This window comes from Thalia democratica, chromosome 1 (assembly GCF_965202585.1).
Source record: "Thalia democratica chromosome 1, ktThaDemo2.hap1.1, whole genome shotgun sequence".
Taxonomy (NCBI): Eukaryota; Metazoa; Chordata; class Thaliacea; order Salpida; family Salpidae; genus Thalia; species Thalia democratica.
In genome coordinates this window covers 54,083,535-54,144,482 of record NC_139165.1, presented here as the reverse complement: position 1 = coordinate 54,144,482, position 60,948 = coordinate 54,083,535, and the positions used below count along the sequence as shown (strand labels likewise).

The window sequence follows — 60,948 nt, the reverse complement described above, 5'->3', positions numbered from 1 at the left end:
ACTTTATAAACTACTAAAAACTGTTATATAAAAAACTTATTTTCGCCATTTTCAAAAAGTATTATCAACTTTGCATTAAAAAAAGTGTTTGTAAGTATTATTCTCACCTAAAACTAATTTTTTTTAAACATGTATTAACTTTTGAGATGTGGCCCGATAAACTTTTTTTAAATCAAATTTGTCGGAATTTGAGTTGTCCGAATTTAAATAGACGTGCACCCAAACTTTAAACATCAAACTAATTTTAAATTACTGTAAAAGTTTATTATCAACGGTTAAAAGCAAAGTATGTACAAATGAATAACATCTTAATTTAAACATGATTTTAAGAAAAGTAAATAGTGATGTTTTCTGTGCTTTTAGATTCACCCAAAAAGTTTCTGTTTTTTTATTTATTTAATCGGTGTGTATAGTTCGTAATTAGAAAAAAACCATTGCGGCAGCCACAGTAATCTTCCTCTTTATTTCGCACTTTCAACAGCGAACTTAAAAAATGATGATAAACTTTTTTTCATCAGCTAATATCATTATTTTTAAATGAATGATCTTATTAAAACCGTTTTTGTTTTTTAAAGAGTATTTCCTAGGTTTTTTTTTTTGTTTTCGTATTTCTATTATAAATGATGCAACTTTATAGTTTTTATTTTTGCAATTTAACTTGATTGTAAAAATTAATGCAAAAAGTTACTTTTTTCTGTGCATAGTTCTTAAATAGTTCTCTAAATTTAATATTTTAACATATACTATAATTAGTTAGATTATCTAATACAACAACAAGAATACTACAAAGTGTATATAATTATTTTCAAACTTATATGTTATGTTGTACTGTTTTTGCTTAAAGTTTAGAAAAGCTTTATTATACTTGCTATACTATTCTTAATACAAAGATTCAAGATTTGAATAGTCTATTAAGCAGTAACTAACAGTTTATTATGCAATTTAGGTTTCTTTAAGTCTTTTATTCTACTAAATAAAATTAAGGCTAGTAAAAGTTTTGCTTTAACTTTACCTTTTTAAACGACAATACTGGAAGCTTTTTAAAAAGAAAAACTAAGTCTACAATATATATGAGTTAGGTTCTTTCTTTAATTAAATAAAAATAAGAACTGTTTTATAAAAATTTTTATAACCATAAAATATTAATGTAATCTAAGATAAAAGAAAAATTATTGATTGATAGCTATTCTACTGCATATTATTTTTAAATGTTTAATTAACACATATTATTTATATTAACTATCTTCTATATTACGTTTGAGACCTATATAACTGTCACTACAATTTTTAAACACCTAAAAAAGTAACTTATTATCACTAACTTTTTAAATTTTAGTACAATAAATACTATAAAAATATCTTACCAATAAAAAAATAAACTTTCTTTCTAAACAAGGTGACATAGATACCGAGTATACAACTTTTAAGTAGCTATGTAGTAGCTTTCAAACCTAGTAAAATGTATAAAAAAGTATTCCATAGTTAGTTTTAAAACTTCATACATAAAATAAATACCAAAACACGAATTGAGAATAATACATTTATTGTAAATACTTGATAGAAAAAAAAACGAGTGGATAAAATTAAGTAACATTATCATTTTAATACAGCTATAAGAAATAAAACAACAATTCTATTTTTACTTAAATGGAATTACAATATAACCGAGATGAAAAGAAAAACAGTAAACTAATAAGTAAAATGATGTATTTTATGATAAAACAAAAACGTATAGAAGATATTATTGCCAGAAAACCTATTATCACAGCTAAAACTAAAAGACAGTAGAGTACACCCCAATTCAAGTTGAAAATAGCTAATTAAAACAAAACAAGCAGTTTATTCTTATGCGCAGTGTTTAAAAAAAATTAACTAGTCAAATTAGCATTAATTATAGTGTTTGAATAAAAAATCTATAAATAACTGTTCTTTAATACAAAAACAACTTTTATCAATAATAATAAAAATTTTAAGGTTGTTGTTATAAATAGAAACTATAAAAAATAAGACGGTAAATCCTTAAGATTAATTAATAATTTAACTTTAAAGTCTATTTAAATTACGTATCTTTTGCAAGTTTAAAAAATACATTATAAAAACTTTATTAGAAGTCTGTAGTCATATACTTTAACCTACAACTATTAAGTTAAATTATAAATTTTTAATAGTCAGAGAAATGTGTCAGTTAAAATATTTTTAAATACTATAACAATTGTTTTGTTTGTAAATAAAGTATACTCATAATAAGGTTTTAGCTTAGGTTACGAAATTTTTTATTGAAGCTATTTTTAAATTATGTAATTAAGTGAAACACCAGTGTGTTTAATTTAAACGTAAAGTCTATAACAACTACAGACTGGAAAGTTATAACATCTTTTAACAAACAATTTAAAAACATTATTTTAGTTTACACAATTAAAAACAAAAATAAAGCGATAAATATTTTTACATTACACAATAAGACTTTAAAATTGATGTCCTTAAACACTAAAAGTAATTTTATTGTTAAAACCAATTACAGTGTATTAAATAGTTTAGATTATTTAGATTTTAAAAATCTAGAGCGTTGGTATAGTTAACCAAAAAATAAATTTAGTATGTTTAAAATTTAAAGAAGATTTCTAATTTAAAAGTGCGATTTCAAAACTAACAGTAAGTTAATACTTAAAACGTCTACACTTATTGTTTATAAAATAGTTGCCACTTTTTAAAGATAAAACTAGCATGAGTTCACAGACACTAACATTCTCGGAACAAACTGTTTTCTGAATTCAAGTACGACAGTCTAACACTATTATATAAACATATATAAAACTATTATCAAATTCCAATAATTACTTAGCCAATTATGCCAGTGATAAAGTTTATATTAGTAAAAACAAATGTGTAGTCCAATTATTTCTAAAAAACTTATTAAAAGTTTTAATTGAAATACAGTAAATTTTAAAATTTGAGGAATTTATTTGCGTTTCTTTTATTGGTACATATTGTATAACAACACTTTTCAATATTTTCAACTTTTATTAGTTGCTTGGGTCTTTTTTTTCTTATTTTTTTTTTAATTCTAATAAACTTGCAGGTATTGCTACTTTATGGTTTAGTATAAAGTACTTTGTAACCGCAGTAAACAAACTTTATTTTATTCTATTTGAATAAGATTTATCTAAGCACTGACGAAGTCTTTGACCGAAACTTAGTTTGTAAAATAAATTTTTGAAAGAATAAATATATATAAAAGTATAATATACTTAAACGTTAAAAAATTTAAGTTTGATAGAAAAGTATGTTTTTTATAATAATATATGCATTACTTTTTTTTCTTTCAAGATTTTACTTCTACTAAAACCATTAAACTCTTCAATCAAAATCTAAACGTACGGATTTTGCATTATGAGGCAAGAACTTGAATTAGTAAACTTTACTTTTACACTTTAACAAATTGAATCCCAGTCGAAACTGTCGATTATTTCGTCTTGCTCGTGGTTATTGCTTTTACTTGTTATTCTAGCTTGGTTCATATTTTCATGCAGGTATCTATTAATGATAAGTTTTTAAGGCAATTAAAAATTAAACAACCAACAAAGATCAATTAAGTTAAATATCTTTTATATATTTTATGTTAATTAAACAAGTATAATGTGCATCAAATAAAATATATTTGTTACAAAACTCACTACGAATCTTATTTATTTGACACCAAGTTATGCATTTTTCTCTAAAATAAATAACTCAATGTTTAATAAATAAGTTAGAATTTACAAGCATATTAAACTTACTGTGAAGAAATGTCAGTTTGAGATGGTAACATAGATGCTTGTTTTCGTTGGTGATATTCTTGATTTCTCAAAACTTTTTGGGGTACTTTAAAAGTGTAAGATTTGAATAAACTTACAATAGATTTCATACTCACAAGAATCAAAATAATCGCCAATTATATAATAAAAGTTAACCAAAAAGTAATAATTTCCATACGTGTTTTGAGATTTTTACAACTACACATAAAATTCAATGTACAGGTAAAAAAAGTTTAATATCATTATTAAAAATATCAAAACAAATATAATAAATATTCAAAAACAACCTTTAGAGGTGGAAACAGCTGATGTTGAAGGAAAGAGGTGGTGAGGATAGGGGGGTGGGGGAGTCGCAGGAAGATTGTTGGTTTCGATGAATTTGCTCAAACTCACACTTAAATCCAGAGTCACACTTGAATCTAACTTCCAATCGTTCTCTTCCGCATGTTTCATGCTGTCCAACAAGTCTGTTAGATTCAAAAGTTAACGTTGTTTAAAATCACACGTTGTTTCAAACAAAGAATCATAAATTGTTACCTATTTTTTTATAACAATTTTAGAGTAGTGTTGCAACTTAAATATATTAATGTTAAAAAACACTAAATAGTATTATAAAGTGTTTATTAAATAAAAACTAAATTAAATGTTAAACTTTGGCTATAAAAGAAAAGTGTCAAATTTTAAAAAACATTAATCTTTTAAAAACTAGACCATTTTAAATTAAATATACCTTTAAACTTTGAAACATCGACGGATGACCAATCAAAATTTTTAAGTTTATTGCAACTTTCTCTCAAAGAATCTATGTTTGTTGAATTGTTAATGGTGCCTAGTAAAAATTTTAATTAAAGACAGCGAATTAAAACATATGTAAGACAACCTAGACTAAAAAAAGTTAAATAAGTAAAAGATATATTAAAACAATATTTATCAGTAGCTTAACCTTTACTTGACAATAAAAACTTATTTTTAACACAAAAAAGTGTTTTAATAGCTAGTAGTCTACAGTGAAGCTTAGCATGGTCAAAAATGCGTAGTTGTAATCAGTTTAAAACTTTGATTTCAAAACAATATTCAATAGGTTTAGTTATCATTATAAATAAATAAAATAAGTTGCAGTAGATTAAATGAGTCGTTTAAAACACATCAGAGTTGTTTTTTTAATATATCAAATACTAAAATAGCTTTATTTAAATACATATTTACAAAAAAATTAAACATATAGATATCCTAATAAATAAATTACAAAGTGATAACAAGACAAAATTTTAGTTTTAAAACTTTGGTAGTTATATTAAAAACAATCAAAATAAATTATGTAAAGATTTAATTTTTAAGTGTTTAAAAAAAAGTTTAGTCTCGAATCATTTTTTTTATGTGCTGTTATGCGGACTCGTAGATACATCGCAGTTTACAGTTCTTTTTTCGAACTTTTTGTTAATGAAATTGTTATGAAAAATCAAAACTTATAAATATGCTTTTTATTCCAGAAGCAAACAGAAAATTTACACACCAGAAAAGTCACTGTCGTCAAACAATAGATCGCTCAAGTTTCCGAAATCTTTGTCATTTCTTGATTGCTGTGGTGGAGATGTGTGAGTGTTGCGCATTTCCTTGTTTTCAGGAGTCGAAGTACTGTTTCGCACAAACTTGTCATTGCTTTGAAGCCTCGAATAACCTTGTTGCACTATGACGTCACTGTGGCTGCTGCTACACCGAGATGCCGTATAGGGCGAGTGCTGATCAGATACACTGATGAAAGTTATAAAAAAATATTAAAATTAAAATAATCAAAATAAAAATAATAGCCAATTAAATTGTACCAACGTAAACAAAAAAGAACCCGAATATCAGGAAAGTTGCTAAGTTTAAAAATTCATACTTCATAAAATAAACTATATCATATTGACGACATCATTATAAATAAAACAGTTAAACATTTGTGCAAACTATTTCAAATAACCTCTTAAATTATTTTATTTATTTTTAAATAATTTTATATACTTATAAATATACTGAAAAATCCATCTATCTTAATAATATTTTAATTAAAAAAACTTATATAAAAATATGCTTTTAAAATATTTTTTGCCTGCTATCATTTATTAAAACAAGGTTATTCAGTTTTTTATGAAATGACAGTTGACTCAAAGCGAATTTTGAAAATTAAAACCTAATAGAAAATTAACTTAATAATCAAATTTATTAAATTCGTTTCTTTTTACTTTACTTAGTTTAATGCATAAGTATTTTAACTCGATACCATGCGTAATATTCAATAAATAGAATATTTTAAAAAAATCTTATTAATTTTATATGGTGCACAAAAAACAAGGCTTTTGGATTTGCAACAAGTAAGAAGTTGCTTATAAATAAATGAAAACAAACCAATTTTATTCTTATTAAAACTTAAAAGCTTAATATATAGTTTAATTAAAAGGAGTTTCAATTTAATTAGTGTGAGAAAATTTTCTGTATATTTTTGAAATTTTAGTACAACCTAGAGTTTGATGAATAGCCATCATGTAATATCGGAGTCGGACTTCTATGTCGATTGCCAAACTTTGTTGCATTCTGCTCTCTATAAAATGTTTGATTCTCGTTTTGATGTGGATATGAATTCTGTTTGTATGCTGTTGAATGCGCAGCTTCAAGGATAGTCTTTCCTTCTTTCTTTTCAGCCCTTGCATCTAATTTTAAGTAACTTTAGGGTAGTTTAAAATTACAGTTAAGCTCACTCAATAAATTTAGACATTAAAACATTAACCTAAATTGATTTTTTAAGTAAGATCAAAGATAATGATTAATACAATAATCTAATTTACAACAAAACATTAAAGAAGTATTGCTTTTTGTAGATGGTAAAACTGATTAAACAAACAGGAAAGTACAATGAAAACAAGCTTTAGCTGCTACAAAAAGTATTTGTTTTAGTGAAAACCTTTTGAACAGTACTAAAATAACACAACTTTGTGTGCACAATTAACTTTTAACAACATGCATCAATAAGCTTAGTCAGATCTGTAATTATACAAAACAGTATTTTGTTTTACAATACCTACATATTACGACATTTAAAAAGTTTATGTAATAAACTAAACCAAATTTAAAATTGAGGGAAATACTAAAGTATTTTATTAATGCATATATTTAAACAAAAAAAAATGTAAAAGTAATTATTGTTATGTTAAGGAACTAAATTCAGTTTTTATATATAGGCTAATAGATACAATTTTTCAATCAACTTAAAATTTTGCGTAAAAATACATACTTTAAAGTTTTGACATAACCTATTAAGCATTTTCCTACAAAACATACTTATTAATAGAAATTCTTCAGGAAACACAGACTGATAAATAGATTTGAAAGACTCGCTTAAGTCAATCATATTCAGCTTGTTTACATTTCCAGAATCATCTGTAGGAGTCTGAAATATTTCGATTTAAAAAATTAAAAAACAAGTTTTATTTATGTCAGTAAAGTCAAGGTATTTTATTTTTTACTCTACTCACTCTTAAAAATTATTAAATTAAATATATTTTGCTTACTCAAACTACTTTGTACAAATATAAGTAAAGAAATAATTTAAATAATACAGTTTCATAACTGAAATATCAAAAACTACAAAGCGAACTTACAAACTAGTTTTAGTTCTGATAAAAACAACAAACGAAGTTAAGTATTTTTTTATTGACTGAACATTATTCATTAAGTTTAAAGTATAATTTATAAACTTATGTATAAACAAATTGGGCAGCCGATTTTTTTTTAATACAAACTTCTAAATTCTAGCAAACCCTTAGCTAACATGTAGCAATGAAGTTGGTCATAATGAAATAAATAGTAAATGGGAAAATTTAATTAAGTGTCAATTGTTTTGCATTTTCGTTATAAAAATGCTAAGCTTTATATTTGATATTTTTTCGGAGGTAAAATTTACAAAACCTACAATTGTCTATTTCAGTCTAAAAAATAAGCCCATAATGTAACTATAAAAGAACTAGTCCCAATTTCATATCCAGAGAAAAACATTTTTTTATGTTTTATAAATGCTAAACATATAGTTGTAGGTTACACTAAATTCTTTCAAGTAAATAATTAGCAAGGTTACATGACAATTCAAATTCGGATAACTCAAGTTCCACAATTCAAATTCTTAAAAAAATATTTAAAATACTATATCTGAAAAACCAATATAAATTTGAAAAAAAAAAAATACATATGCAGATCTTATTAAAATCTATAAGCCACTTTTTCTTTTTTGCAAAATGTTAAATATTTTTTGAGATATTTTAAAATTACTAAAAATAACTATGTTTTTAACTTAATTTAAGCCATATCTCAAAATATATTTAATGTTCTGCAAAAAGAAAAAAAATGACTTGTAGATATTTATAGGACCTACATATGTATTTTTTATATATGACAAAAATACATTACTTTTTTAGTTGTGGTTCTTTCAATTTTATTTTTAAGAATTTGAATTGTCCGAATTTGAATAGTCGTGAACCAAATTAGTAAAGTTATTTAATTATTCATCACTTAAAGTATAATTTTGTGGCTTTTTATCAAAACACATTTAAAATATTTATCAATAGGGGTGGATTTAAACTTTTTAAGGGAAAAGTGGGCCTAGCCTAACATGTAACCCAACTTAAATTTGATATTTCAATATTAGTGCATTATATTTTCAAAACAGTCAGTGGCAAGGCGCATTTTTTTACAGAGCAAAAGCTATGTGGAACAGACTACCTCAGGATATGGTATCTTGTGAGGGGGTTGAACAATTTCGTTTAAAGCTAAAAAGATTTGATTTAAATACAATAAATACCAGTAAAATTCACTAATTTTCCACTATAAACAAAAGAAAAAATATTCTTTTTCCTACGCCTCCCCCCTACAAACTATTAGTTCACTTTTATTTATTTTGTAATTATGAATTTTGTTTTATAAGCGATGATTTTAGACAAACTTTTTTATTGTGTGTACTAAGTAATATTTAAGTTTGAATTTTTTGAATTGAATTCTTTTAATTTAGTACATTTGTATATCATATTGTGTTTAACTTGTGTTTTCATTTAAATTATGTTTTTGTATATATATATAATTTATCTTTATCATTTGTTTATCATATTGTGTTTAACTTGTGTTTTCATTTAAATTATGTTTTTGTATATATATATATATAATTTATCTTAAAGTGTTGAATATAAGTTTATTTTATTTTTTTTTTGTGTGTCCTGTTTAAGTGGCTCAGGTTTTGATGCCTGAGTCCAACATTGCACAATAAACAATATAATAATAACAATAATATAAAAAAAAAAGTATAAAACTACTGTAAAAAATACACTGCTTATGGAAATAAAGAGCACGTTTTCAATAAACATATAGAAGTTTTGAAGCTAAATCATTTAATTTACTAGAAGTTTATAACTTTTGTACCACCTACTTCTTATATTTATAACTTTAACTCTATGCTTTGAAGGTATAGAAAAATCATGGTGGATAAAATTATTATCTTAAGCATATTAACTAAAGTAAAACGAGTCGTATATTAACTACTGCGAATATGTATGTGATATATTTAAGAAAAAAACTACAATGAAAAAAAGTTAAAAGATAATGATAAATAAAATTTACTGTTAGTACTACTTCATAGCATAGAAAAGTTGAAGTTTTACTAGTACTAGTTTGATTTTCAGAACAATAGTTAAGCATTTTGTTATAAAACGGTTTGTTTTGTATTTAAAAAAAATGTCAATGGGCGATTAATCCTTATTTTGCAATAAATTATTTTTGCAGAGCGGAGTTCGATCTTAAAATTTAAACAAAAAATATCAACTTCTTAAACCAAAAATTTATTTCATGTTTCTGAAAACTAGTTGCTAAAAAAACTTTGTCAACTATTATCAAAGTTTAAGTTTACTATGTAATTTAGTTAATTAGTGCTACAAATTTGATACTTAAATGAGAATTTCTAAAAAATCCCTATAACAACTTGTTAAGATGAATGGTATGCAGCTAATAGATTATGATCGGACAGCTTTTGATAAATTGACAAATAAAATTTAGTTTATTAACCATTGGAAAAACTGTCTCAATTCTTCAAACAAAAACACTTAGCAAGAAATCCTTTTTATATTAAAATATTAATAATTAATAATGTTTATTAATTTATTCTAAAAGAACAAGCTAAATTGAAAATGTATTTTTAAACGAAAGACCTCTAACTAATTGTTTTTGTTTAAAGAATTGCGAAAGTTTTTAAACAATTTTTTAACAAATTTTAATTTGTCTAAGAACTTGTTTTTTTAAATAATTAGAACTTTATACGTTTCAATGTTAAGTTTCTAAAATGCTGAACTTTATTTGAAAGTCCACTAAAATTTGTTAAAGTATATTTGTTATTTTTCTTTAAAATAGTTTAGAATTTAATTTTATATTTTTATAATCTCCTCATAAAAAAACAGAAGCAAAAAACTACCTCAATTTTTATTTAATTTATAATCTCTAAACTGAGTAGAATAATATTTTGTAGTCATTAAGCAGCTTATGTACTTCTCGTTTAAGAAATATGCAGCTAACTGATTTTTATTATTTTCAGGGTTGCCACTAGATTTTTAAATTTTTTTCCAGGTTTTGTAAATTTCTTCCAGGTTTTTAAAAGTACATATTTTTGTGTCTATTTTAAGTTTTAAGTTATTTTATATATAAGAAACTGTGTTAAATAGTATAAAAACATTGAAAAGATATTGTAAAGTTACTTTAAATGTGTTAAAAAAAAAAAAAAAAAATTCATGATGACAAAAAAATCTTATTCATACGATATATTTTTTGTGTCAAATCGAAATTTTACTACTAAAAATGTTAAACTTATTAAAAATTCCAGGTTTTTTGAAGTTATTCTTGCCTAAATTGTCAAATTCCAGGTTTTTCAAGGTTTTTCCAGGTTTCCAGGTAAAGTGGCAACCCTGTATTTTGAACTGTAATTTTTAGAAGAAAGCTATTTTAAACATTTTTGAACAATAAACAAAATTATATATAACAAATAAAGTTTTAAACTAAAAATTAACCATAGTCTTGTAAAATAAAGTTTTAAAAAAATTATTATAAAAAAGTTACTCCATGTTTAATTTATAAAGTAACAAACAATTAAAAAATTACTTGTAATTTTTATTCAGTAAAAAACAAAAATCCTGATTACACACATTTCACATAATTCATGATCGTAGTATTTAGTCTATGCTAACAGTAATAATTTATAATTGTACAATAAACTTAAGATATTACACATCTCAAAATAAAAATCTAAATTACTTGTCTTTTAGAAGGAGATTGATATTCGTTTGAATTGTTGAACTGTGTGTGAAAAAAATTTTGCTCTTGTGGTGTGTGCAACACTTCAGATTTCTGTGTCAAAACAAGTAGTTTACTATCTACCCAGCACAACGTTTTAGGATTAGCGGCGTTTTTCAAGGGTATTTGCAATGACATATTGAGATGACACATGCCATTGTCATTGCTGTATTGACATCCGCATTTCATAATCAATTTTCATATGATAAATTGATCAGCGGCTCAATAGTACTTGAAGAAAACATTTTTAAGCGTTGCTTAATATACAGCTTAATATTTACAAATAATTGATCTAAACCTTAATTTTAAAAGTTGTGTATTTGTAATATCTAGCTTAGTGTTATGTTGGAGTTTAGATTTTAAATAAATAAACAGTAGAAAAAAATTTGATTTCCATCAATAATTTTTGATTGATAAAAATTAATTTCTGTATTTTTAACTTAATAGAAAAGTATAAACACAAAACTAATCCATCATAATAGCAATTTCAAATAAATAGTTATATTTTAAATAAATGTCTTTACTTTAATTATAGTGATGTTTGCTACTTTCAGACATAATTAAACTATACTTTTTCGGTAAAGAGTTTTCGCTTGACACCTCTACAATTTACACTCGAATCTTCATCTTTGTTGGTTTCCAATGCCCAATAAGAACCCTAAATATTGATTTAAATTGAAACAATGGTGGATAAAAAAAAGTTATTTCTAAGTTCAGTTTATTTTTAAGTTTACTTAAAAATCTAAAAATAATTTTCTAGGAAATCACAAAAAATAAAAACATAAAAACTAAAACACCCACAGAGCATAGAAACCATATAACGAAATATTTAGATGAATAAAAAACCGAGTCCAAGTTTAAACAATAGTCGTTGTAAAGTTAAGTTCGATTGAAGAAAATGCAATTAAAATGAATAAAATTGACAACTTGATTACCTTTCCAGGGTCATCTTTTGTTCTTGGAACTTTAGTGAAGCATTTGTTCAAAGAGAGATTGTGACGTATTGAGTTCTTTAAAAAATAGATTAGGTTTTAAACTAATATGAATCAAAATAAATATAGTAATTAAACTCATGTTCATAAGTAGTAACATATTTGCTAAAATAATTAAATTTATTTTTAAACACCTTACTTTTTTTTTTCAATTCTAATGACTTTGATATATTTACTTCTATAGTACGGAATAAAACTAGGTAGTATAAAAAAACAAAAATAAGTTTAAACTTAGGTGAGTTGAAATTGTTAGTTATTATTAGAAAGCAAAGCTTACAAATAGTATAACTTGTATAGCTAAATTTCAATTGAACAACAAAGAAACCTTCCAACCAGTTCCAGCAGTTTTGTAAAAAGAAAAGTTTTCACTGATCCAAGTATAAATTTCATTTAAAGTCATTTTCTTTTTGTCCGATGAATTAATTGCAAGGGTAATTAAACTCGCGTAGCTAAAAATTGTAACTATTTTTTCCAAATAATTACTTTAAACTTCTTACAGTTTTACTTATACGGTAGTAATACTTTGACTGATCAACTTAATTAACTAAATTTAGCTTTTTCTCTAAAAGTCACAATATATATATTTAATTTTGTTAAGAATATTTAGTAGCTTGATATTTTTGTAACTTAGTTGATTAGCGAACAATAGATTTAAGTTAAAATATTTCATAAAGAAGTAAAATAAGTAGAAGTACAATTTGAGCAGACAAAACTAAACAAATACTAGAAATAAAGATCTTATGTTTACTTAAACTATAAGAAAAAAGTTACTTGTAAGGCTACAAGCCACAAAAAAATTTTTTGAAAAACAGCATATTATTTACATTTAAAGTCTATTATGTTTGAAAACTTTATTATTACAAGAAATGCAAAAACTGCCTTTCTTTATAATATATTTAATTTAAGGCATAATTAATTTTATTACACTACTTTCTAAATTTGTTTATAAACTATTTAACGTGTCTTATAATAGCTAATTTGTACGTAATTAACTGTTACAAAACTATATGAGTAAATCTTTTGATAAGAATATTAACTTAAAACCAGTATCCTTTTAAAGCAAAACGAACAAAAGAACAACAACAGGTAAAAGCTTGTTCTACTATATATAAAAATTGTTCAACAAACAGCTAAAATAGTTTTTATTTTTAGTTCTTTACTGAAACTATTTACATACAAATAAAAGAAAAAATATTTTTTATTTATAACTATATTTATTTTTTGGGTATTCTCATAATCACAATCAATTTAATCATGGAAAATAACTTCTTAACTGAAAATTTGTAGTACATAATAATATATTTTTTACATTATAACTTTCAAACATACTTTTGTAGTATATTAAATAAAAGTTAAAAACAGCAGTAATATTTTCACGTTCGGATACAGCATCCCTTCAATTAATTGCAGTTTTGAGAAAATTTAAAAAAAATTTCTTTTTGGTATGTATAGTTTGGTAAAAATTAAAGCTTTTTAACAACAAAACTCAAGTGTATTTTTTTGCTGACTGTTTTGTAAGTTGGACGTGCATTTACATATCCGTTCAAGTACCATTTCATTTGTTGTATTCTTTTTTTAAATACTTTAAATTTTCTCAAAACTGCAATTAATTGAAGGGATGCTGTATCCTACCGTGAAAATACTTGAACGGATATGTAAATGCGCGTCCAACTTACAAAACAGACAGCAAAAAAATAAACTTGAGTTCTGTTGTTAAAATGCTTTAATTAATTACCAAACCATACATACCCTTTATTAGGGTTGCAAGCAAAAATTTGTAAATTCAGCCTGACTTTTCAAGATTTTGACAGATTTAGCCTGACTCTTACCTTTCTCTTAGTTACGCATTTTAAGTACGCACTTCTAGTTAAATACGCATTCTGAGTACGAATATATTGACAAGAAAGCATTTCTTATTCAGTATAAATTTTTAAACCAAAACTTTTTGTCAGATTTCTTTTTTATTTAGACTAGTAATTCTTAGCTACAAACTTTCTATTGAGTAGCTGCTGTGTTCAGAATGTTTACTTCAGCGAAATATAAATGTAATAATAAGTTATTAGAATGTAAAACTAAATAAAACAAAATTAATTATAAAAATTTTTGCACTTATTTAGGTATACTTTTTTCTCACTGCTTACCTCTTTGCAAATAATCTTTAAATGTCACAAACGTGAAGTAAACTATTGGCAAAGATTTTTTGATTAAAACACTCAAACTAAATCATAATTGATTCAGCAAAACGAAAAATGGTATTAAAATTTAAACATTTGTAATTAACTTTGTTAAAACTTTAAAAAAAAAAATATCATGACGTATACTAAAAAAATAGCCATGATCTTACGTAAAATATTTAAATAAACCTTACAAAAACAAACGAAAATAAAGAAAAAAACACATGAATTGATTTAGTAACTACAATTAATAAACAACCATAAGGCTCTTTTTAAAAACGTTTTAAATATATAAACTTTAAACTAATGTACTATTTATGAAATCATGATGCATAAAAAATAAAGCTGTAACTAAGAAACAGTTTAGAGTGTAAATGTCCTAAAGAACAATTTAAATAGTATAAACTCTATACTAATAACTGTAAAAAACATAATTTTTACAAAGAAAATCAAGCTTGAAACAAAAAATATAGGAAACATTAGTGAAAAACGTAAAAGAATCTCAATTATTTTGATAGTTTTTTACATTTTAGAAGAAAAACTAATCTCTTTATCTAAGCTAGCAATTTTTCGTTTTGCCTTCTTGCGCAGTTTCTTATTTATTTTAAAAACCCAAGTAATTCTAAAATTTACTTTAACTTAATAAAAAACAAGTATGTTAACTTAACCATGTTCTGTTATATAAATTGAATAGTTACACATATAATTTAAAATAAAACTTTTAAAGTAAAAAATAAATAAATACTTTACTACTATTACTTACTTTACTAACTTAATAACAATTATAATAAAATAAATCATACATCTGTTTTATAAAATACTTCCTCCTATTATTTGTTATGAAATCTTTAAAATACAAAAATAAATAACATAAAATGATTTTACTTATTTTAAAATTTAAATAATTCTGAAAAATTATATAAAGAGGTAAATCATAAACATAAACTTGATACATAAAATACTATCTAAGTGCTTCTTATAAAAATCTTAATAACTTACTTAAACAAAAAACATTCTGATTCTAAAATTTTGCAAATTAGACTTTTGTGTATATACTACTTTCACTGTGGAAGTGTCCTTGCCATAAATTATCAATACTAAAAAAATTACATACTGATACTACAACTAACTATTTAAATAGGGTAATAGTTCAACATGTTTCTATGAAAATTTGGTAATTTCAGTCTGACTTTACAAAAGATTTTTTTAATTAATTTACTATTTAAAGGCTTTAAAATTTAATGATTTTGTAAGTAAACTTCTAGGAAAATTTTGAAATTTTTGTCTGCCTTTAAAGGTCTTTTTGTTAATTTTTTACCATTTTAAGGCTTTAAAAATTAAAGAATTTGTAAATTAGAACTGTTAAATTCTGACATTTTGTCATTTTGACCTAAAAACACTGACTTTTTGCCATTTTAACCTAACAAAACCGACTTTAAGTCATTTTGAGACTAAAAAAACTTAGACTATTTTTTTTCAATTTTTTCAAAAAAACTGACTTAGTCTGATTTAGCCTGACTTGGCCTGACCCGTGGCAACCCTGAATATTAGCAAAACTAACATACTTTATTAATATTATTCAAATAGTGATTGCAATTATTATCACTTTATAAAAAAACCTATTTAAAAATATTACTTTATAATTAATTTATTACTTAATATTGAAACAAAGCCAAATTAAAAATGAAACCTTTTTATATAATAACTTTTCTAGATCAATATACATCTGGATAATTTCTATCATTTAAAGTGTTAAAAAATTAACTAGGATTCAAACTTGATAACAGCTTTTAAATATCAGAATAAATTTTTTGATTAACTTTTAAATTTATGAGAAAGAACTTTAGCGAGTTTTCATGTTAAAGTGCTTTAAAACTATTCTTTCAACTGTAATTGTTACAGAAGAGAAACTGTTACTTGTTACTGAAAAACAAAAAAGGATCATAACTTTCTGTTATGTTTTTTTTTTGTAGCAACTTGAACTCTTGGTTGTTTATGAACAACTTTAAATACTTTAGTAATACTCTGAAATTAATTATAGTAATCAATAAACTAGAAATAGCTCATAATATTAGTTATTTTATAGTTTATAGTTACTTTTTATTTTTGTTAGTTACATAAATATGTTAGTTACATAAATGTATTTTTAAAGTTTACATAAACACAATAAATATTTCTACTTAATTTAGTACAACTAAAACTACTTATTTATATTTATTGTATTTTAAAACAATTTAAAACAGAAAAATATTTATGATTAAAACTACCTTACTAAAAAAAACTAGGATTATTTACGAATGTAATAGCTAAAAACATATTTACAATGATATATATTATATTTATAACGATTCTACAACAACTGAACTACTATTAAACCTATTAGTTTATTTTTAGATCTCTACATAAATTTAAAACACTTAAAAACTCTTAAACAGAAATTAGCACTGTTTTTTTTATTGTTTATTAAGGATCAACTATAATTATACATTTATAAAAATAATCACATTTTAGTTTTCATGGAAAAAATCCAACGATTTAAAGTACAAATCTAATAGGTAATATAAACCAAACTAAGTTTATTATAAAAAAAACAATATTTATTTAAGTTTAGAGTTTTTGTATAAATGTTTTTGAAAAGAAGTATTTGCTTTTAGATTTTTTGAACACCAAAAAAAACTTTAACCCATTATTTTAATTATACAACTATTTCAAACTTTTAAATAAATGAAACTTTTTAAAATGCAACTAAACTTTAAAAAATTTCTTTTAACCTGTACGGTGGTTTTTCATTGTCATTAATTTTGTCACCTTTCAACGATTTAATATTTTGATTTGTTGCTGTGCTTTTTATCTGATGCTTTTTATTTAGTACCTGACTTGATTCCTGGCTTATGGCTTTGATGTTTAACCTAATATAAATTAAATAAGCAAAATTAAATTTAAATAAAATGTACAAACTTAGAGCTTTTTAATCCTAGTATTTGATATTCTAAAAAGATTTTATAAAATTAAACTAAGTTAAGATATAAGTAGCCAAAGCTTTAATTCCTTAGTGAAGTAATAAACCTTTAAAATGTTTTCACTGTTTTTTTACTATTAACTTGTAATTTTCTAATGTGATTATTAATGAAATTATAACATATATATTTAATAAAACTAGATAAATTTCTTATACCAAGTGGGAAAAATATTCCATACATTGTTTTTAAAATTTAAATTGTAGCACTTTATGTGAAGTCCATGCTCCAAAATTTATTGTTATATACTAACTGTGTTTTGAAACTAAATTCTAGGTCAGCTGTATTTAACAAATCTGTTTTAACTTGCAGTTAACTGAATATGTGTAATATTATAACTATACTGTGTTGCCCAGGGACGCCAATTTAAAGTCTGTAAAGCAGCTATAAGTATTAAAATCCACAGCTTATCACCTCAGTGAGGAAGTACAACGAGCTTGGCAACACTCCCAAAAGCAGACACCTTTGCTCATGTAAAACAAAATCAACCTCAAGTACGTTCTTAAAATGTAAAGAGAAACCCTAAAGGCTTCATGAGAAAAAAAATGGATTTTTAAAAGGTTCCAAAATCAATGAGGACAATTTTTTAAATGATTTCAAGCTTACTCCCTTTTAACTAAAGAAGTCTCAGCATTTTACTGTCCTTCAAAAAGAAAAAAAAGAACTGGTTTTATTTGGGTATGCTGAAATCTGGCACATAGAAGGGTGATATTTTTCTCAGACATTTGAGAGCTTTAGTGTTTCAGATTATGTGATTTTGTGTTTTGTGAGACTTTGGAATATAAAGTGATGCATGTAATCTTTTTTAACATTAATTAAAATATAAAAATACTTTTTATTTTCTAAACATTCATATATAACTACATTTTAAAGAAAAGAGTTTAAATAATTTATATTTTCTTAAAATATTTTTCAATTGATACGAAATTCCCTTTTATAGTTTATAAATTAAACAGTAGAAACAATTATTTAAATAAATAGTGTCTTTAATGTGAGCTCAAAACTTTAATATTCAGTATTTTACAAATACTTTGAGAGCATAAATATTAAGGCTTATTTTCATCTACAATCAAAAACTTTTCTATTCAACTTACTTTGGAAGCCAATCCATAGAAGTAAGACTATTCTCAAGTTCAGCCATAGTTATGCTTTAATAAGTTCTATAAGTTGTGTTTACTATAATTGTTTATGGACTACCTTTCTTCATGACAGTGTTACACAAACTAAAAAAAACTAAAAAAAGCTTTACATCAAAAACTATATTGTGTTTTATAACTAAGAAAATAAATAGATACAAATATAAATTCAATGGAATTATAGAGTTAATTCATGTCATTTTAACTAGCTCCCATAGTTTTGATCAAACAAATTAATAAAAATTTCATTAAAATAAAAGTATATTAAATAATAGAAACTCATTAACTCATATTTCAATTTCAATTTTTATTATATAAAAAAAAAAATTAAATATATTACTAATTTGTTAAAGTAAAAAAATAAATAAATAATTTAACATAAAAACTACCAGAAAAATTATTTTATTAAATTATAGAAAAACATTGTTGAATCATATGTAATCATTGAATTTATTTTATATAACGAAGGTATAACTTTTAACTAATTTACTATCTAAATAAAACTGATTATTTAATGTTTTGTTTAAATGTAAAATCAGTAAACAAATAGCAACACATTTAACACAAAGTTTTAGGAAAAAATAAACAATATATCAACAAACAGTAGTATTTATTCTAATACTATGACTAGTGATCTACTAGATCCACAAAAACAGGAACCTTTCAGGGTTACCATTCTTTGAGTTAAAAAATCTATCCTGAGTGACCTTAAACTTTAATGAGTCATTAAAATGAGTCTTTAAAAAAGTTTTTCTAATTCTGAAACAACTTGAAAGTTTTAAAAGTTCTCAAAATATTGTATAATTTACCTCAAATTAAGATTTGATTATGGCCAAAGACAGAAAAGATAACTTTTTAACCTAGCTAGCAGTTGGTTTTACCATTTGTTATAATTCAAATTAGTTTTGAAATACAAGCATACAAAATCAAAAAACTCAATAGGTTCCTTATAGAAAGGCCAAATTATATTCAAGAGGTAAAAAAATGTATTTCAATAAACATTTGTTCTATCCTTGAATTTTTCAAAAATTGTTCTTGATTTTTTCCATTTTAATATTTGTTTAATAAAAAGCATTTTTCTTTAAAGAACTTTTTTGTAAAAATATCTTCTACAACTTAAGAATTTTTTTACTCTTGGTTATAAAATACTAACTTTAAAATTTCATTTAGCTGTTATAATTGACAAGTTTAAATTCAAATAACATTTCTTGAAAATTTAATATTTTTAAAAATGAAGGAGAACATAAATTTGCAGTGTTTTTAATTCTGAGAAAAACTGCAATGAAGAATTTCTTAAAATATTTGTAATTTGGAAACTTCTAAACTGACCATACATTAAAAGTAAGTTTTTATATTTTATATATACAATTTGGTAGTTTATAATTTGAGCTTGTAAAAGCTAAAGGTATTTTTTGTAAAAAAAATACAAAAATACCTACATATATGGATATTTCTTATTTTTATTCTTGGACATCATATAGAACTCCTAAAAAATAAGATAAGTTATTGTTATAACTTAGTTTTTTAGAATTTATTTAATTTTATTTTCAAAATTTCAATGATGCTTTTAAGAAAACTTGAGGGTCACATGGTTCATTGAAACTTTTTAGAAAACTGACCTAAAGTTTTAATAAAAAGACTGCTGAGTAAAAATAGGCATTTTATTTCTACAATAATACAAGTTCATGCACATTTGGTAATTACCTAGGATAATGTCGCACTAATATCAATCTGAAACAATATTATATTCATTTGTATTTTTTAACTATATATAATTCTTCTTATTGAAACGATAGACTTAAACTTTTTTACATCAATGGGACCAAAGAAATGAATTTATTTCAAGTAAGAAAAAATATTTATCCACTCTTTTGTTTTAATAAAAGTATTATCATTAAGCTAGACATAGTTAAGATGATGAAGGATATATTATATTTATTCAGTTAAAATTAGCTCCCTTGATATATTAATTAACTTTTATTAACTGTATTTTTTTAGTTCTAAAATTCCTATTCTGTTAGCTCTCTTTAGCTTCTCTCACAACCATTTTCACCACATGTGGGCTGAGCTATTTTTTACTATCAACATAAAGTAAAGGTCCTAAAATACTTGTTTTTACAAAACCAGCTGTCAAACTTCATAACTTTCTTTTTTACAAGATATAGACCAATCTAAAATTTAAAACTTAAAGTCCTTGTACAAAAAAGAAAATATTAAGCAATTTTAATACTGGACTAATAAAAAACGTGTCAATTCTATTTTTAACAAGTAATTTTAAACTTTTTTATTTTAATTTACTCAATGAATAATAACGTCATTTAACAGAACATTTTATATTTTTTATATGAATATTTCAGAACATAAAATCAGAAATAGTGTGTTTACACGAATCTTTACTTCTAATTTAGTATTTAAAACTTTTTCAATTGGTTTTGTACTAAACATTAGAATAATATTGGTAACTAAAAAGACTTTTAGAGAAGTTAAACAAAAACTGCCAAGATTTTTTATTCACTTAAGATTACATAATGTAGATTTTTTATATAAACTTGCAATTAACTTTTATTTTTGACAGAATTACTGTACATTAGGGTGCATCTGTTGCCCCTCGAAAAATAAAGTTTGGTAGTAGAGCTTAGTCTAACTTTTTGCGCGTAGTATATAACACAAAAAAAAATAACTTTTTAGCACTTACCACCGTTACAGTATTTACATTTTTTTGAAAATAACCCCTACTTAAATTGTTTGGGACCTAAAAATCTTGACTTTTGAGTTTTTGGCTGAATTTTTTTACATGTAGCAATCATCACAAAAACACATATTACGCGTTTTTAGACAATTTGAAAAAACTTTCTTGGAGGAAACTCTTGGTTTCTTCACCATAACTTAAAAATAACGAAAAATGGTAGACATATTCAGAAAGTCTAAAAATACCTCAATGAAATTTTCTTCAAATGGTCTAAAAACGCGTAGAATGTGTTTTTGTGATGATCGCTAGTACATGTAAAAAATTTTCAGCCAAAAACTCAAAAGTCGAAATTTTAAGGTCCCATACAATTTACTTAGGGGTTGTTTTCAGCAAAATTTAATTAGCATGACGGTGGTAAAAGCTAGGAAGCTAAATTTTTTGTGCTGTATATTTATGTGATTTCCCACCTACAAAAAAATTAACTAAGCGAAATTTTATTAACGGGGCAACAGATGCACCTTACTGTGCATATTATAACTTATTATCGTCTTTTTTTTTTTTAGCTCTACCAACAATCAGGTGCTTTGATGCATCATAAGTCTAAGTCTTTTGGTACGAGAACTTCTTATGTAATTGCTGTAATGTGATGACTGCGATTCTACATTGCATTATTATTTTAAAGTACAATGCTAAAAAACCTGTCTTCGACACATCTTAAAACCAATGTTGAAGTTTGATTTAAGCTTTATATAAAATGTAAAAAAAATGTTAAGTAAAATTTGTTTTTCCTTTATACAGGTCTTAAAAAGAATAAAATTTTTATGTTGAAAGAGAGCTTGCTTAAGGAAAAAATTACAACGGTCTTGAACAAGATATTCAACAGTATTTGTGGATTTTTACCGATAACTGAAAAGCTTTATTCATTCACTAGGTCCTTAAATTAAATTTTTTTGACTAAACAATTTTTTTTATGGTAAAAAACATCAGTATCAATGTTTAAAGTCTCAAATTTAAACACAAGTCTTTTATTTTAAAAATTTTTATTAATTAATTTCATTAAGCGCATCATCAGAATAGTCTTGCTAAAAACTGGTAATAATATAGTGTAGATTTAGTTATATACAGTGAATTTTAAAAAGTCTAGCTAAAAATAGTTACGACATAAAGTATAAAATTCTGTTTAAAAGGTTTAAATTAGAGTTAAGTTATAATTTGCTAACTTTAAGTTATTTATAAAACAAAATTGTTAAAACAAAAACATTTAAGATAGTGGAAAACTTACTTAAAACTTAATTAAATTAAATAAATTACATTACAAAATACGACAAAAAGCGACACCAATAATACTAAAAACATGCTATTTATAAAGTTTTAAATTGTAAAAATCTCTATGTTTGCAAATTTTCGGCTCGCGAGTTCTAATAAACAAAGATTCTAAAACTGAGAGACGGTAGGACAAATGGAAAATTAAATTATCTAATAAACCTTTTTTAAATGAGTGACTTGTGTTTAACATTTTTAGCTAATACTAGTACCAAAATCAAACTATTCAAAGACTTTTTAAGCGCTTTTTTAACGTTAAATCAAAAACAAAATTAATAAGCAGATTTTGTAATAAAGTAAAAATAAAACTTATTCTTTTAATTAAAAGAATTTATAATACATAGCACTCAAAAATTTAATCCCTAAAGATCTTGGTTATTTTAAATATAGCTTGATTGGATTAATTTTTATCTAAACACTATTTTTAAATAACTACTTTTTAGTTATCAAAATTATTAAAGTTTAATATACTTTTATTATAGGTTTGTAACTTAAAAAAAAAGCTATACGTGTCAAGTTAAGGTATAAAATTTTAATAATAGTCATGTACTAACAAAAGAAAACAAAGTAATTCTTAGTAAGATTAGTGTAACTTTTTTTTTTACTTTGTTTTTTTGTATTGAAAAAAGAAGATTTAACATCAAAGTCTAAGTTTTTATCAATTTGCTTTTATGTAAAGTTTCATTAACATATAGATTGTCCTTGGCAATAACAATTAAATGCTCCAAGTGGTGTACGACTCGATAACCAAAAGGTTTCTTTGTACACCAGGTCCTTGGATCAAATATTTTTAGCTTACTGTTTTATTTTTGAATAAAAAATATATCTTTGGTTCTGCAACAAAAGTAGAGTAGTAGTTTATCCATAAACGGTATAAAGGAGTGTTTTGGATTACAGTTATAGTTTAACAAAGTTAAACAAAATATTGTTCATGATAATAAGTTATACTACTTTATAACTTTTATAGAAAATGCATATTGAAAGGTCCTGATTACTTAAGCTAAAATCGCTAATCACGCCAGCTTTAAGGATTTAGTTTTTGAATACTTACTATTTTAATATTAATGACACTTACTATAACCTCTTATAAAGTTTGTTTTAGTTGTAATTTGTTCAAGTTTTTGCAGCTAATTTTTCTTTGTCAAGTATAGTCTTGATAGTCAGGTAAGTTTTTCTAATTTCGTTTACAATTATTTTAAACTTATTTTAAAACTTTTTAATTACAAATTATATGTTCAACATAAAAATATGAACATACAAAGTGATTACAAAAAAAATTAAGATACAGTCTTTAGATAAAGTTTTTAAACTGAATAACTTGTAAATGTGGTAAAACTGATAAATTAGTAAGCCAACATGGCATACTAAATTTTATAGGTTTTAAAGACAACTTATTTAAAACTGAAAATTGCTATAAAAATAAACATTTTTTGAAGTTTTCGTACATGGGTGACGTTTATTATTGTAAGAATTTAGTTTTCTTTTAAATACGTATATGTCGGAGTTTGTCTTCTAAATAAACGCTAATTTTAATAACTTTTTGAAATTGTTTTAGTTTTAATTACTTTTTTTTCGAAACCTAATAAACATTTATACACTTTTTAAATGTTTTTGAATAGTTCTGGGAAACAATTCTACTCGATAAGTTAGATATTGTAGAATTTGTACATAACAAACCGGTTTGTCCGATATAAACTTTTGCACAACACTTTATATTTGTGAAACTAAGTAACTTTATATTATTATTATGTTTAAAAAAATAACTTTACTAAAGAGTCCAAACGATACCAAAGTACAATTTACTTGAGTTTATTGAAAAACACAGTTTATTCATGCATTAGACCATGGGTCGGCAAACTGCGGCCCGCGGGCCAAGTGCGGCCTTCGAAGACAAAATATGTGGCACGCGAGGTATATTTCAGCTAAATACATACTTTTTAAAAACAATAGATTGTGGTAAAAAGAAATTTTTTGGTTTAAAATAGTATTTTTGTATTAATTATTACAACAATTTTCTAAAAACTGCGGCCCGCGAAGACTTTTTTCTATACAGTTCGGCCCGCGATTAAATTTTGGTAAAAAAATTGGCCCGCTACTTTTATAAGGCTGCCGACCACTGCATTAGACAATTTTACACAAATCACAATAGACCAAACAACGAATACTAGTAGGATGTTTATTTATATCTTAATTATAATTATAGCTATTAATGAGTATGTTTTAGGTAAAAGTATGCAAAATGTCTGCATTAAGAGATTAATAAAAAAGAGACTTTTTATATACCTTAATTAAGTTAAAACATGTTCATGGGTTACAGATAAGAGAAGTACGGCCAGTGTATTGGATCAACCCCGCCAAGTACAAATCTCTTGCGTGCGACGTACTTTTAGCTTGCAAAAAAACAACATGCACTTTTCTTCTTATAACAAATGACATCTTCAATGTGCTATCAACTTGATTTTTTAAATTGGAAATATTTATTTTAATAAACTTTTGCACTTATATACTTAAAAAAGTATATATAATAAACATTTTTCTCAAAAAACTAAGCTCGCAAAGATTTAACTTCTTTTTTTTTAGTCCCACAATAGGCTTTTCTGTAAACCTAGGGCATCAAATAAAAACAAAGTTTTCTTTCTCTTTAAAGGCAATAAACGAATGAAAAAAAATAGTATCGAAGTGTAACTCAACAATAAAAGTATGTAAGCATTATCTGCTTGTTCTTGTATATTTGTAGCAACGATATTTGAGGAATTTCTTGCTCAAGTGCTAAAAGTTTAGGTAAAACTTTTATGGGTCATATATTTTAAAAGCAATAATAAACTGGAAAAAAATATCACAACATCATAAAACATAACTATACAAATCTGTTAAAAATAAAAATTATTAAAAAAATATTTTATTTTTGCATAAAAGGTTGTATATCTGAAAAACGAAAATCGTGGAAAATTGAATTTTTGGCTTATGGTATAAGAAAAAAAAATTGAAAAAAAAAAATTTACAACATCATTAAACTCATTTAAATAAGTGTGTTTAAAAAAATTTTTTGAAAAAAAAAAAAAATTTGGAGAAAAGGTAGTATAAATAAAAAAATAAAATAAATACAAAACTTTTAAATGGGCCCCAATCAAAAAGTCAAACCCCAATTCAATAGATTCTTTTTAATTAAAGAAAAAGGACCGTTCTCTAAAATAAAAAAAAAATTTAGTTAGCTATTAAGATAAGGAAAATTATTGGGTCTTAAGTTTGGAAATTTTTATTAAATTTCTAAAAAACGCTCTCAAGCTAAGTTCACGCTCGTTTTTTTTGAGCGTAACTTTTCTACAGTGAGTCTATTGACCTTTTAAGAACCGCCAAAAACTAAAGCAAGTGTATATCAATTACTATATGGTTTCCAGTTTTCGTTGTTTCTAAAATATAAAATTATAATGCAGCTCAACCAAAGCGGAATTTTACACGTTTTAGACGCTTCAGGTCTTAGCTTTGCTCTGACTTCAATAAGACTTACCGAGAACTGAAAACAAACGCTTGAACATATAGTAATAGTTGCCATGCGAAAAAACCGGCAAGCTTTGACTTGCAAGTACAGTAACCTCTCGATTATTTACGCACATTGTGTCCCCAAAAAAGATTCGTAAAGATACGAGAGATCGTAAAGATACGAGAGGTACCAAATATACTTACTATAATGGCTGTTTTTGATATTCCTTCTAGTTTAAAGCAGACTGGGTACTTTCTTACTTTTAACAATTTGTTTATTTTATTTATAAGTATAAAAACAAAAGATCAAACTATACATATATATCAAAAAAAAAAGATTTAATTTTATATAAAATAATAATAATACTTCTAGAAAAATTAAATAACTTTTAAAATAAGTAGACTTTATCTTTGTCTTTATTTATATGTGACTTATTTGATACTTAGCATTTATATTCTATTCTACTTTGCAAATTTAATTTATAGTTAAGCATTTGCTTACAATTCGTAAATGGTGTGGTGTCTATATAATTTTTTTTTTCTATAGCCTTTTACAAAAATATGCATTTGGTGCTGTAATGAATTTCTTCTTTTGAACAAAATATATAAAATATAGAAAAATGTTTGATAAAAATTGTTTATGTTACTACAACTTTTTTTAATTTGACCTTTGCCCACATAAGGAAAAACTTGTCTTGCATTGTTTTAAAGATATATTAACGGAATTTTTGAGTAGGAATTAAACTTTATGCCATGAGAACTTTTACGAATTGAAATTAAATTTTTTATATTTTGAATTTTTTAGAACTCTAAAATGCGTAACTAAACGAGAATGCGTAATGTCACGAGTGCGTAAAGATGCGAGAGGTTACTGTATGTGACTGTTTTTTTATCGTTTTATTGTTAAATAGTAAAACAAATTTTGAGTGCTGAATTTATATTTTTAGTATCATCAGTAGAACGTAGATAAGTAAATGCTGTATTGTTAGCACTAGTGTATCGTAACTTGTTCTATGTAAGTTATACATTAAGATCATTAAAGCTTGATTAAATATTTATTTTTTAGTTTATATTAAGTTTATATATTAGGTTATGTACTAAAATCACTATATACTAAGTTAGAATGTTAGTAAAATCAGAGGGTTACAAGTGTATAAAATTTTCAATTAACTGATTTGTCAATAGATTACCTTTATTTGTTGACCCGACAGATAATCAAAATATTCAGAAGTTTTATCATTATATTTTTCATTAAAACTTTTCGCAATACTCTTGGCAGTTATTATGACAAGTTTTGATATATATAGTTAGATAATTACTTTTTTTTCAAAATAGTAGAAATGGCATTTTATCTTAGGTGAAATTAAACTTTAAACAACAAATTCCTAATATATTTTTAATGAAATTTAAAGTAAAAAATAAAATAACTGTTTGGTTTAATCAGCTCTTTGTTAGTGTTCACAAGTTTCATTCTAATTGTTAAACATAACATTTATCATTATTTGCTCGTGTTGTTTCAGTTCAATTCATAAGTTGTTATCAGTTTTCATAAGAAATAACTACCACTTTAATTTTTTGTTTCAGAACATACTTTTCATGTTGTAGAAATTTTTTGGGTTAATAATAATAAATTGTTACTAGTTTTTCCTATAATCAAAGTACTTAATTGAGTTTTATAAATAAACTAACGTAGTAAATTACCAAAACATAATAGATAAAACCATTTAACTCAAGTTGAAGCTAAACAAGTATTTTAACTTTGGTATGATATAAATTGTATCTTGACATTTAACTCCATTTACCACCAATATTAAACAGTAAATGTTTAAAAGTAACCAAGTGTTTAATAAAAACTATGTAATCTACATATCTTAGAATAAATAACTTTTTATTTTCAAGTAGCGTGATAACTTTTTAATAAGGGTTTATACTTAATAGTAGGAGAACTTTGCAATATCATAGCAACTAAGTGTTAAACTTCGTTAATTTTTTGATTTTTGTGACAAGTAGACTCTAGTCTAAATTTGGAGTAGTAGATACCAACAAAAAACAACGCATTTCCTTTAATTTTTTACTAAGTTGTACATCAGGAATACAGCCATGGCGTCATACGTAACAAAAAAAAATCAAAACAATTTTTTGTTATTTACTTTAATTAACATTTACATGCGAGTAATTATGTAATGAAGTGAAAATTTATTATTTTCTTAGTTATAGTTTAAATATCTTGGTTTTGAAGTTTAGTTGAGGTTTATAATGCTAGATTACTCCAATATTTTTTTTGTACTATCAGAATAACGGGACAAGTTCAAAACTAGTTCATCAAACAATTTTTTTTTGCTAAAGTTTTTTTTTATAATGAATGCAGAATGTATAAAAAATGTCATACTACAAACACTAAAATAGTTCTTCAAATATTTATGCTAATGCATATGAAGCAATCACTGTTTAAGATAAATGCTAAACCGTTTTTTAATAGTATTAAGAAAAGTAACATAAAGTAATACATTGTATAATACAAACATGTGTACTTAACATGACTAGGTGTCAGAAATGCAGGAAGGGACAGTTTTGCACGGGTTTAAAGTTTTCAAGTACATTTATTTTAATATTTATTTTTTTACTATCTCTTATACCTCTAACATTTGGTCAGTTTTTTTTTACTTATAATTATTATATGTTGTTATTGTTTACTACTATCACTGTTACCCCTAACCCTTGGTCGGTGTTTTTTCTTATTTTTACTCTCGTGAAAAATTGACGCTTCGTGCAAAATTGACCCGTCTCGGTTTAATTTATATGTTATTACAACAATTACTTTCTAAAGAATTCCCTTTGATAAAAGAACTTTAAAGATGGCTTCAATCAATCGCACAAAACTTTAATTAAATTAAAAAATATTTACTTCATAAACTATACTTAAATAATTTATAGAAAACTATTCTAAGAAAAGTACAAAGTATACAGATTAAACGTTAGTTTAAATCAGAGAAATGTACGTCAGTTCAATAAGATTAGTAACTTTCGAATTTTTTTTTATTTATAAAATAAACTTGTTACGTTTGGATCTTTTTTAGAAAAAAAACATTAGTAATCAATATTGTTGAACATTTTAAGAAAACGTTTACTTTTTATTAGCTGTTTTTATTTTAAATAACTGGTCATAAAAAAGTAATGTAAACGCTTATTTTCAGTTAAAATACAAAATAAGTTCAAGAACATCGCAAAAATTTAACTTATACATTTACTAAGCTTTTGCTTACTAAATAAACTTTAGAAGCTTATACAACACTGGGTTTGAACACTGTACTATAAAGTATCAAACAAACAAAAACAGCTAACTCTTTTGTTCAGTAAAAATCAGTTCAATAACAAGAAACACAAAGCAATTGAAATTGTTAACGTTTTAGCCTCGCTGAAAGTAAAACATTTTATTACACTTAAAAAATTGGCAATCAGTTATTTAAGAAGGATATCCGCCTTGAAACTAGTACACAATATTGTTATGATTAAACTTTACGATCATATACATTGTTTAAAAATTAAAACAAAAAAATGCTTATGTTGTATTTATAATGTGGTCAACGTAGTCTTTTATATGGTTTAAGTTTATTGGTAAGAAATAAATAATTAGTAATAACTGGTTAATCCTAAACTTTTTCACAAAATATATGTTCCCAATACCTTCTAAATAGATATTTCAGACTGTTTCAAACTATTTTTAATTTTTTAATTTATACTTGACTAAAACTTAGTACCATCGTCTAGCAATAATAATGAACCCTAGTTCATCTGTCTTTCATGGTTTAAATGGTAAAATTTGTTTGAAGTAAAAACTCCAACCTAGTTATTTTGTTACAAAAACTACGCTACCTAAAATTTAGAGCGGAATAAAAATACAGCTTGCTAATATCATTAACCAAAAAAAATATCAAGTATTTACATACCTACTTTATTAAACTGTAACAATTTACAAATTTCCAGACTTATCATTCTCGTCTTACATATTATATAGATTCTGGAGATATTTAGCTGTCAACATGTAACCAATAAATTAGAAATGTGCCAATAAAGCAGGCTGACTAATAATAATTAATTAATTAATAAAAATTTTAAGTTGATTTGATTTAAGTTGCACAAGATATATCAAATAAGTTTCAAATATAAAACTTAACTATGTAGACAGAATATAAATTTTTCATCTTAGTATTACGTTCTTTTAAAAATCTATTAAAACATATTTTTATATTTTTCTGTTTAACTTAGGTTACTCTTTTTACATTGAATATATTTTTATATTACAATACATATCAAAATTTTATTGGTGTAGAAAACAGACTTTCATTAACGAAATATTTAGTTTATAGTAATTAAAATTAAAATATTAGCCCATTTTTCAGTTAATATAATTAGTTTTTAAAAAAAAAATTTAAAAGCTCATGAAAAGGTAAACATTAGTAAAGCACAATAAACACAATGCACATGTTTATGCATAACAATACTGTTCAACTTTGGTTAAATTTATACACAACTTTTCGTAAATAAACTTTTTGAGTATAAAAATAAACAAAATATTTTTTTGAAATGAAGAAACAGGGTAATATTTAAAACAGCTAAAAGAGCAAAGATTGTTCAAAGAAAGAAAATAATACTAAACTTAAAAGTCTAAAAACTTTTTTGAAGTAATCCAGGTAAAAAGAATGCTTTAAATAAATTAAAATATAATAGTTAAAGCAGCTACTCTCGATCAGTAAAAAATGTCCATAGAAATAAGTTATTTAAAAACAATTCGAAACTAAAAATGAAATAAAGTTGTTCCAAAATTTTAATTAATCTTAATGATAGAAAAAGTATTTAAATACAAATCAAATATAACTTTTAAAAGTTTCAAGAATGCAATTTGTCTGCGACTAAAAATAATTGGCTTCAAAATATATAATCAAATATATGAATTCTCAACTGACTAGTAAACTTTTACTTCACTGTTTATTTTTTCCGCCAACTCCTATCGCAGTCAGCGCAGACTGGTTGATGACGGAGTAACCTTGTGGGTAGCTTCCCAGCCTTTGCTTCGCGCTGCCAGATGAGGGGGCATTTTTGCTGCTACCGGCAACTGGTTTTCTACCAACCGTATTTCTTCCGTACTGCGGATTGTTGACCTGATGGTAGGTGGCTTGGGTTGTATTCACCAGTGAACGAGGATTTGTCGGCGGCCTACCGTTCTGTATAAAACTTGGTTTTATCATTTAATATTGTACAATTCTTATTTATAAACTTTATAACTATATTTAGGAAACGACTAAACTAATAGTCAAAATAACTTTGAAAAAAAAAAACGTGACAGCTCTATACTTTTGAGTCTCATTAACTATTACAAGAATTATAAATTAACTTTTTATGCTTTAAAAACATTTAAGCAGGGTTTAAAGAAAATTAACTATACAATTACTCAGCTATTTATAAAACATATTTAAATAAAAAAAAGTATATTGTTTGGAAACGTATTGAGTTAATGTTATAAGGAGTTAAATTCAGAAAGGTGAAACCTATCGGGAAATTCTTAAAATAAATTAAAACTATTTGCGTACAATAAACAGTTATTTTGTTTAAAATAAATATTCGAGTTCGCAGCTTAAACTAAAAAAAAACACTACAGTAAAACAAAAAAGAAACAAAAAATAGTAAACTGCGAAAATCTGCAACCTATGAGGTACTGTTTAGCTAAAAAGATACATTTTTATAACAAAAAAAATTTTGTGGTAAAAATCTTACAACTGACTTCTAATTTAATAATTACAATCTATTAATGCTTGTTTTGTCACCTTTTTAATTTAAAATGGTATATTTATGTTGTCACTACTAAGCTTTAAAAATAACTGCGGACGGCGGAAGCTTTGTACTATTTAATATAGCCTGCGAACAGCTGTTAATATAAAAATTGGCTCTCTACTAATTTAAGGCTGCCGACCCCAGCACAAGAATATAGGCAAAAATTAATTTATTTTACCAACTTAGTTAAAACTGACCATTCGTGATCCATTTATAGTAGGATTGTCGTTTCTTGAAAGCACTTTGTGGCTGTAACTACTGTTGTATTGTTGAATTAAAGATTTCGGTCTTGAACCAGCAACTGTCGATCCTTGCTTTTGTTTGTATGCATACTATGAAAAAAAAATTAGTTAAAAAAACAATAAATATTTACAATCTATTTTTATAAATCTTTAAGAATTGAAAAATTCAATTTAACAGACAAAGGCAATAAATGTCTACAACTCTATTCATTAATAACATATTTTTATTCTTACTTAATAAAAACATAAATGTATAAATCAGTTATGCAAATGACTACTCTATGCGTAAATTAATCCTTATAATCAAGTATAAGTAATACTAAACACGAATAATTATACAAACACACTAAATTGTTCAATAATATTTTAACAAAACATTTTAAAATACAAAACATAATAAATGTAACTTCTTCTTTACTTTACTACTGGACTAAACCGAAAATTTACATTTAAATATACTAAAGATAAATTTTCATTACTATTACAAAAATTACTTACAAAACTTTTAAAAATAGTATTGTTTCAGTATTATTAAGTTTAAATTTTTTAGGCTAAAAATGTACAACTTTTGTTTCAAAATAGACAAACTTAAAATGATAAATGAGAAAGTTTTTTGGTGGTATCATGATGTAAAAAAAAACATTTAGATTACTTCTTGTAACTGTTTTTATTGCTATATAGATGTTAAACATTAAAAGAATTTATACAAAGTAAGAAAAAAAAATATATTAAACAAATACTGCAAATTTATTTATTTTGATGGACACAGTTTTTCATATTCCTTTGTTTTTGCATTGATCAACAATAACATGTTTTAGAATAAAATTAGTATGAAATTAATTATTTAAATTTAGTTAAAGATCTTAACTAATTGTACGAAAATCAAAAACAGTTTCATGAATTTAGAACATTCTCTTTAAAGCATATAGTTTTTTATTACTTATTTCACAATTGACTATTCTAGAACTTATACATTTAGTATGTTTTATAACTAAAATAGTTAACTAAAATGGGATACTAAAGTAAGCAAGCAACAATTATACAAACAACTTATTTTAGATTGAAATAGGACATAATTAAAATATTTTAGACCCTTAAAGTTAACCTCAGTATATCAATAACTTTTGACTTTAATTTGCCTTAACGAAATTCTATGGAACTATTTTTAATTAAAATATTTATTAATCACTTAGAATTTAAAATAATCTTTCATAAAACAATTAAAAAGATTTGATATCATTGGCATAAAAAAAATTACATTGTAAAAAATAACTGAAATTAATGTAACTTCTTCTTTTTTTAATTAGTAGATTAAATCGAAAAAATACGCACCTAATGATACTAAAAAAAACAATTTGTTACTGTTACAAAAATTATTTTCACAACTTTTTAAAATAGTAACGTTACAGTATGTTTACAAAAACATATTTAAATAAGATATACAAATAAAACAGCCATATATAACTTCATTTATGTCAAAAACAGTTTTGGTAGTTGTTCATATACTGTTTTTATTTGGGATTTAATCTAGAATTTAAATCTGATATTTTAAAAAAGTAGCATAAACAGCTAAGAGTGTAGTTGGGTACACATATTTTTTATTTGCTTGGTCCGAATACGCTCAGCTCACCATAGATAGTACAACTTATATGTGTTTAACTCAAAGTAATTAAGAACTTTAGCGCCCCAAAAGCTAGATATTACAAAACTTTCAAAACAAAAATGATAATTATAACTGTTAAACGTGAAAAGTATACCTCCTTTTTTCTTACATATTATGTATTCAAAACTAACAGTTTAAATAGTATGTAATATGGAAAACAGAAAATACTTGTTTGGAGGAAATCTAAAAAAAATATTTTTTTAAATTTTATGCTGAACTATTATAAACTTATGTTCTTAATATTTTTAAGTTGCACAAATTTTATACAAATTTGCGGTTGTTACTTTTTTCGACTTTTAAATACCTTATTGAAACATATACTTTTATATATTTATTAAAAAACTATATTAAAAAAGTACTGATAACATCAAAAATCAAAAACTAAAATAAATGTTTTAAAAACAAACATTTTGGAATATCTAATAGTTTTTCCCAATATGTAATTCTTTTATTAATTTTAACATTTTTTTTGTTTAACAGAGTAAGAAAATTTAAAACAAGTTTAATCTAATTTTGAGGATATAAAATTAACAACTTGGTAAACTGTTTAAGTATTTATTGATTTTTATAGAAGTTATAAAGAAGTTAATCTTATTTTTGAACAAACTTTATACACTAAGCAAGCTTAACTTCATTTGAAAATTAACAGTAAACTAACATCAATCTAGTAATCTGTTGGCTATCTAGTTTCTAAAATTAATGAAGTAAAGACTATGATTTTATATTACTGCATCTGAGGATTAGACCTAACCATAGCAATTAAAAAACGAATTATACTTTATCATACCTATAGTTAAGTAATTAACAATATCATGAAGACAACACATTTGTCAATTGTAGCTAATTAATAATCAATGTCATTGAATTTTTTTTACTACAATTATTTATTTTTTGATTAACTTAGCACTCTGAGTTACTATCTAATTATTTTTACCCCACAGACGCTGTGATATCTCCTTAACAAAGCAACACCTCTTTGGCTTAAAGTATCATCATACAAATAGCTGTCGTTGTACATCTAAATAGTGTGTAAGTTATACCATAGTAATAAAAATTGTGACGACTCAAGAGTGGAAAAGAAAATCAAGGAGTTAACTTGAGCGTGTTAACAGTAATATAAAGCCATATTTCATTAATATAATTATTGTCATAAAATCAAAAGAATATCAAATTATAGTTATTTATGCAGCAGTGAAATTTATAATTGCAAACTGTTCCCTTACTCTTTCGATAAAGTGTGCTGGGTTTACAAAAAAATACTACAGTGCTTACAACAATTTTGTGTTGTTACAGCAGAAGACTGTTGTCAATAAAATCAAGCAAGTTTATAAATAAAATTAGCACACTTAAAATAGCTGTTAAATATTTGCCGTAATTAAAACTTTATGTGAAAATAAAACATAGCTGTACATCAAAAAACAATTTTTTTACAATTGTTAGAAAATTAGTAAGAAATAAAGCAACCTAGGCAGTAGCATAAAGTTAAATATAATAATTAAACTAACACTTGAAGGTTTTTGTTCAGCTTTGTTGTAGTTGTAACCTGTTCCTTGTTTTCTATCAATCATTGCTGTTTGTGCTCTGGAAAATTGCCTGCTATTGATAGATGGAGTGTACTTTATAGTCCTACCGAACGCAACTGCTGTTTGTTGATTAGCCTGTTTAAATTAATACTAACGTATAATTATGTTTACTTGGGTATTATAAAATAGTTTTCTAATTAAGATAGACTCAAAACTTTAACGCAAAGGGGAAGAGTAAGGGTTTTTTTCAGTTGATATTTTTTAAGTACTAAAATAAGAAAAAAAAAAAGGTGGTTTATTTATAATTAATTGAAAAATAATTCCTTTGGTATAAATACTAAAATATTAAAAATGGACTTACTGTGAATATTTTTAACAAGTACTTAAGAAAGATTAGTTTAAAATACGAAGAACATAGAATTTTAATGAAATAGTCTTTTTGTGCTCCATAAAGTATTTATTACGTTCACTAACTTTGATCCATTACATTTAATTTTTTAAATTACTTGGGAGTTTTGTAAGGCGGTTAAAAGTATCTCATAGATAATTAAAAACCTACAAAATATGAAGACCTTCAAAAAAGACAGTTGGACCCTACCATACTATGACATTAATCTTCAAAGAAAATAATCAAAGTGAGATACGTTTTATCTAATTAGAGTTCAAATATATAGCTGTAAAATCTGTTATAATCATCAAAAAAAACTATGGTTAGCTAAAAGAAACTGTGAAAAAAAAAAGATAATGTTATGTTAAAACAAAATGTTATTTTCAAAATGAAAATATTAAACAGATGTTTAAGCTTCTAACCTTATTTTTTATTTGTGTTTGTTTTATTAATTCTCTCTACTTAAAATAACAACACACAACAATAAACATCTTACATACTAAACTAGTTGCTGATCTCGACTTAGATTCTACTTTCTTTGTTTTAAAACTCTTAGTTTCTTTTCGTCTGTTCTGTGCAAATTTACATTCGTATAGCTTAAAAAATATAAACTAGGTAACTTTTTATCCAAAAATACATGTAGTGATAAACTTTCCATAAAATTAGTTTAAAAAATTAAAAAACAAAGCATCAACCTGCTGAGTTTTTTGTTGATAGAAACTCGAAGGAGAGGATCCAGATTGTAACAATTGCGACTGCTGGTGGTTAGCAGGTGTTTTTTTGTTGGCTGTCTGGTGGTGCTTGTCTCCAGCTGGCAGAACACTGTGGTAGTTGTGAGAGTTAGACTGCATTGCTTGCTGGTAATTAGACTTGTGTGGAGTGTTCTGATAACTGCTTGATTCAGAATTGGTTTTCTTGACAGAACGATTCTAGCAAAAAATATTTCTCTTTTTTTTTCAACTGTGTTAACTTAAAATACTTTGTCACTTTGCAAACTTTGTACTGTAACGCTTAACAACCAAATACCTAGCTTTAGAGCTAAAAAATATAAAATATTCTAAAAGTTTTAGACAACAGACTTATTAACAATTAACTAAGATTTAAAGCTGGAAACATTATTGAAAGTGTAAAAATTTAAAACACTAAACTGAGTAACTTTGTTTAAAAGTGAACTACATTTATTTAGTGCTAGCATAATTTTTTAATAAAGCTTCAACTAACTATGTTTTTTGGTTCTGAGGGAGGGTAGTGGTTTTCTTCTTTCTGTAATTTTTAATGCATTTGCAAACATACAATATTTAAGCATTTTTATAAAATAACATTTAAAAAAATATTATTTATTCAGATTGTATTTTACTAAAAATAATCAAAAAATTAAAGATTTTTGCGAATGAAACGATAAATTTAGTTTTAACATGTTACTAAAACACTAAACAAAAATTTTCACTTCTGCAGTTTTTTGAAAGTACATGTTTTTGGGTCTATTTTTAGTTTAAAGTTAAGTTTAAGATTAAAAACTGTACTAAATAGTGTACAAACATTGAAAAGATTCTTAAAAGCTACTTTAAATATGTTTTTTTTTTTAATAGAAAAGTTTTTGATGATGACAAAAATGTTTTATCTACATGCAGGGTTGCCATTCGTTTTTCAAAAACTTTTCAAGGTTTTCCAAATTTCTTCCAGGTTTTTAGAAGTACACATTTTTGGGTTTATTTTTAGTTAAAAGTTCAGTTTAAGGTAAGAAACTGTGTTAAATAATATAAAAACATTGAAAAGATACTGTAAAGCTAATAAAAATATGTTTTTTACTAAAAAAAATTCTGATGATGACCTAATTTTTTTATTTATATGATAGATATTTTGAGTCAAATCGAAATTTTACTACTGAACATGAGAAAAATTTTAAATTTAAGGTTTTTTGAGTGATATTTCTTCAAAATTCCAGGTTATTCCACGTTTTTTTTTTGCCGAAATTCTCAAATTCCAGGTTTTCCCAGGTAAAGTGGCAACCCTGTATATGATAGATTTTTCGTGTCAAATCAAAATTTTACTACTTAACATGTAAAAATTGTTTAAAATTGAAGTTTTTTTTTTTTAATTTCTCAAATTCCAGGTTTTTTAACCTTAGTTGTCAAATTACAGGTTTTTCAAGGATTCCAGGCTTTGTGGCAACCCTGCTTTTAGCTGAATTTAAAGTTCACGTGCACCAATATGTATTTATAATGTTTATTAAGTTTAGAGTTATTTTTGAGTTTTGTCTTTTTTTATGCTGGGTTTTTTTAAATAATTTAGTATACACTTGTAGCCTTTTTTGCCTGTATGTTAAACATTTAATGCTGTAGAAGAAATTTTAACATGCGTACTTTTTTTTGTAATTTAACACTTGTTTATAGTTTATTTACAACAACATTTTACACAAGATGTTTAAAAAAAAATAATAAAACTGCAGCTAAGTAAGGCGTTCACAACATGCAAATTAATTACTAACTACCCCTAATATATGGGCTAAAGTAATTTTTCAAATTCTTAATTTATGTAAAATATAAGTTTTAATTTTTATAATAAATAAGTTTTATAACTTGTTTTATAAATGTGACAATAAAAAAAAATAATATTTTGCATCGTTTCTACAAAACTAACAGTTTTAGAATAAACTTTTTTATTAGCCGTTCTGCCATAACTTGAATCTTTCATTGAGTTAATCCGTCGCTGACGCTTCGCTATTCTTTTTTTCTCTATTATCATCTGTTTCACGATTAAAGTATTTGAACTTTATTGAAAATATTATCATGTAAATTTTAAAGTTTACAATTTTTAAAAACATTACTTAAACAAAAACATAACCTGCTTTAATTTCAATAGTGTTTAGTACTTTCGTTAAAAAAAAAGTGTTAGTCTTATCGGTTTTTTATACGAATGTTTAATAAATAAAATATTTTACCACATAATATATAAGTATTATAAAAATGTAGTATTGCAAAGATAAAATTTAGAAAAGTATAACAACAAAAATGCTGAAAATACTTAATTTGTTAAAACTAATGACGCTTCCTTAAGTAAAACAATAACAGAAATTTTTTAATGTTATAAATTGTATAATCCATGGTACTTATATCATATATTACTCAAAACTTTTCAATTAAAGTTTTTCTAGAACAAATAAGTCTTTTAATATCTTACTCTGGATAGAATTTTAAATCTATAAGCATTCTTTTAAAAAAACTAAAGGTGTTTTTGAAAGTAAGACTATTCTTCATTAGGGTTCCGAATCGTAATTTAAACTTCTTAAGCTTTTTTTTTGACCTGTTAGTCACGTATTAAATGAAACTGTTGTCTTTGTTTTATTAATATAATTTATTCAATGACACTGGTACACATATATGATGTTACTTAACCCGGGTAAAAATGTAGAATTCCATAGGTTTGTAAATTATTATTTTTATGGTACAACTTTACAATATTTTAGCTAACAATCGATGAAGCATATCATAACTGCTTTGCCTGCCCTTTATAGAACATTCTTTAATTTTATTCTTTTCTAAGAAAAACAATTCAAACGAACGTAGCTTCAAGTAAGCCTTGCTTTCTGTAACTGATATTTGAAAAAATATTTGGCTATTTCTTATATCGTGAACGTTAACTTAGATTGATTACTAGAAATAAGACTGTTTATTAGTGCTGAAAGATAGTTTTTGTAAAAATAAACCCTATAGGCACAAATATTGCAATACTATCAGTTTGACGCACCATTAGAGTTTCAAATGAATTATACCTTCTTTGTAGCCATACATACAGTTCTATTAGAAAAGACTATCGCAAAAAAAAAGAAGTGACAGTTTAGAATTATAAAGTAAACTGAAAAACTAGTAAAATCGTCATCGATTAGAACTGTATTTAAATCAAACGAAACTGTATAAACGTTATATTGAGTAAAAATCGTATTTATAAGTTTTGTTGATTTATAACAATTTTTCATAAGAATTAAATTAAATCAATAAATACAACAAAATTTGTAACAAAAATTTTTGTAAAAGAATCGAGTAATACTTTTATTAATTTAGTGTAAGCAGAACATTTTCTTTAGTTTCAATAAAAATGTAACTAACATCATAAAGTTTGTCACGGTACTCAGCAACAGTAAGTTGTATATCATCATCTAAAGGAGGCAACACGTCATAATTAAGAACATTATTTTTAGTTCTACTGTGAAACCTGTTAAAATAATGTTTTACTAACAAGGTCCTGATTTTTATCACTAACAAAGGGAGATACTAACAACGTTATGAACTAGTTTGAAAACAATTAATGCTTTCAAAAGTTCAAAACAACTAAATTAGACCTGAAGTATAAGCTTTAAATTTATTTAAAAATATTTTATTGCTAAATTATTAAATGCTCATGTTTTTTTTTTCAGTTAAATAATTAAAAATTAGTTTCAAGATTATTTCGCACAAAAACGCAACATTAAAATTTAAGTCATAATACAAACTCCGTTTTGATATAAGTAGTGAAGTATGAAACGTAGACTAGATCTTGTACTATTTTTTAAAATAAAAACTTTTAAAGATAGGAAGTTCTACACTAGTTTTATCAAACTAGTGTTGTTTTATATGTATCTAAATTACTATATGTTCAATCACTTTAAAATAAGCTAGTATAACTCTGCTCAATTTAAAAAACTTTAAGGGTTTCAGATAAAAGATTCGGTGATTCTAAGTTTATTCTAAAACAAGAGTTTCGCAGTGGTATTACTACCACTGCTCTTCAGTTAAAATAAACTTGCAAAATCACAACATAGGGCTATATATATTGAAAACTAGAAAACTAATTTGGCGTCTTAATTGTTTTTAAGTAAAGTTAATTAGTTTTCTTTTGGTAATTTAAAAACAATAAAAAACTTAAATAAGTATCAATATTATTTTACAATGTTTTTCTTCAACAATTAAGACAACTTATACTTATGAAAAACGTTTTACTGGTCTGACTTTGAATTTTAAGAATTAATGATAAATATTAAATGATTAAAAGTATCAATATTTTTCCGTAATTTAAATTTTATTTTTTTAAATAAATTTATTAAGTAAACAGTTCATTTTAAGCTAACAACTTCGATGTTTTACCATTTAATATAAAAAATAGTTTTAATCACAAGTTCTACGCCTTATATTTTTAATGTTAAACAGCAGAAGCTAAATTAGAAAACAATCTTAATAACTAAATTATACTGCACTTTCGAAAATCTCCCACAAACCATTAATTATTTATAATAATATATTGTTAATATCCTAAGCCTAAATGGAAACTTTTATTTAGCCTTAAATATAAAAACACAAAAATATAGTTTTAAATACACAATTCTTAAATAAAATATGTGATTGTAAAAAAAAGCTCTTACCTTTAAAAAGATATCCTTTTGTTAAATTTGATTACGTTTATAAGGTAACCATAACAAGATTTTTTTATTAAGTCTATGTTAGATGAGACATATAAAACATTATAACTTAAACTCTAACTATCATTTCAAAAAAACCTAATGTACTGATTTTGTTTTACGTTGAAAATTAATAACGACATACTTTGAAACATAAGGGTGAGACAAGCACTCCTGAGCTGACAACCTCTTTTCCGGGTTGAATACTAACAACTGCTCCATGAGATCAACTGCATCCGGAGGAGCATTTGGAATAACCTCACGGAGAGATTTTCGAGACCTCGCACTTGCCCTTTCCAGTATCGAATGACCGTATTCAGAATGTATAGAGTCAATGTCTGCTCGTGATGGCCTACTAATGACGCTCATTATTTTTTCTATTTGATTGAGTGTCGATGAGCCAGGAAAAAGGGGCTTTCCGAGCAATAGTTCAGCCAAAATGCATCCAATAGACCACATATCTACTCCTTTAGTGTATCTATCATAAATAAGTTTAAATCTGTTTATATTTAAAATAGCTTTACAAAAATATGTTTTAGATCAAAAAAGTGAAAAACTAATGATATTTTCAATCAAACTAACTAATTAGTTCTTATATCTTTTAATTTTATATTAAACAAAAAACAAGAAAAAAATTATAACTAAATATTCAGAAACAATAAAGTTTTAATAAACTTATTCAACTGGAGTATGTACTGTACAGTGTACATACAATTTAAGAAAAAAATAATAAAAAACCTTTCGTAAGCCTGCTTTTTCATTTACTTGAGTGTAAAAACACAACACTGAACGAAATGTTATTAAAAAATACATGAATACTTAAAATAAAAGACTGAACTATAATAATTACTAAACTATTTTATATAATACTAATTTTTTTTTTGCTTATTTACTTTACGTACCTTGGAGAGGCAAGTAAAATTTCTGGTGCCCTGTACCATCTAGTCGCAACATATTCAGTAAGTGCAGGGTTTCCGATTTGTTCAGTTTGTTTCAGATGAGTCAATGACCTGGCTAATCCAAAATCACAAACTTTTACAAAGCAATCACTGTCTAGTAGAATGTTGGAAGGCTGGAGTAGAAATTATAATATCAAAACGATATAGTTTTTATCACCAATTTGTGCTACTAAGTTTAAGTTTTTATGTATGTAACACTTATAAATTGATAATTACTAGTTTAGCTCTATTTTAATATTTTATAATCATATAAATATTAAACTAATCAGTTATATTACAGCATTTTTTCAACACATATAAATTGTTAAAGTTGGTAATGGTTAAATTTAGATAAGAAAATTAAAATGACAACTGTTTATACATAACTATATTAAATAATTAAAAAACTGAACATTTTTTTACTGCCTTTTGCAGATTTTACAACCCAAATAAAGAATACCTAAAAGAAATAGTACTAGTTACATATTTGAGATAAATGAACAAAATATCATTTTAAGCTAACTTATTTCGAAAATTCAAATCTACAAGTATACTGTGGTGTTTTTTGCTTTTTACAATAATTGTTATTTTCAGGGTTATCATTTCTTATAAAATGAATGTTTTGGTTGTGCAAACAGGACTGTTTTTTCTCTTTTATTTAGTTGAGTGATGTTTCACTCTTTTTATCTTATAAAACATTATGTTTTTGTGAAACAATTGTTTCACTAGCATTTTTCATGTAAGCCAGTTTCAAAAAAAACTTTTTTCAAAAAAACATAACATAACTAAAACATATATACATAAAAAATGAACGTGTGTATATAACTACTACAAACATTAATTCAATTTGATGACGTAAGAATGTTTACAACTTTCAGTATTAAAAATTTACTTTTTGGTTTATGTTAAATGCGCTATCCAAAAACGCGAAAAAAAAACTATTTCATTAAAAATACTATTTACTTTTAAGTTTTCGTTTCTATCTTTATTTCCTATGATGTGTTAGCAGAAACAAAAATAAAACTTAAAACCATGTTAGCTGGTCTATCGAAAGTCATTTTATTAAATGTTTTACTTAAAAAATAAGAAAAACTTCCTAAATGTTTATTCGGTCCTTTTTCTTTGTGCTATGGAAAAACATGGGATGATAAAACTTAACTAAAACTTAGCTTATTTAAAAATTAAGGTTGAAATTTTTTATTTTGAAAAATAGGACCGAATAAACATTTAGGAAGTTTTTCTTAATTTTTAAGGAAAACATTTTATAAAATGACTTTAAATAGACCAGCTAACATAGAAGACTTTTTTATTCAACAATATATAACACGTAAACAAATATTTTAAATTTTGTATAGAAATGTTTTGACCTCCCCATTCACAATTTTTAAGCAAGCTAAATTATTTTCAGTAAAGAAAGTATATGTTTAAAGTTATACAGCATCTTTTTTATAGATATTTTACTACGAAAGTTGTAAGTAAAAAAATACCAGCTAGGTATGTATAGAAATTATTACATAAACATCATTATTTAAACATGTCTAAACTTATACAAATATAATTTCAAACTTTAATAACTAGTTGATGTCTATTGTATAATAAAACATACCTTTAAGTCCCTGTGAATCACGTTTCCAGAGTGTAAATAATTACAAGCCTTTAATACTTGATACATTATATATCGTTTGTGGATGTCTTTCAAAATGTTTCCTTTTTTAATCACAGCATGAAGGTCAGTATCTGTGTAAAATAAATAATTAAAATTTTGTTTTAAGTAGCTGAGAAAAAAAAAATTAAACTTAAATATATATTTCAGCTTCAGCTTAGAATATTTATTGAAGTTGCATTCTACAAAACTAACATTTCGATAAGTACTAGACTGCATCGCGCGACCATCAACAGCAGTAGACAAATAGATGGTTGTGTGGTGCAGTTTAGAACTTATTGAATGTTGGTGTCAAAATATATCAGCTTTGCTGAAGATAACCAAAATAAGAACCAGAAAACTAACATTTGAAATTTGATATGACTTTATACACATATCAAAATATATATCAAGAAAAATGTGAGAAACTAATCAGAACGTTCAGTCAAATAAGGATTTATTGAAACTATTTTTTTTTTCTACTAGTATAAAACCTATGAAACCAGTTTTAATAAAAGTTAATTGTAAACAGAATGTGCAATTGTTGTAACGCAGATAACAGATTAAAATTTAATATTTTAATCACAGAAAATTTAAAAAAGTTAATTAAGTTTTATTCTCGAATTTAAATTTAAGAAATTCACTAAACTTCTTTTTAATCACACATATTTAGTAAACTATGGTATTAAAAAATTACTTTATTATTATGTTAATTTTGAAAGAAATTACAGTTTATAATGCTTTAAAGACCAGCTAGTACTAAATAAATCAAAAAATATTAGTTTTATTTTTAGTGTTTTTAATATAAATAAACTTTTAGACCATAGAATGGTCAATCATACTTTAACAACCTGATCTTATTTTGTAGAGTATTAAATAATCTAAAAGTTTTTTTTACAGATTTTTAACTTTTAAACTTCTTTTAGAGATATAGCCAGTTAAAGTCGGAGAGTACAAGAGTGTCCTAATTGAAGGTACAAAATAAAAAGCAAAAAATTACTATTTAACTAAAAACCTACCTACTTAAGACAGTTTTCGAGATAAACACCTCAAATTTTCAGAAAATTTTCCTTGCAATATTTAGAAAAATCTCTCATTAATATTTTTCAAAAAAAATAAAAATAAAGTTTATGAATAAAAACAGAAAAATAATAGTATCTGAAGAAAGATTTTTCTAAATTTTACTAGGAAAATTTCCTGCAAATTTGAGGTGTTCATCTTTAAAAAACGTAGGAGGAGATAGATTTTTTAAATAGTCTTTTTTTAATTTTTTAGATTGTGACTCCCATAAGGAACTTATTGTACTCCTTGACTTCAACTGGCTATATCTCAAAAACAACTCTGAATATAAAAAATCTGTAAAAACCAACTTGTATCTTACTTAAAACACTACAAAACAAGATCATATAGAAAAAAAAATACCCTTATCACTCCTACGGTCTTAATAAAATGAAAAATAATTCTACAAACTTAATCTTGTGAACTTCAGGTTAAAAAATAATATTACTTGGCATTCCATAAAAACTTTAAAAACACAGTTTAAATATAAACTCAATCTTAAACTATTTCAACATTAAAAAATATTGATTTACTTAAAAAGTATCTAACCCATAAAATCAAAAACTAGGTATATGTCCTTGTCATTGTTTGCTTTCAAAACGTTTCTCAGCTTTATCACGTTATCATGTTCGCTGAACTCCTGTAAAATAGTATTTTATTTCGAACACTTTAAAAAGTAATTTTTATGTAACTGTCTTGAAAACTCTGTAAAAGTTTGTTTTTTTGTAAATTATATATAAATTTTGTTTAACATTTTTACTTTTGTTGCCATAGTTTTAAAATGAACTATTTAATATTTTAAAAATATAACTATAAGCTTATTAAAGGGGCTGGACTCAAAAGTAAGAAGTAAGTCTTAAATTTAGTTATAATTTTTTTAGTTTTATAGTACAAAATTAGGTTTTGTTATTCATTGTTTTACATAACTTTCTTTGGATGTTAAAAATGGAAGTATATTAAAATTTAAATCAACAAACTTCTAAATTAAGTTTTAACTTTTACCTCAACTTAACAAAACTTTACATTAAATTGCTATGAAAATAATTATAGTGTAGAACTTTAGTTATTTAAAATTGTAATAATTTTTATTTTTTGTCAAAATATTTTTCAAAAAAATTGCTTTGTTTATATCATTAAAGGAACCTTTATTGACTTTTTAAAAAGGTAATAACTATACTAGCTTTGAATTTCTGTCTGGTACTTTGTACTTTTCTTAATTTAAATATAATAAGACTAAATGTATAAGTGAAATCTACAAATAATTAAAAACACATTAAAAAAATTACTAAACTGTTTGATAAATAAATATGACTTCAATATCAATAGCAACAGTTAACAAAGTTTAATTTCTTATAATTTTTACTCAAATTTACAAACTTACTAAAGTGTATTTTGTTTTTTACCTGTAAAAACATAATTTCACGGAAAGTTCTTTGAGCATCTGTACAATTTCTAAAAGCATCAAATATTTTTTTTAGAGCAACAGTATCTCCTGTTTCATGGTCAAGAGCTTTCCAAACAATACCATATGCCTAAAAGGTTTTTAACTTTAAAACTAAAATAAACTCTAAAAAAGTTAAAGAATATTGTTACTTGTTGTGAGCTTATTTCAAGCTAGAAACTATGTTCTGCCTCAACCAATTTGTACATGAAATAAGGTAAGCTATTCTAATAAAAAAAATTGAGACAGAATTAAAAACACAGAAAATAAAAACTCCAATTCGATAATGAGAATTAAACTAAAAATAATTAATAACTGCTATTAGAGTAAAGATAGTAAAAGTTCCTGAATTTTATTTTTTTAAATTCATATGTACTAGTATAATTTTACAAATGATCCTTTACTTTCTTGTAATACATTTTTATCTTAAACTTAAAATGATATTAGTGCAATTAAATTACATTTTCACTAATTAAATTTATGTGATTTTATGAAAAAATAAAACTATACTATAAAAATTAACAATAATACCTTAAAGGTAAAATCATAATCAAAATAAAAAATTGTTTTATTCTGCTTTATTATTGCTTTATTTGCTTTTTTTGTATTTACATTTTAAAATATTCAAAAACCAAGTATTAAAGATTATTTTTTAACTTTCACAGCAAAATACTTCTATAAAGTTTTACAACACAATATAAATCTCTAAAAAATAAATAAGTAAACCCCTTTTCCAAGTCTTCTTTTGATTTCATACTTTTCAGTTACATGAGGATCTATATCGTTGCTCATTCTTTTAGCTCATCAAACCATTTTTTTCAAATAAAAGTTTCTTAAGTTTTGTTAAGTGTTTTGTAAAAGTTATATATAAAACTTTTTCTGATAAAAATAGTAGTTACAAAAACCAAAAACAAAAACCAATAGACACATGGTATTCATACAATTGCATTAATTTTGAAAAAAAAAAGTCTTCATTTAAAAAAAGTGCAGAACTATGTTTTTTACATTTTGATTACCTTTATAACTTTTTGAAATCATAATAAATTCATAAAAAAACTTTTTAATTTAGTAAATTAGAAAAGTAAAATTGTTTATAATGAATTAAAAATTAAATTTTTTGTACACCTATTTCTACTACCTTTTAAGAATTTCAAAATTAAAGTTTGTCTAAAACTTTATATATCATGATTATAAGAAAAACAGCTTAATCTTAAAAACTCACAAGTATTGAATCATATACATTAACATTACAGTTTAATCTTAATGAGTTCTAGCTATAGACAGTGTAGTTGTTACTATTTGTGATTTGGGAAAAATATACTAAAACAATAAAAATATACTTTTACAGTTGTATATGATTTGAGCTTATAATTATAAAATTATACTTTGAAACTTTTATTGAAATTGCAAATTATAGAAAAAATAATATTAAAATCAATAAAACAGTTTTATATAGTTTAAGAATTATTTATATTGCAATGATTTAAAACCTCCATACTAAATTTACATTAAAAAAAACGAATGAATAATTTTCAAGAACATAGGAAGACCAAGCTTTTTATAAAGTAAACTAATATGAAATATTATTTTTAAGATTTAAGTACAAACTTTAAGCTATTTTTGTAGAATAAATATTACTACTTTGTTTTCAGTTATATTTATTTTATGTCCCATATAAAGAATGTATAACACTTTTATCTAAATCTTCTAGAATTATTTTACAACTTCAAGTTTACAGTGATTTTTTTACATAAATTTTTGTAGAAAAAAAATTAAGCTTTTGCATAAAACTTTTACAGGTTTAAAAAAGGTCATAATTTTGAAAAGTTTACAGTTAAAACATAATTTAATTTTTTTTAGTACAAATGCTGAATATTAAAAAGAAAGTTAAACCAGCTTTACTTCACCTGTGTAGTAAGTTTTTCCAAACTCACTGAAAATTGGCACAGACGAAACTGTATTAATAAACCTTTTTCCTTTCAAGGCTTTTTTATTTATCATTCTAAAACCTTCCCTATCTTTCTTATGGCTATCTGTGTAAACTGAGTGACTATGCAACAATCTTTGATACTTATATTCTATGTCTTTGTTCCATTTATCTACCAGCCAGCTTCCAGCAAGAACTTTAGAACGTTCAGATTGTATAGCTTTTATACGCTCTTGTTCAACTGAGTCAAACTTTCCTCTAATTGATTTTCCAAGAGGCTTGTGTTTTTGTTGATAAACTGTAATTCTGTCTTTAAAAGGGCCTTGAATTTTTGTTGTATTTATTGGAGGTAGTTTTTTAGGAACATTAGTAGGTAAGGGTTCAACACAACCGTTAAATGGATCAGGTGACTGAGCCTGATACAAAGTTTCTCCAGGCATTGGTCTGTAAATTCTCATTTGTTTTTCAATATCATAATCTAAGCTACTAGTTTTCCTAAAAGGAGAGTTGAAGACTCCAGGTTTCTGGACAGTGCTGAGCATGAAATGATTTCTCTTAGCTTCAATAATAAGTTGTTCCTGATGCATTTTTGATTTTGAATTATACCTTGCTTCATCTAAATCATTTCTCCACTTATCTAATTCATACCTTACAACTTGATTTTTAACAGCTAGTGCAGCAAAGTATTTTTTTCTTTTATAAAAGTTGTGTATATACTTTCTTGAATGGTATCCTCTCCATATGCGCTGTATTCTGACAGCCATTACATTATAAAAATTTTGTTGCATTATAATGCGCAAATTTGATACAAAAATTCTGAAATGAGAACGTACTAGAAATCCTCTCCATCTACGTTGTATATTAGTAGCCGAAGTATTTAGATACTGAATATACCTTCTGGTTTTCAGTCCTCTAACCCAACTTTGTAAAACTACTGCAGCTTTATATTCAATTTTTCTACTATTTTCAGCCGAAATTGAATATTGTTCTATAACTTCTTCAACATTGTATGGGTTATTTAACATTTTAAGAAGTTTTGCCATCCTTAGAATATCATCAACTTACTAACATTTAAAATTTTGTTTAATTTATGTTTTATAGACCTAATAAAAGATTAAAAAATAGTAAATTTGTACTTTATTCTTTGAAATATATTAACCAACTAATAATAAAAATTTAAAATAGTTTAGAAAATGGTAAGTACTCTTTTTAAATCAATTACTGCTAATTTTTAACATGGAAACTACAGTCTACCATTAGCACAACACAACAACTCCTCCTCTGTTATAATTCAATTTTTATGATCATTTATGTTCACATCTTTCTTGTTGTTTTTTCTACAAGAGCAACTACAAAAATGCAACAAATAACTCAATAACAAATAAGAGGTCTGTGAAGTGGTAACATTAAATGTTACTAAAAACTAGATATTTAAAATAAACATAAAACTTTAAAAGCATAAATAAGCTTTGAATAGTGTTTATAAATAATTAGTAAATTACGTTCCTGAGTTATTCAAATTTCTTTAACAAAATTTTTTATTTATGATAAAATACATCAGTCTCAAACTTTAACCTTACTTCAAAGTACTCGAGTTTTTCAAAAAAATCTGAGTATATAAAAATCTTAAAAATCAAAATTAAAAGTTTATAAATAAATAGCTTTAGAACCTTATTTATTTTTAAGAGTTTTAACTACTTTTGTAACTATGGCTTTTGTAAATAATTTTAAGAAACTATTCGATAAATTTTTATACTGACAATGATTTTTTCTTTTAGGTTTATAATTATTCATTTATGCTGTGTTAAAAATTGTATTTTTTTACGTTTTATTTTAATATAATACTAATTATTTATAGAATTCCAATTCATTTTAACTAATAGAATGAGAGCTGTATTTTTGTTGCCATAACATTCTTTAGCTATTCAAGCTCTTTAGCGATTTAAGTGGGGATGTTATAACTCAACTTCAAACCGTTTTAAAAAGTGCAGAACAGAGGTCTGAGCTGAGTGTTTATTTTATAATTGCTTTTTGACATAGTAAACTTAGCATCAGGAATTTAAATTTTATTTAGTTTTTAATATTATTGTATAAAAATTATCAAAAAATTAAAGTTGCAAATTGCAATTTCTGTACATAAATTTATTTAACTAGTTTGATTAAATAACTATTAGTAAAACTTTTTGTTATTAATTACAAACTAAACAATAAACCTAACATTTTTAAATCAAAACAAAATAGAGCTATTTGAATATTTATATTGCACTTAAAACTCTGAAAATTTCAAAAAAAGATATGTTTAGTTAATCCAAACTTTTTCTTGTTTAAAGAGTGCATAAGTTAAATACTGTTAAGAAACCCAAATTTTTGGCGTAATTTTAATAAATTACTGTTTTTTTAAGTTAAGTCTTCTATTTTTGCTAATTTAGTTAAAACTAAAAGGTATATAGACTTAAATAATTGTTTTTGATTCTTTGATATTTTAAATTCTGGTAATTTAACTATTTTAAACTACAATTTTAATTATAAAAATGTTAGGTACTACATTTAAAGTTTAAATAAGTTTAAGTATTTGTGAGTTACTTTTTTTGTAGTGTTTGCAAAAAAGCTTGTTAAAAAGAAACTAGATGCAGAAACTGTAATTTTACATTTATTTTAACACAGAGCCTTTGGTTTTATATATTTTATTTTAAAAAGTTTCATACAAAACATACAAAACATTTTACTTAGCTAACTGTTTTAAAAACAAATAAAAAACAAAACCCTCATAACTCAATTTTACAATTTTTTTACTAACAGATTGTTTTTTTTTAATATGGTAAAACCAAAGTTTTTAACACATTAAGATATTGTCATTTATACTAATTTAGAATATCTCTAACATCTTTTTAGTACTTAACTATCATGGTATTTTGTATTAAACTTTCTCATACATTTTTATTTATTTCAAGTTGTTTTTGAGATACTCTTTCTTTAAGTTTTTTAAAAGAACTCTTAGAAATAAAAGTTTGGTAGTTTTAATTGTCATGTAACTTTTGCTAAAATTGTACTTTTTTTAAATTACATTTGCTCCGTACTTTTCTTTATTTTACCGAAGTTTCTTTGTGTTAAACAATTATAACTTATTCAAAGAGTTCTGAAATAAACAAGTACGTAATGCAAATAAAAAAAAGTATGTATAAAGAAATTGTTTTATCAGGGTCTTTGTTAGCAAATAATAGCATGTGAATTTTAAATATGTGTATTATTTTATCTTCACTTTTCTTGCAGTACTTGTTGTTTACAGAACTCCGTGAGACTGACTGACTGAGTTATAAACATTTTTTACTCTGGAAAACGTTGTTAGTCCATTGATGTTATAAATATTTCTTCCGTCAAATGATGACATTGCGACGGAAGTCTACTTAAGCTAAATTCTTGCTAACATATTCATTTGGTACTACAAAAAGAATATAGACAATTTTATAAATAAGTCAAATCAAACCACTTACTTACTCTACATACGTTTAAGATATTTTTAATAAAATTGAGTTGTATTATTAAGTATATATTTTATTTTCAGTCTTAGTTAGGATAAACAATTGCGTGGTCTTTTTAGCATTCAAAATAATACTTGACAAAAGTTTTATAATATATTATTTAAAGAAATATTAAACTCCCTCAGTTTACCCAAACAAAAATTTTATTTCACAGTACAAATTAAATTTGATTTCTTGTTTGATAAAACGAAAGATAAAGTAATACAAAAACAGCATTTAATATTTGCTCAGTCTAAAGGACAATTTAGAGTTTAGACTTTAGAATAATATTTTTACGACACTTAAGTATTAAAATTTGATTTAGTAGACGAGAAATACAACTCAGACTTAAAGTAAAACTTAAATCGTTTTTAATCATCTTTGCTCAGTTTACATCTTCGCCTGCTTCTATAAATAAAATTATTTAAACATTATTAAAAAGAAAAAAAATTGTTATAGCTTTCAGTGTATTGGTAGCTTTTACAGTTTTTAAATCTAAAGTGTAACTAATACTATATCTAATTTTAGTATCCAGAATTTGTTTTCATAAGTGTTAGTTTATTTTAATTTATTTCGGTCTAAATTAATCAAAACGTAAGGTTTTTAAACTTATTTGATTATTACAAAACAATTATTCTAAAATAAGGGGTAGTTTGAGCCTTCTTCTTGACTTAAAAATTTCAAAAAACAGCAATATCTTTGTTCTTGAAGAATACTTTTAATATGATTTAGTTGCTTAATGTTACAACTAAAATAAGTTTTTTTTTTTAGTGTCGGTTTATTAGGTCGGTGCTAGAGCCCATATAGTATGTGTGATACTTTGGCTTTAATTTAGTTTTCGCAACATATCTAAAAAAAAACATATATTTTTTTACTTATTTAAAAAAATATTTTTATTGAACTAACTTTATCGGTGAGTGAATTTGTTTTTTAAACAAACTTAATATTTTTAGTTATATAAGCCGTTTTTCGAATTTTTCAGTTTTGTCTTAAACTAGGGTCTTGACTCTTGTTACTTAGTCAAATAACTTTTTTTTATAAAATCTTAATTCACTACGTATTTAAAATGTTTATTTAAAACATTAAAAGAAATTAAAAAATTTAATCTTTTTTTTTTTTGTTGCGAGAACCAAGGAACCACAAAAGGGTCTACAAATGTTTATTAGTTTTCGCAACATATTTCTTAAAAACTTTAAAATAAGCATTTTTTACGAATATTTGAAAAAATATTTTAAATGAGTGAGTGAAGTTAGATTTTCTTTCTTTTCTTTTTTAGTAATCAGGAAGATCTTAATTAGAGACTAAAAATAGAATGTCCCACTTTTTCTATCGGATCTAGCACCGACCCAACAAAACTAAAAAAATAACTTATTTTACCTATCTCATCAAGCTATTAAGTTATGTAAAAAATATTTTTTAAGAACAAAAAACAAAGAAGTTGTTGTGTTAAAAAAAATTTTTAGTCACGGAAAAAGACTCAAGTTTTTCTTATTTTAAACTTACTATCGCACGTCTTCCAAGTGGCGATTGACTATTTTAGTGACTAAAAATTTAAACTAAGAGATTAATTTAATTGCTTAGAGCTTCTTCTTTTAAAAACTCAGTTTAGTTAATTCTGCTTTAAGTATGTAAGCTTAATTGTAGCACATTTTTGCTGCTTTTATGTATAAAAATGAATCAAAATATCTAATATTTTTGTGAAATTTGAGGCCTACCGCAAATGCTAAAAAATAACATAAAAATTTATAAAAATATTATATAAATGTATTTCAGATATTTTTGAAGTTTTTTGCAAGCAAATTTTCGAAGAAATCTATTATAGTTTTGAGTAAATTTTACACTGTAAATGGAAAAAAATAACTGGTTTGATTTAAGTTTACATAGTATCTGAAATACTTGAAGTAAAAAAGTATTAAAATCAGTTTTAAAAAGAAGAAATCAAACTTTATCTAAATATGTTTGATACTTATTCTTTCTATTTTGCAAAATGTTTTTAATATAGTCAATGGCTATTTGAACTCCCTTTTTAGCCCACTGTTTATCGTAAATAAGAATAGTTCATTTTTGTGTTATTAAAACTTTTAACTACAAAATTACGTACTTCACTAACTAAAAATAAGCGTTTGTGATACGTTGAAAAAGCATGTTAATTTAAGTTGTCCTATATCCGTTGAAATATCTTTGTCACTTAAACTTTAAAATATAAAAAATCTAATACTACTAACTACACAACTATACTAGAAGTGCAAAACTATGTGTCAATAGTTAGAGTCAGACTGTTAGAGCCCTGCTAGTCGTTGTTCTTAAAGTACAGAACCAAGTTTTAAGGTTTTTTTTTTGTACTTGCAGACTACAACTGTAGTTTATTCTTCGAGCTGTAACAGATTATAATTAGTCTAAAGAATGTTCTTTTGTTTTTAAACAGTTTTGATGTGTATCGAGGTTTGTTTATAAGTAAAATCATTTTGTTAACTTTAAAATATTTAGCTAAGATGCAATCTATCAGGGCTTTTATTATTAATCACAAAAATGGACGATCTTATTAATGAGTTTAAGAAACCCTGCACTAATCTATGATATACATGAATTTATTCTTATTGCCTAACTTTAAACAGAATAAAGAAATTTAGTATTGTAGTCTTAAAAAAATCCCAGAAAATTGATTATCTCGATTCTGAGTTTACTTAGACAAAAAGCTTTTTGTTATCTATACTAGATAAAATCCCCTTTTATCAAAACCTTATGTAAAATCATTCAAAATTTAAAGCTATTACTAATTTTAACAGTAACCAATATTTCATAATTACAAAGTAACAACTACAAGCTGAATTTAGTTTAGTACTATTTAGCATTGATAAAGTACTTTACTTAAAGTTTTGTTCATATATTGCATTAATGGTACACAAAGATAAGTGTATAACCTTGTTCCTAAATGATTCTCATTAAGGCCTTTCACTATGAAATTTATTCTTGTTGTTTAATTACATTTGAATGGCTAAGTAAAAAACTATCATGATTTTATTTAACTTTGTAATGTTTGAGTACATTTAATTTTATAATAAAATAGCTAAACATGGCTTTAATCTAGCTACTAGGAGGCTTGAAATCATGAACAATATGATCGTTAAATTGTTTCAGTTATATTTAAGAGTACAGAACCAATGTTTGTGGATGTCAAACTAGATCAGTTTTTTTTAAATGGCATAATTTCAGTTTTGTTCAGTTCAAATGCTTTAAATTTTGTGAATTTCAGTTCAAATGTTTGAAAGTTTCAGAATTGTTGAGTATATTTGTAAGTTGTGATTATCTTTCTAAACAAGTATTTGACTTCCAAGGGAAAATGACAGCATTTATCTGTACAAATTCTTTAAATTTCTGGATTTCTGAAAGTAATTTGATTTTTTTTTTGTGAGTAGATTACTAAGATGTGAAACAATTATAGTTTTAGCAAACAAAATTTGTCATGCAAGTACTTGAAAACTATGAGTTTCTAAATTAAATTTGAGAATAATTTTTATTTTGTCTCAAGTACATGATTTCTAAAAAAAAACTTTTACTTATTTAAGGCAAAATGTTATTACAAATGCATGAAATTTTTTGAAACGCTGAAAATATTTAAGAATTTGTTTTGTTTTCAATAGGTTATTAAGATTTTAACTTATATATTAAATTAAGATGTAATTTAGATAAATGTTTAGTTTTTGTAAGCAAAATATCTGTTATTGTCAGTACAAATTCTTGAAAACTTCTGAATTGCAGTAAAAGTTTGATAATAAATTTTGATTTGTCTTGAGTATATTATTATGATGTGAATTTTATTGTAATCAAGCAATTGGTTTTTTTTAACAATATTGTCAAAATATCAAGTTTTGTCCTTAGAAATCATAAAAAATGTCTGAATTTGTAGAAAAAGTTTGTGAATCTTTTTATTTTGTATATATTATTGAAATAAAAAAGCATTTGGTTTTTGTAGCCTTATACTTAATGAAATTTAAAAACAAAATATTTAAGGCCATAGGAGGGGACAGAATCAAGCTACAGGTTGATTTTTAAAATGTTCAAAACAAATTTTGAGATATAAAAACCTGTCAAAGTTGGGGAGAACAATAGGCTCCTTATTGGATGAGAAAACTAAAACGATTGTTATGGCAGGATTGCCACTCACTCAGCACAAATCAGAATATCATTATTTTTTAAACTTAGGCTGACTCAAGATAGTCTTGTTTTTTTTTGTAAAAAAAAGTCATGCTAGGTCCAATATTTTTTAAATCTCAGTACAGATATTTTTCAGACTTTAAATGAGATTTAGTTTCAATCTTTTGTAACTTTATAACCAAATTTGTTGGAGAATTAATTTTTACCAATTTAAAAGTATTTGAAATTTTTTTCAAGGTTTAGAAAAACTCAGGAATGACAGTTAAAGGTCATTCAGGATAGATTTTTTGACTAAAGGGTGGCAACTCTTAAATATAAATCACTAATAGTCTATCTCGTATGTTTTTTAAGATAAATACATCAAATTTTTAGGAAATGTTCTCTGTATTATTTAAAAAATCTCTTTTAACAAATTATAAAAAAGGGATTTTTTACGATAAAAAAAACTGTTACAAAATTAAAAATATAGCCTGTTAGCAAAATATTAATGATATTATCTCAATTTTTGTTTATTAATTTTCTTTTGAGTAGCTTGTTTTTTTAAACCTTGTACAATAATGTAATAGTTATTTTACAATTCATTTAATATTTGTAAAACAATTGAAATTACAATTTTCAAAACTTTTAAGTATATAAATGAATTAAACTGAAAAATGTAGTTATACTAAGTTGCAAATAGTATTTTAATGTTATAATCCTTCCAACATTACAACTTAAGGACTGTATTTCTCAAAAAAGAATATTGATCTTTTAGTATTGCTGCCACTCAGTCAGCATATGGAGGTTAATTTGAACTTTCAAGAACATCAGTTTTGTTTTATTAAGATTCGACTAACTAAAAGTTTTTTGAAAAAAAAAAAACAGGCCATTTAAGTATAGCTCTTTTTTTTTCAAAATTCAAAATAGTTTAGTATATTTTGTTGTTAATATCAATCAAGATTTCAATGATTCTGAAATAAAGTTTTCTAGAAAAATGTTTTATAATCTCTATTAGATTAAACTTCTTTAGATTTGATTATTAATTTTTATTTAAATAGATTTATGCAAATTTTATATTTTATTCGCGACCGGTTTCGGTGGCAAGAGATTGCGACCTTTTCAAGCAAAAATAAAATATGAAACTGCATGTAACAATGTTAGTTAATTATACTGTTGTTTAAAAACTTATTCATGCGTGAAGGATTAATTTTTATTTAAAAGTTATAAGCTTGATTAATAACCAAGTTTCCTAATTTTACCACTACTTTAACTATTAGTTTTTACTTATTTTTTTTGTCTTTACCCATAAACTCAGACTGATTTAGACTAGTTTTTAGTTACTCAGATTCAGTAGTTTGCTTTAAAAAGATGTAACCTTTAATAAAATAATTGTGTAAATACAACTGTTTAAATAGATTTCATAAAATTATATACTTTGGTATTAAATATATCATGGTTGCCACTCAGGCTAGTTTAACTTCTTGCTCTTGTTATAACTTTCAAAACTAAGTTACCTGGATAACCAAGGGAAAGTATTTTGAAGTGTTTTTAACTCACCTTCAAGATAGCAAGGATAACAAAGTCTGGTGAAACACTTCACCATACCCGTTAAAACTGCTAACTTCTGCTTGACTGGACCAAAAGATGCCCGCGGAACATATAAAGCTTCTGAATTTAATTTACAATGGACTTAAGTTAAAATTACCCAATAAACTGATTGTTGGAAACAAAATCTAAAAAGTTTAATGAATTGTTGTGTTCTTCTTCTTTAGTAAAATTAAGGTTTTTGTGAAGATTATTTAGGTAATTTAAAAACTGGAACTTTTTTGTCTATTTTCAGACATGACAAAAGTTTCATCTACGTATCAAAGATATACAAGAGGACTTTTTTAATCTTTATATTAAGTAATTTTAAAGTAATTAGTTTCTTGTATTTTTTTAAGTGTAGTTTTATTTTGCATTTTATTGCTAGTTTATTTTAGTTTGATAAGGAGTTTTATTTGTACAGGAAAGTTGCACAGTATAAGCATTTAGTTAGTTTTTATATCCTATTATTGCATTATTTTTATTTTAAAACTTTAAACTACAGTGTAATTTTATTTCAATTTCAATCTAGTAAGATACAATTTTTGATAAGACCTACTACAAAAGATCTCAAATAAATTTAAAGAAAAAAATGAAATGTGTTTTGTTAAATTTTTTAAATAAGTTATGCACCTGAAAAAAACTGTTTAATAATTTTAAAATTAAAGTCTTTGCATTAACTGTAATATTTCTGAATATTTTGCTACCTAGCGGATAAATTTTACCTTTTTATACTAAATATAATTATCTAAAGTTTGCTTATTTAACTAAAATTAGGAAATGGATCAAAATTGCAAGAGGGGACTAAATTGCACAAAGATAAATTTGCACAAGGGAACAAAATTGCACAAAGACAGTTTTGCACCAAGGGTCAATTTTGTACAAGTTACAGTTTTACAAAAAAAAAACAATATAATAAAAAAAACAGAAAAAAAACCTATAAGATAAATTAAAAAAAAAGTTTCTGACCAAGGGTAAGGGTTAGGAATAACAGTGATTATAAAAATAAGAAAAAAATTTAATAAAATTTAATTAATAAAAGTTACTTACAGACCAAGGGTAAGGGTTAGGGGTAACAGTGATAGTAAATTAAAAAAAAAAAATTTATCAAAAGTTAAAATATATTAACATAAATAAAAATTCAACCTGTGCAAAAGTGTCTTTGTGAAACTTATACCCCTTGTGCAAAAATAACTTTATGCAATTTTGTGCACTTGTGCAATTAATTTTGTACGCTTCTGAAAATTTTACAGCTACCCAAAATTAAAGCTCAAAAACCCTCGAACTTTTGTAAATTTCTTAATTAAGAATGTGCTTATAAACGGTTTAATGACAAATTTTACTTTATGTATCTTAAAAATATGTTTCTAACGTTGATTTTTTTTTTTCTTTTTTGATAGTTTCCTTATAAGTTTGCTATATTTTATAGATTTCCCTCTAATTATTTTTTGAAATTAAATTTGGAACTCTTTGTCTCTAATTTTGCAAACATTACATTAGTTTGAATTTTCTTCATATTTTGCGTCTTTAAAATATATTTTTGTCTTTAATTTTTTTTAATAAGGAATAAGTTCCTTTTTTGGTTTAATTTTTTTAGTATTTAACCTTGATTAATAGTAAAATTGTTCAGTTTTCTCACATTATACTTTTTATTTCAATTATTTCAAAAATTAAGCCTGACTCAACCTAGTTTAGTTTTATTTTTGCTTGCTTTTTGGTTAAAACAGTATTTAAATGATACACTTGTTTAGCTTTTTGTAAACTGCTACTAAATTTTATTTAACTTAATTTTATAGTTATAAATTTTAAAATAATTACAGCTCTATGTTCTATATCAAACATAAGTTAACAATTCTTTATTTTTACCAGAAAATTTAAATTAATTTGAAAAATCATACTTATAAGTACAACTTTAAAAAGAAGAAAATTATCAAAGTGTGATGTTTCTGAGTCCCATTTGTAGGATAGCCATAAATGATGTAAAGTTGTATCAAAAATCAGCAGAAATTTTTATGCTAAGTCGTACTTTTTCCACTGTTTCTAAACTATGTATTTTAAACCAAAATAGTAATGTATCTACAAATATTGATCTAAAAATTAAAAAAGAGTTATCTAGCTCTAGATTTATTGGAACTTGTGAAGAAGGAAGAGGTGATATAGTGAATAAAAAGATTAATATAGATGTGATTGATGGGACAAAAAAACTAGATTTAGCTAAATTACCTTCTATTTATGCATCGCTATCAAAATGGTACCTAACATGGTTTGTTGTTATGACTGCCGATGCAGGATACTGCTTAACTCCAATTATGTTTGATCATAGCACTTTTTTTTATCTCACTCTTGGAACAGCTTTATGTTCATCAGCAGCAAACACACTTAATCAGATTGCTGAAATAAAGTATGATGCATTAATGGACAGAACAGCAGTTAGACCTTTAGTAACAAAATCTATAACACCACAACATGCTCTTGCTTTTGCAGCAGTATGTGGGGCCAGTGGAGTTGGTATGCTTGCATATGGAACAAATACCTTAACAGCTTTGCTTGGTTTTGCTAATATTGGTTTGTATGCCGCAATTTATACCCCAATGAAAAGAAAACATTGGTTTAATACGTGGGTAGGGTCTGTTGTTGGTGCAATCCCACCGGTAATGGGATGGGCGGCTGCTACAGGGCAAATTAATCCTGGTGCTTTTATACTAGCTGGAATTTTGTATGCTTGGCAGTTTCCTCATTTTTATGCTTTAGCTTGGAGAAGGAAATCTGACTATATTAAAGGTAATTATCACATGTTACCAATATCACATCCAAATGCTACTAAAGTAGTATCTTTAGCTCATTCACTTGGCCTTTTTGGTCTTTGTTTACTTTCTCCTTTGACTGGTGTTACAACTTGGTCTTTTTTACTTACAACTACACCTCTTAATTTGTGGATAGTGAATAACTCTTGGAGATTTTACAAAGAAGGAAATAATAAGTCAGCACACGAACTTTACAAGTGCAGTTTGTGGTACATTGTTGCAATATCTCTTTTAATCTGCCTTGATAGAAAAATGATAAGACCTTATCTAGAAAAGAACTATGATGGTAAATATTTACTAAAACAGGATCTAGAACAAAGTAACAATTAATTATTTAATGTTTTGTATTAATTGTTTTTAGAAAATAAGTTAATGCATTGTTCTGTTCTAGGGACATTTAGCCTGGCCGCAAAATTAGTTTAATTAGCTTATGATATTTCTTCAGTACTTAATAACTTTTAGTTAATTTATAATTTTATAAGCAAGTACTGTTTTTAATACTTACAAGTGCTATTTTGATTAGTAATTTAAAAACTAAGAAACAGAACTCTTTGTTGTTTTAACAATACTTGTTAGATGTTAAATACAAATGTTAATAATTTATACTTTTAGATTAAAATTTTAGGTTAAACCTATGTTTTTCTATAAAATTTTTACTAAAATTACTGTTAGTTTAAATATTAAAATATATGAAGATGCTTTTAGCTAAATAATTAAACCTTATGTATCAACTTATTATTTTCACTCATGTCAAATAATTTTTGTTCTGATGCTTTTGAACTTAATGATGTTGCTTCCATATCAAGTAGCTCTTCGTCACAATCAGCTTCAAAAGAAAACACAATTTTGATCACCCTTCTTGAT

The 60,948-nt window shown here is 24.6% G+C and overlaps 5 protein-coding genes across 5 annotated transcripts in view; 2 read left to right on the top strand and 3 right to left on the bottom strand.

The window, feature by feature from the left end:
• Positions 1-1,533: 1,533 nt before the first annotated feature.
• On the bottom strand, positions 1,534-18,561 carry LOC145828824 (forkhead box protein J3-like). The gene is made up of 13 exons (XM_082936578.1): positions 18,428-18,561; positions 17,088-17,225; positions 12,468-12,591; positions 12,086-12,160; positions 11,722-11,808; positions 11,112-11,204; positions 7,113-7,221; positions 6,295-6,484; positions 5,308-5,546; positions 4,525-4,623; positions 4,082-4,261; positions 3,777-3,861; positions 1,534-3,534 (listed from the first exon to the last, which is right to left on the bottom strand). The coding sequence occupies exons 1-13, from the start codon at positions 18,472-18,474 to the stop codon at positions 3,432-3,434; spliced, it is 1,569 nt and encodes a 522-aa protein (XP_082792704.1). The 5' UTR covers positions 18,475-18,561; the 3' UTR covers positions 1,534-3,431.
• An 11,909-nt stretch (positions 18,562-30,470) lies between these two features.
• LOC145849274 (extracellular signal-regulated kinase 2-like) lies at positions 30,471-46,988 on the bottom strand. The gene is made up of 13 exons (XM_082954427.1): positions 46,844-46,988; positions 46,080-46,208; positions 45,226-45,316; positions 43,582-43,712; positions 41,940-42,109; positions 41,183-41,515; positions 39,713-39,818; positions 38,247-38,351; positions 36,828-36,869; positions 36,302-36,535; positions 35,201-35,353; positions 31,988-32,122; positions 30,471-31,183 (listed from the first exon to the last, which is right to left on the bottom strand). The coding sequence occupies exons 1-13, from the start codon at positions 46,907-46,909 to the stop codon at positions 30,941-30,943; spliced, it is 1,938 nt and encodes a 645-aa protein (XP_082810553.1). The 5' UTR covers positions 46,910-46,988; the 3' UTR covers positions 30,471-30,940.
• A 793-nt stretch (positions 46,989-47,781) lies between these two features.
• On the bottom strand, positions 47,782-49,137 carry LOC145842966 (spermatogenesis-associated protein 17-like). Its single transcript, XM_082950441.1, has one exon. The coding sequence runs from the start codon at positions 49,085-49,087 to the stop codon at positions 48,005-48,007; it is 1,083 nt and encodes a 360-aa protein (XP_082806567.1). The 5' UTR covers positions 49,088-49,137; the 3' UTR covers positions 47,782-48,004.
• Positions 49,138-59,153: 10,016 nt separating this feature from the next.
• On the top strand, positions 59,154-60,783 carry LOC145849227 (protoheme IX farnesyltransferase, mitochondrial-like). Its single transcript, XM_082954365.1, has one exon. The coding sequence runs from the start codon at positions 59,221-59,223 to the stop codon at positions 60,412-60,414; it is 1,194 nt and encodes a 397-aa protein (XP_082810491.1). The 5' UTR covers positions 59,154-59,220; the 3' UTR covers positions 60,415-60,783.
• Positions 60,783-60,948, top strand: part of LOC145849226 (uncharacterized) — a 21,359-nt gene continuing 21,193 nt past the window's right edge. Inside the window, exon 1 of the mRNA XM_082954364.1 lies at positions 60,783-60,948. This exon is cut by the window's right edge and continues 42 nt beyond it. Within this exon, the coding sequence (XP_082810490.1) occupies positions 60,832-60,948 (117 nt within the window). The 5' untranslated portion in view covers positions 60,783-60,831.

Coding starts and splice junctions, on each gene's coding strand:
- LOC145828824 (XM_082936578.1), bottom strand. CDS start 18,474: ATGGCTGAACTTGAGAATAGTCTTACTTCTATGGATTGGCTTCCAAA. Junction 17,226..18,427: donor TCTATGGATTGGCTTCCAAA/GTAAGTTGAATA, acceptor AATTTATATTAG/GTTAAACATCAAAGCCATAA. Junction 3,862..4,081: donor AGCTGTTTCCACCTCTAAAG/GTTGTTTTTGAA, acceptor ACACTTTTAAAG/TACCCCAAAAAGTTTTGAGA.
- LOC145849274 (XM_082954427.1), bottom strand. CDS start 46,909: ATGAGCAACGATATAGATCCTCATGTAACTGAAAAGTATGAAATCAAA. Junction 46,209..46,843: donor AAAGAAGACTTGGAAAAGGG/GTTTACTTATTT, acceptor AAAACCTTTTAG/GCATATGGTATTGTTTGGAA. Junction 35,354..36,301: donor ATCAACAAAAAACTCAGCAG/GTTGATGCTTTG, acceptor TAATTTAAACAG/GCTAATCAACAAACAGCAGT.
- LOC145842966 (XM_082950441.1), bottom strand. CDS start 49,087: ATGGCAAAACTTCTTAAAATGTTAAATAACCCATACAATGTTGAAGAA.
- LOC145849227 (XM_082954365.1), top strand. CDS start 59,221: ATGTTTCTGAGTCCCATTTGTAGGATAGCCATAAATGATGTAAAGTTG.